This window comes from Sorghum bicolor, chromosome 4 (assembly GCF_000003195.3).
Source record: "Sorghum bicolor cultivar BTx623 chromosome 4, Sorghum_bicolor_NCBIv3, whole genome shotgun sequence".
NCBI lineage: Eukaryota > Viridiplantae > Streptophyta > Magnoliopsida > Poales > Poaceae > Sorghum > Sorghum bicolor.
Genome location: NC_012873.2, coordinates 57,220,538 through 57,289,506, shown reverse-complemented (window position 1 = coordinate 57,289,506; position 68,969 = coordinate 57,220,538). Strand labels below are relative to the sequence as shown.

At 44.8% G+C, this 68,969-nt stretch overlaps 5 protein-coding genes across 6 annotated transcripts; 2 read left to right on the top strand and 3 right to left on the bottom strand.

Annotated features, from left to right (window-relative positions):
- On the top strand, positions 39,142-43,967 carry LOC8074781 (gibberellin 2-beta-dioxygenase 8). Of its 2 annotated transcripts, none has more exons than XM_021458256.1 (3): positions 39,142-39,868; positions 41,422-41,782; positions 42,064-42,251. In XM_021458256.1, exons 1-3 carry the CDS (start codon positions 39,312-39,314, stop codon positions 42,232-42,234), a joined length of 1,089 nt encoding a protein of 362 aa, XP_021313931.1. In that variant the 5' UTR covers positions 39,142-39,311; the 3' UTR covers positions 42,235-42,251. The 2 variants fall into 2 exon arrangements, with proteins under 2 accessions (XP_021313931.1, XP_002454209.2); XM_002454164.2 differs by lacking the exon at positions 42,064-42,251 and adding an exon at positions 43,351-43,967 and having other exon boundaries at positions 39,169-39,868.
- Positions 44,296-45,644, bottom strand: LOC8074780 (defensin-like protein). Its single transcript, XM_002452440.2, has 2 exons — positions 45,411-45,644; positions 44,296-44,931 (listed from the first exon to the last, which is right to left on the bottom strand). The coding sequence occupies exons 1-2, from the start codon at positions 45,466-45,468 to the stop codon at positions 44,675-44,677; spliced, it is 315 nt and encodes a 104-aa protein (XP_002452485.1). The 5' UTR covers positions 45,469-45,644; the 3' UTR covers positions 44,296-44,674.
- On the bottom strand, positions 46,699-47,609 carry LOC8066176 (defensin Tm-AMP-D1.2). Its single transcript, XM_002452439.2, has 2 exons — positions 47,360-47,609; positions 46,699-47,285 (listed from the first exon to the last, which is right to left on the bottom strand). Exons 1-2 carry the CDS (start codon positions 47,427-47,429, stop codon positions 47,107-47,109), a joined length of 249 nt encoding a protein of 82 aa, XP_002452484.1. The 5' UTR covers positions 47,430-47,609; the 3' UTR covers positions 46,699-47,106.
- LOC8074779 (phytosulfokine receptor 1) lies at positions 59,551-63,774 on the top strand. Its single transcript, XM_002454162.2, has one exon. The coding sequence runs from the start codon at positions 60,312-60,314 to the stop codon at positions 63,474-63,476; it is 3,165 nt and encodes a 1,054-aa protein (XP_002454207.1). The 5' UTR covers positions 59,551-60,311; the 3' UTR covers positions 63,477-63,774.
- LOC8066174 (aquaporin PIP2-4) lies at positions 65,221-68,644 on the bottom strand. Its single transcript, XM_002452438.2, has 4 exons — positions 68,149-68,644; positions 67,750-68,045; positions 66,264-66,404; positions 65,221-65,629 (listed from the first exon to the last, which is right to left on the bottom strand). The coding sequence occupies exons 1-4, from the start codon at positions 68,465-68,467 to the stop codon at positions 65,516-65,518; spliced, it is 870 nt and encodes a 289-aa protein (XP_002452483.1). The 5' UTR covers positions 68,468-68,644; the 3' UTR covers positions 65,221-65,515.

Below are 68,969 nucleotides of genomic sequence, written 5' to 3'. Positions count from 1 at the left end.
CTTCCGTTGATCATGTTCAAGCATGGTGTGTCCAATGTAATGATAATTAGGCCTTGTTTAATTCGCAAAAATTTTCAAGATTTCCCGTCACATCGAATCTTTAGTCGCATGCATGGAGCATTAAATATAAACGAAAATAAAAACTAATTGCACAGTTTACTTGTAATTCGTGAGATGAATCTTTTGAGCCTAGTTACTCCGTGATTGGACAATATTTGTCAAATAAAAACGAAAGTGCTACAGTAGCCAAAAAGCAAAAAAATTTACAAACTAAACAAGGCCTTAGTCTTTTCAGGCTTTCAAACAAACGAATCATTGGAACTGATCTCTCCGTTGAATCTCTCGAAGTTGACAAAAGCAACACCAGCGACTTGCTCTTAGAGCATCTCCAACAGTTTGCCAAGTAAGGTTGTCATCCTTAAAATTTTAGCAAAATAAGCAAATTTTATCTCCAACAGTTTGCCAAATGAGATTACTATTTTTAACAACTTGCTATTTCTCCTCTCCTCACGCGCATATTTACGCGCGCGCATAGCACTTGGCATCTGGCCGCCAGCTCCTGCTCTTCTTCAATTCTAGCAGAAACTGATTGGACATATCGTTGGATGCGACGGGTCAGTGCCGGCCGCCCGTCCATGCTTGCATGCTAGAATCGACCACCGTGCTGTGAATCAGTACTCGATTTGCTCCTGCCATTTCTTGTCTGCTAGGGCTATGCTAATGGAACATGAATGCCAAGTCTTGAATAAATGGTGATGCTCCTTATTTTTAATTTGTGAATGCAACCAAAATTTTCACAAGAAAATAAACATTGTGGATATTTGTTCTACAACATGAATGAAATATAAATCCAGATAATATAGGTTGTGGGTCTACTTTTTTATTTTATACCAAGTTAAAATGACAAACTATTGGAGAGAGTCTATTTTTTCACTTATCATATATTTTAGAGAGTTGCCAAATTATGGTATTTGCCAAGTGAATTTTGACAAACTGTTGGTGATGCTCTTAGCGTGCACGTCACCTGCCACACGTACCATGAGTGGATAAGTTCCATTTCAAGAAACTTTAACCGGATGTACTATACTCTCACTAGATATCTTTTTAACTTTAATTTATTACCTATATATGTCTCTATCCAATAATTTTGGAATGAGTAAATTTTACTGGTGGTCCTTAAACTTGCCGTGAGTTTTTCATTCCGGTCTTGGTGCATATAAATTGCATATTCTCTTTATACACTTGTCCCGAGTTTTTATTTATGTCCTAGTATTTGTATCACCTTGTTCGTTTGATTGATAAGTTATAGCAGAAAGTATTGTTAGTTAATTTATTTTAACAGAAAAATAATACTTGATGGCGGGTAGATTTAGCTGATAAACTCAAACGAACGAAGTACACACTTGTGTGTGTGAGAGAGATAAGGGGCGGCAACAAGGCATCATGCACGTGCAAAGAGCGTCACTATAGCATATGGCAGCGTGGGTACGACATTGCCTGCGTGTAAGAGCAGGGGTAGCAGTCGTCTTTCGCTCCCTGCCAAGTGCCAAGGTAGTACGCAGATTCAGGCCTTGTTTACTTCCCAGAAAATTTTGCAAAATTTTTCACATTCTCCGTCACATCGAATCTTTAGACGCATGCATGGAGTATTAAATATAGACAAAAATAAAAACTAGTTGCACAGTTTGGTCGGAATTGACGAGATGAATCTTTTGAGCCTAGTTAGTCCATAATTGGACAATATTTGTCAAATACAAACAAAAGTGCTACAGTGTCCATTTTCCAAAAATTTTTGGAACTAAACAAGGCCTCAGGTAATTTTTCAGTAGCAGCAAAAGGCCAAAAGGTTTGGGAATCCGTAGGTGACGTTTGGCTGTAAACGTTGAGAGAGTTGGCAAGCAACAACTGGATGCGGGGGCATCCGCGGCGCGCGGCAGCATGTGATGTGTGCACGGCCAGGCGGCCAGGCGTGCGCCGACGGGCGGCCCGGCAAAGTCAACACGCGCGACGTAAAAGAGGATTGCTGGGACAGCTCACCCACCTGCCACGATCTACCGGTCCGGTCAGGCCAGCCGCACCGACGTGGCCGGCTCCACACGCGTCGTCGTCCATCATGCATCCATGTTCCTCCCTCGATGTTTCCGCCGCATTAAAAAAAAAAAAAACAGATCAAATGCCATGACGGGGCTAGCCAGCTTCCTGCTTTAAAGGTCCACCTGCTGGCTGCTGTGGCCTTCAAAGAAAGGCCAAGGTCTCCCTGCTTGCGACGGAAATTCTGTGTCCCGTTCAGCTTCAGGATTATGGCCGATTACGTGTACCGCTGGTCTAAAAATAAATAAATTCTTGTAGAGCTTGTTTTTTCTATCTAAAAAATCATGACTAAAAATATTATTCGCTAATTTATCGTTAAAAAAGTATTTGTGGTTAACAGAAAAAATATGTCTTATGACTCTGTTTAGATTTGAAATTTTTTAGTCAAAGTGGTAAAAATTTTTGTGGTCAAAACACGCGAAAAATTTTAAGTGTTTAGTTTGGCAAATTTTTTTCTGACACAACTTGGGCTGGCATGCATTTGCGGAGTGCGTGCACAGTTGCAGTCCAAAATTTTTGCTTCAAAATTTTTTGACCCCGTTTAGTTCCCAGGTCCCAATTTCAAAAAAAAAATTCTCTTTAGGCCAAAAAATTTCAAATCTAAACAGGAAGACAAGTAAACAAGCTCTACTTACTACTGTAGGTAGTATATATTACGATCACAAATTCGAAACGTGATCTTGACTTCTAGCCGTGAGTTGCTCATCAAGCCAGAACTTTGACATCTCACCACTGGGTTCCATGCAAAGTGACTAATTGTACTGTAGTACATTTGCAATGTCACTGGTACTATTATTTTATTTTCATCATGACTAGCAAATATCCGGCTGCATGCATTGCGGACGCATATCTTACGTTGTCTATTCCAATACGTTTTAAATTAAACTATGTTATTTTAACTCATATATGAGCCTTAAGAGCAACCACAATATACTTCAAAAGTAGTCTATAGAAACTATTTTTTAATTCATATAAACTGTGTGAGACATTGTGGACGTCCTCAACGATAATCAAATAGATAGTCTAGGAGACCGAGGATAGCGCTAGCGAGGAACCAAAAGTTAGGCTTGTATGCTTATCGATTTTTTTTTCTTGGAGGCCACTCAACTCTTCGCTTCGATGATATTTTTTTTATTGTTTCTGAAGTGTAAGTCACTAGTGATTTCTTTTTCTTCCGTTGAGGACGCTTTAAAATAGTACCTCTTCTGTCCCATAAAAAGATGGAACTTGTGCTAATCAAATATTTTTTTTTTAAAAAAAGTTTGACTTCAATCGAGAATGACTCTGTTTATAGAACGGACGGACTATTGACCACCCATAAGCCCTACATTGATCGCTTTGATGTTTTTGCTCCTACCGCTCCTAGACCTTGTTGTCAACTTTAAAAACTATCGACTGTCTTTATTCTCTTCGTCTTAGGCAAATGCTAAATGCCTAAATTAATGATAGAAAAGAAATTATTCATAGAATAGACAAATAACATCAAATTTATTTAATTAACTACTTACTATTATCTAACCTGTAATTGATTCTGTTATGACTTATGAGTGCATTACCTATTTATTACTACTGTACAGACTGCAGCTGCAGTAGCGGTCTCCTGGAACGGGCCAAGTGCCAGCAAATGGCAGAGGGCCGAGGGCGGGCCGGCAGGGTGGCGGGCGACGGCGGCAGCCTGGCCGATTCGTAGTCGCGTGTGACCCATCGAAGACGAAGAGTGGCACGCTCGCAGGGCCCGAGCCCACGAGCGCCGGCTCAGGACCAACGATGCGAGGAGAAAGCAGAAAAGTGCCTGTCGGTTTCCTCAGTTGGGCCACGATTCCTGGTTGGGCTTTGGCATGGGCCATCATCAAGGGGGTGTACCTAGTGAAGCCCGTTAAATCAGTTAATCATGCTTGGTAGGCCTGGAGAGAGAGTGTGTGTGTCACAACATAATTAGGCCTTGTTTACTTCCAAAAAATTTTGCAAAATAAGAATAGTAGCACTTTCGTTTGTATTTGACAAATATTATTAAGTTATGGACTAACTAGGCTCAAAAGATTCGTCTCGTCAATTCCGACCAAACTGTGCAATTAGTTTTTATTTTCATCTATATTTAATACTCCATACATACGTCTATAATTCGATGTGACATAGAATCTGAAAAATTTTGTAAAATTTTTGGGAACTAAACAAGGCCTTGGATTGGATACCTGCTGGCTGTCACAAAGCGATGGGAAGAAGCCTGGAAAAAATGCGCTTGAGAGTCGAGACGGATCGATTCTCACGAACCGAGGACCGGAGCCGACGATGATGATGAAATAATGCACGTGCTCAGTCAGCGCTCAGCAGACATTTCGTTCTTGGTAACATTCTCGCTGTCAGCATGTCTGTGAGCAGATCTATCTGCCTTTGATTCCAAATTCGTTAGCGGCAGCGCATGGAGCGGCCAAGTTGCAGAATTTATGCTCATCAGTTTTGGCAACCAATAGTTGCCCGTCACCAAGGTTTTCGGGATTCAGGTAGAGATATGGGCCCGTCGCTAAAGACGTTAGGCATGGCGTTGTCGCCTACTCTGTACTCGCGTTTAAAACAATTGTATGTTTGTCGAGTCTAACTTTAACTCTTTATTTTATAAAAATATTTATCAAAAAATGATATAATATATATATATATATATCAAATATTTTTTAAAACAAATCTAATCATATGGGTTTTCGTATTTTCAAACTCAATAACTTAAAAACTATTTATGATTTATATTCCCAATGTTTAACCCAAAATTTATTTAAAACGATTTGCTTTACCGATATGAAAAGAGTATCACTTAGTACTATTATCATGAATGATGACTAAAGGTTGCCTTCTTTTTTCAAATTAAAAAAACTGACTAAAGATTACCTGCAATGGTACTAATTTAATAGGACTCAACTCCTCAATAGGGATCTGGCTTTGGTTTTTCTTCTCTAATGGAGCTGAAGCCATCTTTAAAAATATTTGTCATGTTTTCATGCTTCAACTTCTTAGAAAAAAAAAAGGGTTCAGTTCCTTGTAAGGAACCGGTTTTATATGGCCGCTCGATACGGCTTTGTGGCAAGAGCCGTAAGAAGCAGTGGAGTTGTAGCAAAGGAGGCTTTAAGCTGTCACTTTCTATTAACATCTACTACATGATATGTTATTCTCAAAAACATCTACATGATATATGGTTGTCTTGGTTCGTCGCTTTTTATTAAGTCATAACCCATAGATGAAGCTGATATCATGCCCATGCTTCATACATGAAAACCTTGCACGTCATTTTGGTTTCTAGATGGATTCTGGAGTAGAGCCTATATATTTGGTAGCTATTTGGAGCTTCTTCATGACGATTTGGATGGCGTTTGTCAAAAAAGTTTTTGAACTGTTGTTTTCCTTACAATGAGGATACTCGAGGCCCAATATAACAACACTTTCTAACCTTCTCTTTATATTTGATTCCTGATTTGTGCAATTTACATCTCTAGAATTGCTATGCTGTAGGTCTAGAATCTATGGTGCTAAACTTTTATTCGAGTAGAATAGACACTCTCTTAAACCTTAGACACATGGTTTAAATTTGGCTCTATGGTATATTTAGTTTTTGTGAGATGTCTGCATATGCTTATAGTTCAACCAGCCTCCGCCCCGCCAACAAAATCGCTTGCGAGCATATCGATCATTTGATACTAGTAATAAGTAAAACACATGTAGTAAAGAAAACCATTAGTGTGCTCTCGTTGTGACATGTATGGCTCCAACATCACCATCATTCTCCACAACATCATGCTCGATAACATATAAGCAGTCAGTATAAAAAACCGGTTGTGATATAGTTTTTTTTCTAAAGCAACTCAACCAGTTAGTGGCGCAGAGCAACAACATTACTAATTGATGTTGTATAACTATTTGTTTGCAAATCGGACCTTTAGTTTATTTGATGTTGTATCCCTTAAACCGGTAGGGAAGCTACCATTGGTGTTGGTTGGTGCATGGTGCAAATTGATGACAGTTACAAAAGACCATTTCTCTAGTGATGTTTTGGACTTCGATGCTAACCATATGTTCTCCAAGAAAGAATAAAAGTTTCATGAATCAAACATCTACCTGTGCAGATACTGTAATAGATGCGGGTCTAAACAACGCTACGACAAGGTATTCCTAACCCGGAAGGAAGAAGAGCACAAAGGACAAAACCATGCTTTTGTATCACCATTAAGAGACACCATGTAAATATGGTAGATAAGGGGATACAAAATTGATATCGATAGCATTGCTAGGAACTTATAATGTTTGATGGTACAGAATAGATGCATATAGATTTATCTAGAATGTCATAGTAGACCTTTTCTCTTTGATTAAATAACCTCTTGGAAGTGACAAACTAAGGCTCAGTGGTGACTTGAATTTTAAAGCCAAGGCATTAGTACTGTTTTTCAGTGATTGATGATATTATATAAGTACATGGCAATGGTCAAAGAAGGTATACCGTGATTTTTTAGAATATAAGGCCAATCTCAATGCATAGTTTCATGGCATAGTTACCAAGACTATAAACTAGGTAACCGAGTCATATGAGTTTTATGGGGATGAAACTCCTCACTCATCTGATGAAACTCCTTCATTTAATTACTCTGCCATGTCAGCAATTTTGCTTATGTGACACCCTATTTAATGTGTATGATACTCTTATAAAACATACATTGAGACTGACCTAAGTTTACCGTGGAAGTGTGTCGGCGCCTCTAGCACTAGTGTTGCTCCGGCGGCAACACAGCGAATCAGCGCCAGTGACACCAGAAAAAGTGATTAGTAGTGTACTCCACACTCACTTGTTGTGTTTGATTGAGGTGTTAAAATTTAATAGATAGTATTTTTGTTTTATTTGATAATTAATGTCTAATCATAAACTAATTAGGCTCAAAAGATTGGTCCCACAAATTATTTAGTTTTCAGTTTTATAAATAATCTATATTTAGTATTTCATATATGTGTCCAAACATTTAGGTCCCGTTTGGTTCTCCTTGCTAAATTTTAGCCAACTAAATTTTAGTCACTTTAGTAGCTAAAGTTCCAACACATTGACTAAAAAGAAGCTAGAATAGTTTAGTCCTACTAGTCATCTAAGAGTAGCTAAGATTTAGCAAGTAGAATCAAACGGGGCCTGGAAATTAAAATTTAATAAGACAAACGAAGCGGTGCCAAATCAGGGCACGCGCGTGTGCCATTTCACTCGTTTCAGGTGCATCTGGCAGTGCATTGTGCTCGAATTTGCGCTTTGAGCAGTGAGCGCACACACTGCGTTGCGTTCCATCATCGTTTTTGCCGCCATCATACAGTCTGATCGAGAATGCGGGGGCTCCGGCTTCGGGGGCACACTGCTTGACTGTTTCATTGGATTGCGAAACAAGAGCGGCCAGACAAGAGCGGCAAGATGGGACACAGCAGGGTGGCATATATGCAGCGGCTCCTGGTCCTGGCTAGCAGCCATCAGCCATCAGCCATTAGCTGCAACCGCGACCACGAGGCCTTCTTCGTGTCATGGGCTTCGGCCGCACGTATCGAAAGGCCAGCGCGCGTTTGCCGACCTCAATGACAGGAGGCCCGAGGGCCGGGCGCGTGGTTAGCTGCCTGCCGAAACAAATTGGATCTCGTTCGTCGAAAGAAAAATAAAAATAAAAAGTGTGTCTTGCCAAATTTTCCTATTATCATCGAGTCGTAATCGTAAGGATGATGTGACATAGCGCGCACGGCTAGTTAACGAGTCGATGACATAGCGCGCCGATATATGATATATCCTATGTTTAGATATATATATCCCTTGTAACAAAGAGCAACTATATGTTTCACATGTTGCTAATTTATTTTTTAAGAATAAAGAAAAATTGTAAGGCTACGTACATGGAATGTTCAAGATCATTGTGTCTGATTAGGAACACTCTTCTCATTTGCTGGGTTGCTAGGTGGAGGAGCACTCAATCGATCCTCTTGGCTTGCACTGCTTTGACCAGAGCTCGAAATGCTCTAGAGTGCTCTGTTCAGTGAGTTTGACCTCCTCTCTCGCTCTCTAGGAGCTGACCTCCCACTTATATTCCGAAGAAGGTTGGGTGTACAAGGCGGTTTAGGGTTTCGGTCTATGGTCTACGTGCGCTGGAGTCCATGAGTGCGCTAATGCGACGTTATATAGTCTCTGCAAGGTCCATTCTCCACCCAACGTGTACCTATGGGACTTTTCTTCATCCGACGTGCACCTATGGGACTTGTAGTTATTCATCCATGACGCTTGCAATTCGCCATATAAAGTCTTTGTGCGGTCTTTTCTCCATCTCACGTGTACCTGTGGGATCTTTCTCTATCTGATGTGTACCTGTGGGACTTGCAGTTACTCATCCATGACGCTTGCAATTCATCATAAACTTGGTCCTTTCTCCATCTATGTTTCACTTTTATCATGGATGGCACAACAGTTTAATCTATGGGACCTGGCGGCTTGTGTGTCACTTTTTTGTAGTAGTGTTTCTTTTGCTGTTGGGGTTTAATTTTCTAAAAAAGTCTGATAGCTAGGAGTCAAACCTGGGACTTGGACCAAAATGAAACGACTTTATCATTGTGCTAGACACCTGGCCGTCTTGTTATCTCTTTGGAGTCATTATAGCATTCTATTCTCTATGTGGATGCCCTACTGGTTGACCTAAATTAGATATATCTCCTGCAAGTGAAAACAAATATGTGCCTGCTAGACTTGTGGCAGCGGCGAAGGATCCCTAGTCTGCTATGGTGTCTTAGGCATCCTTCGGGAGGCTAGGCGGCAAGGCTTTCCAGGTGGAGCACAGTGGCATTGGGGTGTGTGTCGTGATAGAGGCGATATATTCGATTCATGTTGGGCCGGGGGGAGTAAACATCAAAGAAGCACTACTAAAAAAATTTGTGAGGCGTTTTGAAATAGGGCTCGGAGGCAGGCAAGAATTTCAACCGCCTCATTTAATGCATAGGATTAACCGAGACGATCATTTTTTATTAATCGAGGCGGTTACAGTCAACCACCTCACAAAATCGATTTACAGAGTCAGTTTAAAAATAATAACCTCCCAAAATCTATAAACCAAGGTGGGCCTTATTAGTTGCTCGTCTCCAAATATACTATATTTTTGAAGGCGGACCAGTTATAAAGCTCGCCGCCGTTAATGTGGCCTAGCCCACTTCTAGTCCATCTTGGCCCAGCCAAAGCCCCAAACCCCCTACACTCAGGCTTATATAAATAGCAGACTTAGGGTTTTCCACTCTCACCCTCTCTCACTCTCTCCCAACCTGACACAAGGAGCGTTGTAGCCTCTCGGTCTGTCTTGCGTGGTCGCGACCCCTCTCTCTCTCACGTTGCTCTCTCACTCAGCGCTCCTCTCTCACTCTCTCCATATCCTTCCTAGGTAGGGGTATGGAAGCAACACTAGCATCATTGTGGTGGGCAAGCTCGGTGGAGGTCTGGTGCCGGTGAGCTCTCTCCTCCCTCTAGTGACAAAGATGGGCCAGATTTGGTAGCAGCAACGTTGGGGAACGGATCCTAGTAGCAGTGTGGCTCTAGGAGTCTTCTCGGCATCGACAGTGCGTGGGGGAGCTGCAACTGGCTACAACGGCGCTCGGGAAGGCATCTACCGACTTGGACCTAGCGTGGGTGGCCGGGATCCCTCCTCCCCTCCCTCTATAGCATGGATCCGATGACAAAGAGGCCAAATCTAGCAGCAGAGAGCCCGAATTTGACGGTAGAGAGGCTAGATCCGGGCGCGGGCCAGACGGCAGCGGTGACGACGCTCTTCTCCCTACTGTAACACCCAAAAACTTTACTTATTTAAAATAGATGAATTGAATTTAAATGAATTTATTTTGTGAGCATTTTCACTATAGGAAAATAAATAAATTTGGAGAAATTAAAATTTGTTATAAACTTAGAGAAATGTTTATGTTGCATTCATGCCGGAGCATTTCTTTTGTGATGATTGATTGGAAAACAAAATGATTCTTTTATTTTCTTTTTCCTGCTCAAAATCTCAATTGGAAAAATTAGTATAAAAAAAAAGAACTTCTCTTCCCTTTCCCCTTTTCGGCCTGGAGGCCCAGCGTTCCCCCTCTCCCCCGCGCCCCTTCCTGGGCCGCGGCCCAGCTGCCTGCCCCTCTCTTGCTGGTGGCTGACGGGTGGGGCCCACCCGTCAGGACCATCTTCTTCCCCAACCGCCGCCCCGACTCTCTCTCTCACTCGGTTGGAAAACCGCCAGGCAGCGCCCACCCCGCTCCCCCCACGTTCCCTCCCCGCGCCTCGGCTTTAAGTTGGAGAAAACCCCGCGCGCCCGAGCCATTCTCCTCGCCCACTTTGCATTCTCCTCGCCTCTGCTCCCTTCCGCGAGCGCGCTGCGAGAAACCGTCGCCGGAGTTCTTCGTTGGCCGCGCGAAGCCGCCGTCCCGCGCCGTTTTCGTCGATTCTCGTCGCGTTGGTGAGCTTCCCACTCTTCCCCGCTCCCTCCCCGTCCTTTTTGCCATGCGTAACGAGGTTCTTTAGTGCCCAACCGCGCTCGCCGGAGAACTCCATGGCCGCCGGCCATGGAGTGAGCCGCTCAGCCCTTCCCCGGCTACATTTTTAGCCGGGGTGAGTTCGCTTTCGCATCCTCTCTCTCCCGGTGCTTTTGGATCGCGAAACCGAGCCCAGTAGCTCTCTACAGGGCATCGCCGGCGAGCTCGGGCCCGGCCGGCCATGGCCGCCGCCGCGCCCTCCTTTCCCTCCGGCCAGGAGCGCCGCCTCTCTCTCTCTTTTCCCCCTTTCTCTAATCTCGGCCGTCCGTTCGCGATCTGACGGCCCTCAGCGCCCGATACCCCTTCGGGGGAAAATTTGCTTAAAGAGCCCCTCCCAGACTTCCAAATTCGGCCGCAGTCCTTAGCGCCTTCGAGCGAAATACGTTTTGTCTTTTAGAAAGCGTAAATCCCGTCGGTTAGGTCAAATTACGTTTTCAGAAAACTACAGAATTGCCACTGAACTTGTTTTGGCCATAGAATATTTGTTATAGCTCCGATTTGACCCGTTCAAATTGCGTTAGATTCGTAATTAAATTCTCTACATGATAGTACCACTGTTTCTGTATTTTGCCACTTTTTATTTTCAGGGTTAGGTTTAATTAATTAATTGCCTATAGGAAATCGCCGAAAAAGTCGTAACTTGGTCGTTTTAGCTCCGATTTTCGTGATCTTCGTATCTATGTGATCGTAGCGAATCGTAGGTTCTGTTTTTAAATATTTTATTTCATTTTTGATCTGTTGGTGTACTGTTCTAATTAAATGATTGTTTCCTTGTATGAATGAACCTGGATGCGTGTTGTTGTGTGGTACCGATCGAGCGCAGACGGTGACGTGTCCGTGGGTGATCCATTTTTTTTCGAGGAGCAGCAGGACCCGCAGCAGTTCCCCTTCACTGAAGGAAAGTATAACATGGGTTTCCCTTGTACACCTATTCACTTAATTAATTACGCATCTGCATGTGTCTAATTGGTAACCCTAAGGACATCCTAGCTACCTGACTATATATTTATGACACCTATGGGTAGAATGCATGTGGATAGCTTTGCTAGTGCTTTAATTAATTGAGAATTTACTATCACTCTGACTTTAATGGATATGATGATAAATGTTGGGAAAAAGGGCTATGGTGCAATTGACTTCGGTCGAGTTGACCTAGACCCTCCGTAAGGACTTCTCTGTAAGCGATAATCCGGGACTTACAGTGCAACCGTGATGGTTATATGGCTCTAACTTTAGCTCAGTAATAGAATCTCATCTAGCTGGTTAGAGGTTACCCGAAAGGGCGCAAGAGGGGCTTGCCACTTTGGGTATAGAACTGCTTCTGTTCCTATGTGTATAGCCGTGATGGAAATGTGCCATAGGAAAGGGGGTTCTCTATATCTGCCTGCCGAGGAAACCTCGCGGCCCTAGCTAGTTAGACGTGGCCTATGGAAGGCTTCATAGTGTTCCCTACCCGCTCACCTTGGCAGTGTTAGTGGGTCTTGCAAACCCCGGGCATATGGGTAACATGACTTACGGGAAAAGTGCACACCTCTGCGCAGAGTTTGATCAAACTGGTATACTAGCCGTGCTCTCGGACATGAGCGGCCTTGGACCCTTACGGAATAGTTGGGTGTGGATGGTTATGGGAAATAACTTATGAAAATCTGACGCATTGATCGTGATGATTGATGTGGTTTAACCGTGATGGTGGTGATGTTAGCCGTGAAGGTTAACGGTGTTATTATCATGTGCTCATTTGGGCTAATCGGGAGCTTAAGCATAATTGATGATTAAATAGGATTAAAACGTTGACCAATTAAAATGCTAACTGCAGTAGCCAGTGTCTGACCTCTTTGAGCCGCATAAATTCCTGTGTTATGCTTGCGGAGTACGAGATGTACTCACGCTTGTCTTTATCTTTCTTTTTGGACAAAATCCCGGATGGGTAACAGATGACAGCTTCTACGAGGAATTCCCTGAGGACTTCTAGGTTGGCGATCCCCCAGTCGGTCGTCCCTGTGTTGGAGTTATCTTATCATAGCTAGTTATGAGTTTATTTTCCGTTTGTCGCAGACTTTGATATATTTGTGTTGTAATAACGTTTTGTAAGAACACTTGTTATGATACATTTGTAATTTGTCGACTTGTGTGCGCGACTATTCCTGGGGCGCACATGAGATTATTGTACTCAAATTTATCCTTAAATTTGGGTGTGACAAATTGGTATCAGAGCAAGGCTGACTGTAGGACGCAAACCTAGGTAGAAATAGTCGATTTTAGGGTTTTTATTTTCGCTTTATTTATTTCACTGCTCACTTTACTTTCTGGTTATTTTATTAAAAGTTTATACTCTTACTCACTGTTCTATTTATGTAAACATATTGATTTTAATTCTTAAAACAAAATTTATAGATGCCTCGTCGCAGCGCAGCCGCGTACCGTGCCCTCTTCGTCGCCGCCCGTGCTCCGGCAGTTGCACCAGCTCCAGTACCTGCACCTGCACCAGTACCAGCACCCGTACCTGAGCCCGAGGTCGTCGCCTCTGGTGGCGGCGAGGAGGAGGAGCCTATGGACACGGGGTCCCCTACGCCTACGCCTTCAGCTCCTACACCAGTGGCGGTACCGATCCCGCAGGCTGCCGCTCCAGTTCCACCTGCGCCTGCACCACCTGCACCACCTGCACCTGCACCACCTGCGCCTGCACCCCACGCGTCGACGGGTTCAGCACCGACGCCTCAGTACCCTCAGGTTGTTTCGGAGATGGGATGGACCTCCAGGAACAAGTTCATGGAGGCGGACGAAGACGCTCACTACCACACTCTGCTCACGGGTGTGTTGGCGAGCTATTACCCGGAGTTTGCTGCCACGGTCCGCTACCTTTGTTCGGAGCACAAGCACCCGTTGGAGAACACCTACTGGAAGGCCGAGGTGATCATCACAGCTCGGAACAACGTCGACAACTCGGACGAGGTGGAGTCCATCCACGAGAGCAGGGTTAGGCGTGCTTCCGCCTACGAGAGCATGGAAGATGCAGCTCAGGCCGCGTACTTTCACTACCATGGCCGCCGTTTTGAGGCCATGCAGGAGGACAGGTACCGGTTCCTTCCCCGCAACGACCCAGATGGCAAGACATGGCATGTCCTGGCACCTCCTGCCGGCGACCCTACCCTGGATACGACTGTGAGACACGTCAGTGCCATTCAGGAGATGAATGGGGCACTGAGACAGGAGCTGCGTGTTGCGCAGCAGGCGGGGAAGCGCCTCCAGCGTCAGGTGGATGAGCTGCGTGGTCAGCTTGGACAGCCACCCATCTACAAGAAGAAGCCCCGCAAGTTCGTTCTCCAGGAGAGAGCTCCTTAGATTTTCCCAGTACTTTCTAGATTGACGTTAGCACGAGTATTTCAGTAATGTGTGGCATGTGAACTTTAGTGAGTTGCTGTTTGTGTTGATGAACATTTATGATTTGGAGTTTTGTTTGATTGTGGAAACATGTGGGCCTGTCCGCATGTTTCTAAACATTAATCTTAGAAGTAATGTTGTTTAATTTCGAGGTTGGGTTACTTTATCTTGTCTCAGTCATGCTGTTTCTGGAGCAGTCTGTGATGCTTATTCAGTATCTCATTATCGGTTCAGTCAAAAATTACGAAATTTTTATGGTGAAAACTAGACTGGTATATCTTTCATCTCCAACTGGAATCACCTCATTATATATTCGGATCTGTGAGATATGTCCGTTTTAATCTGCTGTACCTGCGCAGACTGAGAACCAGAGCAGAACCTCATAAATCATAATTTTGATTATGTTACTGTTGGAATCAGTAAATGTGGTCTGAATAAAGTTTGTAGAGAATTTCTTAACCTTTCCAACGATGTATACCATATTCCTTTTTGGACCTGTAGGTTCTGAGATAAGCACGGATTACTGACCTGCTGAGTTTGAAACTTGTCCAGAAAACTGCTAGACTTGTTTTTATTCATTATAAGCGATGAATAATTATTTTTGGAAGATCACTAAAAGCCATGAATCTTTGTTGGAAGCAGATGGACGCCGAAGGAGCAGCCGCTGGTCGTGGACGTGGCCGTGGCCGTGGTCGTGGCCGTGGACGTGGTGTACCTGAGAATCCACCACCACCACCGCCGCCGATGACTATTGAGCAGCTTATGGGTATGCAAGCTAATTTGATGCAAGCCATGATGAACCGTATGAACAATGAACCAGTAGCAGCACCACCGCCGGTTCAAGTCCGTGACAAGCGAGGGGAGTTCTTGAAAGGACGCCCTCCGGTGTTCACCCATGCCTCTGATCCACTGGAGGCAGACGACTGGTTAAAAGCAGTCGAGAAGCAGCTGAACATTGCCCAATGCAGCGACCTGGAGAAAGTGCTGTACGCATCAGGTCAGCTGCAAGGACCTGCACAGGAGTGGTGGGAGTCCTATCAATATGGACGCCCGAACAATGCTCCGCCAGTCACCTGGAAGGAGTTTACGGAAGGGTTCAGGTCCCATCATATTCCAGAGGGCCTGATAGAACTAAAAGCAGAAGAGTTTCGGTCTCTCAAGCAGGGATCGATGTCAGTCAGTGAGTATCGTGACAAGTTTGCACAACTGTCACGATATGCTCCATATGAGGTGGCCAGGGACTCTGACAAGCAGCGTCTCTTCCTGAAGGGTCTGTATGATGGACTGCAGCTGCAGCTGATGAGCAACACCTACCCTTGCTTCCAAGAATTGGTGAACCGCGCTATTGTCATCGACAACAAGCGCAAGGAGATGGATGCAAAGAAGAGAAAGCTCCAGGGGCAGCCGTCGGGCAGCAACACTCGCCCACGTGCGTACCCTCAGCAGGGATTCCCTCAGCGCAGTCAAGGGCCGCCGAATCAGTGGAACCGGGGTCAGTTTCCACAGCGTCCCCAGTACTACCAGCAGCACAATCACCAAAACCAACAACGCCCCCAACAGCAGTATGGCAATCAGAGTCAGCAGCGCCCCCAGCAACAGGTCAGCAATCAGGCACCACGCCAAGGAGTGCCCAATAATGCTCCTGGCAAGAGTGCAGCACCCAGCAGCAATCCCAATGCCTGTTACTGCTGCGGAGAGGTGAGACACTATGCCTACCAGTGCCCCAAGAAGCAGAATCCACCAGCCCAGCAAAACCAGAACAACAATCAGAGGCCTGCTCGACCTCTGTTCTCTGGGAAAGTGAACCATGTGTCCACTGACACAGCTCAGGAAGCACCTGAGGTTATGATGGGTACGTTCAACATCAACTCCATCCCCGCTACAGTACTGTTTGATTCTGGTGCTTCACATTCTTTTATCTCCCAAGCTTTTGTTAGAGCGCATAGCATCCCACTTTGTGCACTGAAAAATTCCATGCTAGTAAATTCACCGGGAGGTACCATGCCAGCTAATTACTGGAGCCCCTCCACTAGTATATCTCTAAGGGGGGTAGATTTCAAGGTGAAACCTATTGTGCTAAGAACCATGGGAATTGACCTCATACTTGGTATGGATTGGATGAAGCAGCATGGGGCAGTAATACAGTGTCAAGAGAGGGCTGTGGTGGTGACATCACCAGGTGGGGATAGAATAAGTGTGGATGTGGCAGTGCAGCCTCAGCCGACTGCTACGGTGAATCAGTTGAGTGGTGGTAATCAAGAAGACCAGGTGGTGGACGAGTTCCCCGATGTTTTCCCGGATGAGTTGCCAGGTATGCCACCAGACCGAGACATTGAATTTCTTATTGAGCTTTTACCTGGAACTGCACCCATAGCAAAAAGACCATATAGAATGGGGGTAAATGAATTAGAGGAACTTAAGAAACAGCTTAAGGAATTGCAAGAAAAAGGGTTTATTCGTCCTAGTTCTTCACCATGGGGTGCACCAGTAATCTTTGTTGATAAGAAAGATGGCACTAGGAGGATGTGTGTGGATTATCGGTCATTAAATGAAGTCACTGTTAAAAACAAGTACCCATTGCCTAGAATAGATGACTTATTTGACCAACTGAAAGGAGCATGTGTATTCTCCAAAATTGACCTTCGATCTGGCTATCACTAGTTGAAAATCCGTGCAACAGACATACCTAAGACAGCTTTTACCACAAGGTATGGCTTGTATGAGTATACAGTCATGTCATTTGGGTTGACCAATGCACCTGCATACTTCATGTATATGATGAACAAGGTGTTCATGGAGTATTTGGATAAGTTCGTGGTAGTATTCATTGATGATATATTAATCTTCTCCAAAACCAAAGAAGAACATGCTGAACACTTGAGGCTGGTCTTGCAAAAGCTTAGAGAGAATAAATTGTATGCCAAGAAAAGCAAGTGTGAGTTTTGGTTGGATGAGGTCTCATTTTTGGGACATGTGGTCTCTAACGGTGGAATAGCCGTAGACCCCAGCAAAGTGCAGGATGTGCTAAATTGGAAGCCTCCAACCAATGCTAGTGAGATCCGTAGCTTTTTGGGACTAGCTGGTTATTATAGGAGATTTATTGAAGGCTTCTCTAAGTTAGCAAAGCCCATGACAGCCCTACTAGAGAAGAGTGCCAAATTTATTTGGTCAGATAAGTGTCAAGAAAATTTTGAGGAGCTAAAGAAAAGGTTGACCACAGCCCCCGTGTTGACCTTACCAGATCTGAGCAAAACCTTCTCTATTTATTGCGATGCATCTCGCCTAGGCCTTGGCTGTGTGCTTATGCAAGAAGGAAGAGTAGTGGCGTACGCATCCAGGCAGTTGAGAAAACATGAGCTGAACTATCCTACTCATGATTTGGAGCTAGCTGCCGTGGTTCATGCTCTGAAGATTTGGAGGCATTATCTAATTGGACATAAGTGTGATATTTATACGGATCACAAAAGTTTGAAGTATATTTTCACACAGTCAGACCTGAACCTAAGGCAACGCCGCTGGCTAGAATTAATAAAGGATTATGACCTGGAAGTGCATTACCATCCCGGGAAGGCAAACGTTGTTGCCGATGCACTTAGCCGAAAGAGTTATGCCAATGGGCTGCAATTGACCTTCATTCCCACAGAGTTGCTAGCTGAAATAGCGCATCTCAATTTGGGTTTAGTGAACAACACTGTTGAATTGGAGTTAGAGCCCACCTTAGAGCAAGAAATCCGCAAAGGTCAGTTGGAAGATGAGAAACTAAAAGAAATTTCAGAGAATGTAGTGCTTGGAAAAGCACCGGGTTTCAAGTTAGACGAAAATGGTACGCTATGGTTTGGGAAGAGAATATGTGTGCCAGAAGTGAAATCCATCCGAGATGCAATCCTGCGTGAAGCACATGACTCTGCATATTCAATTCACCCCGGAAGCACCAAGATGTATCTAGATCTTAAAGAAAAATATTGGTGGTATGGATTAAAGAGAGATGTGGCAGAGTATGTAGCGTTATGTGATACTTGTCAGAGGGTGAAAGCCGAGCACCAAAGACCTGCAGTGTTGTTGCAGCCAATGCAAGTGCCCGAGTGGAAATGGGAAGAAGTAGGTATGGATTTCATCACTGGATTGCCCCGCACCCAGCGTGGGTATGATTCAATTTGGGTAATAGTGGATCGACTCACTAAAGTTGCTCACTTTTTGCCCGTTAAGACCAACTATGATGGTGCAAAGTTGGCAAAGTTATATATGGATAGAATCGTGAGTCTGCACGGAGTTCCGAAGAAGATCGTGTCTGATCGGGGTACACAGTTCACATCTCAGTTTTGGCATAAAGTACATGAATCATTGGGAACAAAGTTGAACTTTAGTTCCGCGTATCATCCCCAAACTGATGGGCAGACTGAAAGAGTAAATCAGATTCTAGAAGACATGTTGAGAGCGTGTGCGTTACAGAATGGTACCAGTTGGGACACTAGTTTACCATATGCTGAATTTTCATATAATAATAGTTACCAGAAAAGTCTTGATATGGCACCGTTTGAAGCATTGTATGGGCGGAAATGTAGAACACCTCTGTTTTGGAATCAGACTGGTGAGAGTCAAGTATTTGGACCTGATGTTCTTAGAGATGCAGAGGAAAAAGTTTGGAAAATACGGGACAATTTGAAAGTAGCCCAGTCTCGGCAAAAGAGTTATGCTGATACTAGAAGAAGAGATTTAGCATTCGAGATAGGCGACTATGTGTACTTGAAGGTGTCACCTATGAGAAGTGTCAGGAGATTTAATATGAAGGGAAAATTGGCACCAAGGTACGTTGGACCGTTCAGAATTCTTAGGAGACGTGGAGAAGTGGCCTATCAGTTAGAGTTACCTGCGAGTATGTCGGGTATTCACGATGTGTTCCATGTGTCGCAACTGAAGAAATGTTTGCGAGTGCCTGAGGAACAAATTCCATTGGAGGAACTCACAGTTGAAGGAGATCTAACTTATGAGGAATATCCAATCAAGATCTTAGAAACAGCGGAAAGAGTCACCCGGAGTCGGGTTATAAAGATGTGCAAAGTGCAGTGGCACCGATATAAAGAAGAAGAAGCCACTTGGGAAAGAGAAGATGAGCTGAGACAATCTTATCCGTATCTCTTTGAGTAAGCACCGTCTCAATCTCGAGGACGATATTATCTTTAAGGGGGGTAGAATTGTAACACCCAAAAACTTTACTTATTTAAAATAGATGAATTGAATTTAAATAAATTTATTTTGTGAGCATTTTCACTATAGGAAAATAAATAAATTTGGAGAAATTAAAATTTGTTATAAACTTAGAGAAATGTTTATGTTGCATTCATGCCGGAGCATTTCTTTTGTGATGATTGATTGGAAAACAAAATGATTCTTTTATTTTCTTTTTCCTGCTCAAAATCTCAATTGGAAAAATTAGTATAAAAAAAAAGAACTTCTCTTCCCTTTCCCCTTTTCGGCCTGGAGGCCCAGCGTTCCCCCTCTCCCCCGCACCCCTTCCTGGGCCGCGGCCCAGCTGCCTGCCCCTCTCTTGCTGGTGGCTGACGGGTGGGGCCCACCCGTCAGGACCATCTTCTTCCCCAACCGCCGCCCCGACTCTCTCTCTCACTCGGTTGGAAAACCGCCAGGCAGCGCCCACCCCGCTCCCCCCACGTTCCCTCCCCGCGCCTCGGCTTTAAGTTGGAGAAAACCCCGCGCGCCCGAGCCATTCTCCTCGCCCACTTCGCATTCTCCTCGCCTCTGCTCCCTTCCGCGAGCGCGCTGCGAGAAACCGTCGCCGGAGTTCTTCGTTGGCCGCGCGAAGCCGCCGTCCCGCGCCGTTTTCGTCGATTCTCGTCGCGTTGGTGAGCTTCCCACTCTTCCCCGCTCCCTCCCCGTCCTTTTTGCCATGCGTAACGAGGTTCTTTAGTGCCCAACCGCGCTCGCCGGAGAACTCCATGGCCGCCGGCCATGGAGTGAGCCGCTCAGCCCTTCCCCGGCTGCATTTTTAGCCGGGGTGAGTTCGCTTTCGCATCCTCTCTCTCCCGGTGCTTTTGGATCGCGAAACCGAGCCCCGTAGCTCTCTACAGGGCATCGCCGGCGAGCTCGGGCCCGGCCGGCCATGGCCGCCGCCGCGCCCTCCTTTCCCTCCAGCCAGGAGCGCCGCCTCTCTCTCTCTTTTCCCCCTTTCTCTAATCTCGGCCGTCCGTTCGCGATCTGACGGCCCTCAGCGCCCGATACCCCTTCGGGGGAAAATTTGCTTAAAGAGCCCCTCCCAGACTTCCAAATTCGGCCGCAGTCCTTAGCGCCTTCGAGCGAAATACGTTTTGTCTTTTAGAAAGCGTAAATCCCGTCGGTTAGGTCAAATTACGTTTTCAGAAAACTACAGAATTGCCACTGAACTTGTTTTGGCCATAGAATATTTGTTATAGCTCCGATTTGACCCGTTCAAATTGCGTTAGATTCGTAATTAAATTCTCTACATGATAGTACCACTGTTTCTGTATTTTTCCACTTTTTATTTTCAGGGTTAGGTTTAATTAATTAATTGCCTATAGGAAATCGCCGAAAAAGTCGTAACTTGGTCGTTTTAGCTCCGATTTTCGTGATCTTCGTATCTATGTGATCGTAGCGAATCGTAGGTTCTGTTTTTAAATATTTTATTTCATTTTTGATCTGTTGGTGTACTGGTCTAATTAAATGATTGTTTGCTTGTATGAATGAACCTGGATGCGTGTTGTTGTGTGGTACCGATCGAGCGCAGACGGTGACGTGTCCGTGGGTGATCCATTTTTCTTCGAGGAGCAGCAGGACCCGCAGCAGTTCCCCTTCACTGAAGGCAAGTATAACATGGGTTTCCCTTGTACACCTATTCACTTAATTAATTACGCATCTGCATGTGTCTAATTGGTAACCCTAAGGACATCCTAGCTACCTGACTATATATTTATGACACCTATGGGTAGAATGCATGTGGATAGCTTTGCTAGTGCTTTAATTAATTGAGAATTTACTATCACTCTGACTTTAATGGATATGATGATAAATGTTGGGAAAAAGGGCTATGGTGCAATTGACTTCGGTCGAGTTGACCTAGACCCTCCGTAAGGACTTCTCTGTAAGCGACAATCCGGGACTTACAGTGCAACCGTGATGGTTATATGGCTCTAACTTTAGCTCAGTAATAGAATCTCATCTAGCTAGTTAGAGGTTACCCGAAAGGGCGCAAGAGGGGCTTGCCACTTTGGGTATAGAACTGCTTCTGTTCCTATGTGTATAGCCGTGATGGAAATGTGCCATAGGAAAGGGGGGTTCTCTATATCTGCCTGCCGAGGAAACCTCGCGGCCCTAGCTAGTTAGACGTGGCCTATGGAAGGCTTCATAGTGTTCCCTGCCCGCTCACCTTGGCAGTGTTAGTGGGTCTTGCAAACCCCGGGCATATGGGTAACATGACTTACGGGAAAAGTGCACACCTCTGCGCAGAGTTTGATCAAACTGGTATACTAGCCGTGCTCTCGGACATGAGCGGCCTTGGACCCTTACGGAATAGTTGGGTGTGGATGGTTATGGGAAATAACTTATGAAAATCTGACGCATTGATCGTGATGATTGATGTGGTTTAACCGTGATGGTGGTGATGTTAGCCGTGAAGGTTAACGGTGTTATTATCATGTGCTCATTTGGGCTAATCGGGAGCTTAAGCATAATTGATGATTAAATAGGATTAAAACGTTGACCAATTAAAATGCTAACTGCAGTAGCCAGTGTCTGACCTCTTTGAGCCGCATAAATTCCTGTGTTATGCTTGCGGAGTACGAGATGTACTCACGCTTGTCTTTATCTTTCTTTTTGGACAAAATCCCGGATGGGTAACAGATGACAGCTTCTACGAGGAATTCCCTGAGGACTTCTAGGTTGGCGATCCCCCAGTCGGTCGTCCCTGTGTTGGAGTTATCTTATCATAGCTAGTTATGAGTTTATTTTCCGTTTGTCGCAGACTTTGATATATTTGTGTTGTAATAACGTTTTGTAAGAACACTTGTTATGATACATTTGTAATTTGTCGACTTGTGTGCGCGACTATTCCTGGGGCGCACATGAGATTATTGTACTCAAATTTATCCTTAAATTTGGGTGTGACACCTACCCTCTCTTCTCGTAGATGTGGTAGGGCGAGGTGGGGCAGCGTGCTAGGTGAGCGGCAGGGCGGGGCCTACTCCCTGGCAGCGCCGGTGGCAGCACATAGGGGAGGTAAAGCCAGACCCAGATCTAGGCCCAACTAGGGCCGGATACATACTTTTCCTTTTTTACTTGATTAACCGAAGCGGGCATAGAAATCTCCTCGGGTAGTGCCTTATTTACTGTGACCTTTGATCAGAGGTGTTTTGTTTGCCCATCTCCTAAAATCCTGTTGATGCAAAAGTTGATCTGCAAACACAAAGGGCTAATACCCGATTCAAATGTTAAGGCGTGCCAGCCGATTTGACCTTACTATCGGCAAAGGTGATAACTCGAATACTTTAGTCCTGACAACAGCGATGCGCCCGGATGTCACGGCCAAGAGGTATTCACGCGGAACTCGAGAATGCGCCGAACTTAAGTCGACGAATTCCTAAGAACTCGTAATAAAAGGAAAAAGTATGACGAAGTCGTCGAAAAAGTAGATGCTGGAATATGAGTAAAAACGTGTGTTTGATTGATTTCTTGATATCTTATTACAAGGTCCTAGGGTTTATATTTATACCCTGCTCAAAGAGCTACGACCAGACACGATTAGAATTCGAATTCCAAATTACACGGAATCCGTATACAAAACGATGCAAATAACCAAGGAAATAATAAAACTATCCTCCGTGACAAACCGAAACTCCTCCTGATGACAACTGGCAGCTTCCGGACTCCTCCTCCGCGTCATCGGCAATCCCCTTGCCAAAGTCATCGGCAGACCTTTTCACCCAGCCATCGGCACCATATTACTGCCTGTGGATTTAGTCACAGTCAAACTCTCCCTCATCGGCAACCATCCTCATCGGCAACCCGCATCGTACTGCCACCTTATCCTGCCATCTTAGACACGTGTCCAAAAACGGTGTCAACACATGCCCCCCAGTTTCGGAGTATAAAACTATTAATGCTCCGAAATTCTCTGCAGTAATGATGCCTTCTCCGCAATTAATGCTCCTAATCTGGGAACCGATAACCTCAATCTGAACAACTCTGATCCTAATCCTCCGCAGATTCCTCGAAATCCCCAACTTCCTAAACGGGCATCCTTCTTGATCGTACATCGGCAACAATACCGTTGCAAAGATCTGCCGATGCTCTGACCAAGGTATTCGCAAAAACAATTACCTCCCTTCTATCCGCCCATCGGCAAGATGACCGTTATAAAATATCGCCGATGGACCGACCGGGAGATCTCGCACAGTAAAATATCTTCAAATAGTGACCGCTTCCCGTCAAATCACCTGCACAATCCCTGGATTACCGTGCGAACAGTTACCATATCCACCTGAGTACCCTCGGGTTTCTCGGATGCGGCAAAGAGATAAGTCAGATTTGCCCTTGCCCATCCTGTCTTATAAATAGTTCCTTCTTGGGTATCCCTCCCCCATTACACCATTCTACTATCCACCTTTGCTTTTCCGGCGGCGGCGCTATTTACAACCCTCAAGATCTTCGACAAGCACCCTTTTCTATCAACTCCGGTGTCCTCCAACGTCCTCTTCACAACAAAATGGCCATTGGCTTCATCGTCCCTGAGGTCAGACTCCCATCTCATCTCTTGTACCTTTTCTCGCATTCCTGTTCATCTGCGATTTACCTTACTGAATATTTTTCTTTCCCTTTTTTCTTTGTATTTTTATTCCAAAACGCTAGGAGTTGTCCAACAAAATTGTCATCCCTACCGATCAACCACACCTTCAGTGCCTCGGTCCTCTAGGGAATCCAGATCCAACCGACCTTATCAATGCAGAAACCAACAGGATTCCCTTTAGAGCCGAAAACTTTTCTTTAGATCTATGGAAAGACACCTTTCGCTCTTGGCCCAGCCCTACTGTAGGGTGGAAAGATTGGTTCTTGAGGGTCAGCAATTCTTATGAAGTCCAGTGGGGCGAGAGGAAGCTAGCTCAATGCATTAGGCTATTCATTGCCGATATGCACAGGCACGAGTCACTGCTGATAGCTGCATCCTACTTTTGGTCGGACACTCTCAATGCTTTTGTTTTCGGCCACGGCCCTGCTTCTCCTACCCTTGCCGATGTAGCCATGCTCACTGGGCTAGATATATCTTCTGCCGATAGTACCCACTTCTTTGATACTGCCCCCAGTGCCAAAGTGGAGACTCGCGCTATCGGCGGTTGGTCAGGGTACATTCAGAAGTACCGCGGGAGAGGGCCTGTCACCATAAAGGAGCAAACCACATTTCTGAACATGTGGCTGGACAAGTTTGTATTCTGTGGTCGATCGGCAGGACCGACTTCCGTCTATCTATCGGCAGCAGAGAGACTGGCTAACGGTGGCCAATTTCCTCTCGGCCGTTACTTGCTTGGCGCTGTTTACCATCTTCTCCATCAGGTAGCCCAGAAACTCCTGCTTGGCCAACCCATCGGCAACTTGGGAGGCCCCTGGTGGTTTATTAATATGTGGCTCAATCTGCACCTGCATAAGCGCCTTGATTTCAACTTGTTCTCACAGCACTTCCCAAGAGATATAGCCGAAAACCATGTGTTGGGTGAAGAGGAATCGGCAACGCGGGCTCCCTTAAACTTTGGCGAAGCCGTCATAGTCTTACCCGGTTCAGGGAACAATCCGGATCAGATCGGCCGATTCTTCGAGACTCTGTATGAGGGTTTGGCCAGAGATGAACGACCATGGCTGGCTTATGACGATCCAGACAGCATGCTCCCTCTGACCTTCAATCCATTTGATGAAGCTCTCGACAGGGACAATGAAGTGATGATGGCAATTGTGACTCCCAGAGCCATACCAGTGAATTTCTTCGGTAGCACGAAAACCTCTCCCCAAACCTATGAATTTTACAATCCATCGGCATTAGCTCGCCAGCTAGCTTTCGGCCAATTGCCGATTGCACTTCCTTATGCCGATGTGATAAAACCCAGAGAACCCATCACCAACCTTCTCGAGTGGACTCGAGTAGCCCACCTACCACCAAGCGCCGATACAGATATAGATCTGTCAGAATGGGTTCCAGCTGCCTTTATCACTCAGGCATACAAGCTATGGTGGGCAGAATGGAAAGAAAATCTCTTTTGCAGATCGGCCCTCTCATATCGCGGTATGATCGACCCTGAATACGAAGTCCCTGATGACACTGTAAGTATTTTAAACCGATGTCTCATTTTCCAATACTATCTCCATCGGTAACTTACTCCTGTACTCCTTTTGCAGGTTGACAACACCCCCCCATCGGTTAGCAGGAGTGGTAAGCCGATTGACTTGTTCCCTTCAGGTCCGATCTCTTCAATCGGCCATAATGCTCCCACTCTGGCTTCCATCGTGCATCGGGGTGCGCGCCTCAAGAAAATTACCACCAGGAAAACTCAGACGCTGCCAACGGTAACTGCTTCCACTCTGGCGCAAGCTTTCAAGGCAATTTGTCAAACCCTTTTCATTTATGCTGACTATCCTTGTGTTGACTATCTGTACTCATAAACTCCTTTTTGTTGTTGCAGCAAGCTGGTGCATCGGCAAAAGCCAAACGCCAAGGTGCCGATGCCCCCCAGTCTAGCCAGCCAAAGAGGAAAGATACCCAAGGTGCTAAGGCTGGAACAAAGCGCCAGAAAGTGGCAAGCCCTCCTCCTCCTCCGGTGTTTCCAATCCCGGTGGAATCTTCCCCTTCTTCTCCAGAAGTCCAGGTACAGCAAGCACCATCTCCACAACCAACACAGAAAGCACCACAGATGGAAGAACCCCAGCAGGAAGAACCTCAAACGGAAGGTATATCAGCTGACGTAGGTGAACAAACAACTGGCCCGGCAGGTCCAGTTATACCATCGGCGGTTTCCTCGATTCAGACAACCGTTGTCTCCCCTCCGGGTAACATATCTCAACAATACTTCTACCGATAAACTTATTCTCATTTAGTCTCATAATCCTTCCTGTCTTCTTTCAGGCGATATCGTTCCATCGGCAACATTTGCCGATCAACCTGTAGCTCCATCAGCATCTTTGGCCGGTCAGTCCACAGCTCCGTCAGCACCTCCCAGTCCAGGGCAAGAAATCTCCTTGAAGCAAGTAAGTCACTGTTTACCGCCATCATTATTTGCCGAAGTTTTGACCATAAAACTGACTTATTTCATCTTCACTTTCAGGAACAAGACTCTCCCAACAGCTTATTCTCCTTCGCCATTGATATCTTCGAAGAAGAAGGCGAGGAAGCCAGCTCCTCTCGGGCAGTTGGAACTGTATCGGCAGAAACGAGAGCTAGGTTGGAAGAGCTATCGGCCATACTTCATCAAGACACAACCCAACTGGTCAATGATTCTGACCCAGCCAAAGCCCTGTTCAAGACCCTTAAAGGCCAAATTCCTGCCGATGTTGAAGAAACACTCTTCCACGCTGCCCACCTAGAAAGCCGCCAGCTACAGTATCAGAGAGCCACTCGACGCCTTGCCGATAGAGCTGCTCAGATCCAGCTTTCTGAGGAGATGATGAAAGAAAAACTCTTAGCCGATGAGAAACACAAGAACATCGGCACCTTAAAGTCCTCAGGTGATGCACTGAAGCAGAAAGTGTCTGATCTATCGGCAAAAAGAGAAGCTCTACTGGCCGAACTCAAGCAAGTAGAGGACGCCCTGTCCCAAGCCCAGCAAGAAGAGAGTCAACTGCCGGAGACCATCAAGCACCTTGAACAAGAACGAAACGTCCATGGTCGCAAAGCGCTGCAACTGAAGAGGAAGCTGAAGCCGATCGAAGGTTCTGCCGATGATGATATCAAAGAGATAGAAACAGCCAATCAGATTCGGCTGCGCGCCATATCGGCAATCCAAGCGTTGCTGAACATCTGAAGTTTTCATCGGCGGCACACTTTTGTTTTTCTGCTTTTAGCTTTTAGTCTAGCCGATAAGACTGTTATCGGCATCTTTTGAAACATTAAGTCTGCCCTTGAACATTTAAATCCAGCCGATAGGAGTGTTATCGGCACTTAAACTTTTATGCGTCGACCCATATGCTGGGGTAGTACTTCTTTAAATATTTGCCATTTAATGCTCTGGGAAATTCAACTCCTTCGAGAGTTTCTAGAATATAGGCATTACCAGGAGCTGAGCGTCTTATCCGATAAGGACCTTCCCAATTAGGAGACCACTTCCCAAACTTCGAACTTTTAGTCCCAACTGGCAAAATCAACTTCCATACCAAATCCCCATCGGCAAACTCCTTAGCCTTTACTTTTTTATCATACCATCTAGCAACTCTCTTCTTATTTTCTTCTATACTCATTAAAGCCTTTAACCGATGTCCTGCCAAATCATCTAACTCATCGGTCATCAAAGTGGCATAATCATCGGCAGCCAACTGATCTTGAAAAGATAACCGCCTAGACCCAGCCTTCATTTCCCAAGGCAACACTGCATCATGTCCATACACCAATTGATAGGGTGACACCTTGGTCGATCCATGACAAGCCATCCGATAAGATCACAGTGCTTCATTTAACAATGTATGCCACCGCCTAGGATTTTCTTCAATCTTTCGTTTAATAAGCTTGATAATTCCTTTGTTAGACGCTTCGGCCTGCCCATTGGCTTGAGCATAATAAGGAGAAGAATTCAACACTTTGATTCCCATACCGATTGCGAATTCATCGAACTCCCCCGATGTAAACATGGTGCCCTGATCGGTAGTAATCGTCTGGGGAATTCCAAATCGGTAAATAATATGCTCCTTCACAAAATCAATCATATTGGCCGATGTGACTTTCTTCAAAGGAATAGCTTCAACCCACTTAGTGAAGTAATCAGTGGCAACTAGAATAAACTTATGCCCTTTGCTAGATGGTGGATAAATCTGGCCGATCAGATCGATGGCCCATCCCCGGAACGGCCACGGCTTTATTATAGGATTCATAGCCGATGCAGGTGCTCTCTGGATATTGCCAAACCTTTGACAACCTTGACATCCCTTGAAATACTTAAAACAATCTTCAAGTATGGTTGGCCAAAAATATCCATTCCTTCGAATCATCCACTTCATCTTAAAAGCCGACTGATGCGCTCCACACACTCCTTCATGGACTTCCCCCATTAAACTTCTAGCTTCATCATCACCCAAGCATCGGAGAAGAATCCCGTCGATAGTTCGATAATACAATTCATTTTCAAGGAGCACATACTTGGTCGCTTGAAATCGAACCCGTCTTTCAACTTTTTTGGATGGATCTCTTAGATAATCGATAATTTCTTTCCTCCAATCATCGGCACCGATTACCGATGTCGCATTAATCATTGGCTGATATCCCGAGGCATGCTGTGCTAACCGATTAGCGTCTTCATTATGCAATCGGGGAACATGCTCCAATCGGAAATCCTTGAATTCCTTTAACAGTTGCATACTTCTCTCGAAATAAGTTATGAGAACTTCACTTCGGCATTCATAGCTTCCGGCCAATTGATTTATAACCAACATAGAATCCCCGAATATTTCGACAGCATCAGCACGAACTTCTCTTAACAACTCCAATCCCTTGATTAGAGCCTAATACTCAGCCTGATTATTTGTTGATGTGGCAACAATCGGCAAGGAAAATTCATACTTCCTCCCCTTAGGGGAAACCAATACAATGCCGATTCCTGCCCCCCGGTCACAGGTAGATCCATCAAAGAAGAGCGTCCAGGGTACAATTTCCAAGGTTTCCACTAGACCGCGATGCTGAGTCACAAAATCGGCCATAATCTGTCCTTTGACTGCCTTAGCCGATTCGTAACGCAAATCGAACTCCGACAACGCTAAAATCCATTTACCGATCCTACCACTCATAATCGGCATAGATAGCATGTATCGGACCACATCATCTTTGCAAACAACAGTGCATTCGGCCGATAACAGGTAATGTCTCAGCTTGATACATAAAAAATATAAGCATAAGCATAATTTCTCCACGGCCGAATACCTGGTTTCAGCATCAATCAACCTCCTGCTCAAATAATAAATTACCCTCTCTTTCTCTTCAAATTCTTGAACTAAAGCTGAACCGACAACCGATCCATCGGTAGATAAATACAATTTGAAGGGCTTCCCTTGTTGAGGTGGAACTAAAACTGGAGGATTTACTAGATACTTTTTGATTTCATCCAGAGCCAACTGCTGTTCTTCTCCCCAAACAAATTCTTGATCGGCTTTCAATTTAAGAAGAGGACTGAACGCACGAATCCTTCCAGATAAATTTGATATAAATCTTCTGATAAAATTTACCTTGCCGATCAAGGATTGGAGCTCGGTTTTATTGGTAGGGGCCACTATTTTATTGATGGCATCAATAGATCTTCGACTAATTTCAATACCCCTCTGATGTACCATGAAACCAAGAAACTGCCCTGCCGATACGCCAAATGCACACTTGTTGGGATTCATCTTCAACCCATGCTTCCTTGTGCACTCCAACACTTTTCGTAAATCGGCAAGATGCTTTGAGAAATCTCTAGACTTGACCACCACATCATCAATGTAAATTTCTACGATCTTGCCGATGAACTCATGAAATATACAATTCATAGCCCTCTGATAAGTAGCACCAGCATTCTTTAACCCAAAAGTCATGACTATCCATTCAAATAACCCAACATGACCAGGACACCTAAATGCGGTTTTTGGAATATCCTCTTCTGCCATGAATATTTGATTGTATCCTGCATTACCATCCATAAAGCTGATGACCCGATGACCAGCTGCAGCATCAACCAGCAGATCGGCGACAGGCATTGGGTATCCATCCATCGGCGTAGCTTTATTGAGATTCCTGAAATCAATGCACACCCGAAGCTTCCCATTCTTTTTGTAAACTGGAACAACATTGGAAATCCATTCGGCATACCGACACTGCCGAATAAACTTAGCTTCAATAAGTTTAGTGATTTCGGCTTTAATATCAGGTAGAATGTTAGGATTACATCGCCGGGCTGGTTGCTGATGTGGCCGAAATCCAGACTTGATGGGTAACCGATGTTCAACAATTGATCGGTCTAAACCAGGCATCTCTGTATAATCCCAAGCAAAGCAATCTTTATATTCCTTTAACAAACTAGTTAACTGCCGTTTACACTCAGGATCTAATCTAGCGCTAATAAAAGTAGGCCTAGGCTTATCACCACTACCTATATCTACTTCTATCAAATCATCGGCCGATGTGAATCCCTGGCCCAATTTTCCATCATCGGCGAATCTATCCATTAAAAACTGTCGTCAGAACCGACTGCTTGGATCGGTGGAATCTCATAATCGGCAACTTTGAGAAAATCTTTCTCCCAAACCTCTCCTGAAATACACCTAGTCCTTTCGTAAGTATCCGCCTCTGCCGATGCGATAACATAAGAAGAATCTCCTGGGACAATCTCAATCTTGTCACCTACCCACTGGACCAAGCACTGATGCATTGTAGATGGGATACAACAATTGGCATGAATCCAATCTCTTCCCAATAATAAGTTGTAAGCACCTTTTCCGCTGATCACGAAAAAGGTTGTCGGCAAGGTTTTGCTGCCGATGGTCAACTCTGCACATATCGCCCCCTTGACTGGAGACACGTTTCCTTCAAAGTCTTTGAGCATCATATCGGTCTTGGTCAAATCTTGATCCCCTTTCCCAAGCTTCCGATATACTGCATATGGCATAATATTAATAGCAGCCCCACCATCAACTAGGATCTTGGTTATTAGCTGCCCATCAACCCTTCCTTTGAGGAACAAAGCTTTAAGATGCTGCCTCTCGTCATCGGCAGGTTTCTCAAAGATAGCCGTCATCGGATCTAGAGCCAACTGAGCTATCTGATCAGAAACTTCTAACTCATCGTCACTGGCTGGTGCAATAAACTCCATCGGCAACATGAAGACCATGTTGACGCCTGCCGATGGACCTTCCCTCTTAGTGTCTGACGGTTGCCGACTTCCAGAGCTCTCTCCCTTGTTTAGCTCCTCTTGCCTTTCTCGTTGCAATCTCCTTTTCTGTGTCTTGGTTAATCCCCGGGGGCACCATGGAGGAAGTGGCCTTTGCCTTGCCGTCGGGCGTCGGTTCTCCCTTGACCCCATACGATGCGTGTTAGCATCCCTGCAAAATATAAATTCATCGGGAACCCGCGCATCAGCCATTTCTTCGAGCTCCTCTTAGTTCCTGGGAAAATACTGGCCACGGTCATTAAATCGATCGTGAGCGCTAAGCCTACCCCCCAGCCGATCATGAACTGACGTCCTTCCTCTGATTGGCCCATTAAATCGCCGTTCATCATCATGATAACGCCGATCGGTTCTATCATGCCGATCATAACCGTTGCACTCAGGGCAGTCTCTGACAGTAGGAAGCTTGATATTTTCCTCCCAACAATGGATGAAGAATGGACAGTTCCAATGATCCCTGTGCCGATTCCACTCCTGTCGGCGTCTTTCTTCTTCCCGTCGATAATCTTCCTGCTGGCGCCGATACCGATCTTCCCGTTGTTGCCAATTTTCTCGAGGCCTTCTATGAGTTATGACGATACCAGATCGAGGAAGCTTTCCTGAGCTAGTCCCTTCCTGGACCAAGCCTTTACTTCTTGCATCGGCAGTAGTAACTTGATGCTGAGGATCTACCGATGCACTCTTTTCAGCCGTCTCTGATGTTAAGACCCGAGCCTTTCCCTTAGCATCCAACATGTTTGTCGGGAAAGGATGTTGATCTATCTTCATCGACTTCTGGGCTTTGGAACTGTCAAACTTGATTCTCCCTGACTCTATAGCCGATTGCAGCTGCTGTCTGAATACTTTGCACTCGTTGGTGTCATGGGAAGTTGCATTATGCCACTTGCAATATCTCATCCTCCTCAACTCTTCTGCCGATGGGATCACATGATTAGGTGACAGTTTGATTTGACCTTCCTGAAGTAGAAAGTCGAATATCCTATCGGCCTTGGCGGTGTCAAAGGCAAACTTTTCTGGTTCCTTCTGCCCAAAAGGACAAGACATCGGCTTCTTATTTTTTACCCACTCTGCCAAACCGATTACTGGTTCTTCATCAGAATCTGAGCTTGCTGCTTCATCGACAAATGAAACTTTCTTATTCCATGCTCTTTTAGGCTCGAAAGGCTTGATGTCTTGGTCGGAAATCCTCTGCACCAAATGACTTAAACTTTCGAACTCCTGAGAGGCATACTTATCCCTGATATGTGGTAACAAACCCTGGAAAGCCAAGTCGGCTAGCTGCCGATCATCCAGAACCAGGCTATAGCATTTATTCTTGACCTCTCGTATCCTCTGCACAAATCCCTCAACCGACTCATCATTACGTTGCCTCAACTTGACCAAGTCGGTGATCTTCTTCTCATGAACCCCCGAGAAGAAGTATTTGTGGAACTGCTTCTCTAGATCGGCCCAAGTAATTACTGAGTTGGGAGGTAATGATATGAACCAAGTAAAGGCCGATCCGGACAATGATGATGAAAATAGACGAACCCTCAATTCGTCCCTGTTACCAGCCTCTCCACATTGAATAATGAACCTGTTGACATGCTCCATGGTTGACGTGTCGTCCTGTCCGGAAAACTTTGTAAAATCCGGTACCTTGTACCGATGTGGAAGTGGGATCAAATCATATGCGGGAGGATACGGTGTCCGATAAGAGTAAGTGTTGACTTTGGGTTTTATCCCAAATTGTTCCCTCATTACTTCAGCAATCTTATCGGCCCAATATGCATCGGCATCTTGCCGATGAGGCGGCTGCGGATCTGGCACTTGGTGGCGAACCTCCACGTGTCTATTCGGGACGTGACCTGTATGTAACATTGTGTTGGTCACCTGTCCTCCAATCTGCGGACCACCAAACTGCTGTCCACCGATTGGCTGTCCTCCGAGTTGCTGTCCAAAATTTATTGGCTGGTTGGGAATCCCCTGACCTTGGAACCCGGGATAGACTTGCCCTTGCTGGAACCCTGCAGTCTGATAACTCTGATGGGGCGATTGTGGAAAGGCTTGCGGTCCAAGCCACCCATTATTAGCGTTCATCGGCATAGGTACTGCCGATGATTGGTAATTGGGTACCGTCGTTGAATTGACATACCCCGACTGGGCCATAAACCTCTGTTGCATCAGCATTGACTCTGCCGATGCGTTAGGCATCTGAAACATTAAATCTTGAGGATTCTCAGTGTGAGGCCTTGCAGTAGTAGTTGTGGTATACCGAGGACTCTGGTTCACCGGCGCATTGGGAGGTACCGATGTCACAGGAGTTTTGCCCCTCATGTCGGTTATTTGTGATGTTCCCGGTGTCAACTCTGGAGGCATACCGTAACCCCACCAATTGGGAGGAAGAGTCAACCCTGACATTGCCGATGCCAACATATCTGTTGTCAGTTTATGCTGTCCAACTGAAATTTGTGGGTTGGTTGCCATCGGCATAGATAGTGCACCAGTAGTCCCTGATGTACTTGGAGGGACGGCAGATTGTGCGCTTGCACTCGTCAAGGCAGCCGATGGAGCCGTGACTTCTGGTGCCGTTGGCTGATGATGGGAGGGGCCCACATAATCTGGTGGGATTTGTCCTTCCTTGAAAGTTCTTGCCACGGCATTGAAAACCGTATTAGACAGTACACCAGCTTGGTTAATCAACGCTCGATTGATGGCATTGTCAACCATATCTTGAAGCTTGCCAGGATTGGCGTCAAAGGTGACCTGTCGTGGTGCCGGCAGTGCATCTTTCTGGACCACTTCGCCGCTCCTGTTTATGCTGAAAGACCTCAGGCATTGCTGCTTGAATTCTTCCATGGCTTGGGCAATAGCTTGCTTCTGCTCATCCTTGAGGTTGGCCTCCGTCACAGGGATGACGTTGTCTTGATCGAGGTCAGAGATCGACATGTTGATCTTGATCTTGAATCTTGAATCTGTCCCACTGGGCGTGCCAAAAGATGTGTTGATGCAAAAGTTGATCTGCAAACACAAAGGGCTAATACCCGATTCAAATGTTAAGGCGTGCCAGCCGATTTGACCTTACTATCGGCAAAGGTGATAACTCAAATACTTTAGTCCTGACAACAGCGATGCGCCCGGATGTCACGGCCAAGAGGTATTCACGCGGAACTCGAGAATGCGCCGAACTTAAGTCGACGAATTCCTAAGAACTCGTAATAAAAGGAAAAAGTATGACGAAGTCGTCGAAAAAGTAGATGCTGGAATATGAGTAAAAACGTGTGTTTGATTGATTTCTTGATATCTTATTACAAGGTCCTAGGGTTTATATTTATACCCTGCTCAAAGAGCTACGACCAGACACGATTAGAATTCGAATTCCAAATTACACGGAATCCGTATACAAAACGATGCAAATAACCAAGGAAATAATAAAACTATCCTCCGTGACAAACCGAAACTCCTCCAGATGACAACTGGCAGCTTCCGGACTCCTCCTCCGCGTCATCGGCAATCCCCTTGCCAAAGTCATCGGCAGACCTTTTCACCCAGCCATCGGCACCATATTACTGCCTGTGGATTTAGTCACAGTCAAACTCTCCCTCATCGGCAACCATCCCCATCGGCAACCCGCATCGTACTGCCACCTTATCCTGCCATCTTAGACACGTGTCCAAAAACGGTGTCAACAAATCCAAAATGGCCGCATGTGTTAAGATTATTGTAGCAGTGAAGGGTTAACATGAACCCTGTCTCTAACACAAGGATATTACAAACATGCCAAAAGGTGAACTGTTTATGTTGTCTTTAAGATGAGATGGCCTCCTTTAACCACTGGGGTTTTGGTACCACGCATCAGAGATAGAATTCTTCTCAATAACAGTCGCTATTATGTACAGATCAGAGAAGGAGCATAACACGTCACTAATATTGTCCACATCACAGATGTAAATCTAGAGACGCGTCATTTACCATCACTATAATACATCTTGAACCTTCACTATTTTGCTTTTTTATCGTAGCGTTGAGGTATGCTGCGATGAATAATCAATTTCTCTACATGACTCGGAGAAGATCTTGGTTTTGTTGCTAAAAGACCAAGAAGAGACTTTTATTTCCATAGTTTAGAGGTAGTGTCATGTAGAGAAGATAAAAGCCATTAAAAGAGAGTAAAGAGAAAGAGCTTCGATCAAATTAATCAAATACGATCTCGATCTCAGCCAAATAAAGAGAGAAGATATTACAAAAGAAAAAATAACGAATTTTGAGTGTCACGGTGTCCTAGTCGTCTAGAACTTGAAAATGTATTTAGAAAATTTATGATCTCAAAGTAAATATAAATCGAGACGACATGCCTCAATAAATGAGTGCGGAAAGTGTATATATACACATATATATAATACTTTTTTTTCCCTGCTTGGACAATGTAACATGGCATGCTTTGGTCGATCCTGGCAAATGAGATTGGTGCTTCCAGCTCCTTCTAGCTCATGTTTTGTTTAACAAAAAAATAGCAGTAGTAGCAGGCTAGCAGCAGCTGAGGATCGGAAATAAAGTTGGTCAGCTGACATGACGAGATCGAATTGAACGAGTAGAATATGCGCGTGATCGATCCTATGCGTGTGAAACCTTTGAAATCTTGCTCGATCTGAAAAATAAAAATCTCAGCGTGACAGGGAAACCATTGGATTCTTGTGTCGAACCTAGAGAAACCCATGAATTACAGATCTCAGACGACCGACCGCTAGCTTAGAACTAAGTACTCTACACAGGACTTTGAGGGCAGCAGTAGTATTAGAGTAATGCATGAAAAGCTGCTGATGCTGGTGTTGGAAAGTTTGTCTGTACTTGGGGATGGGAAACAAACGGCCGCCCTTTACACTGCTTAATTATTCTTGCAAAACGAGAGAAGAGTACTCAGTTTTAATTAAGCCAGAACAACCAGGAGTCCGAGTATATACTAATCATCAGTTTGTTTTGACCTACGTACGTACGGTGCAAATAGTTTGACCAGCTAGCAGTCCTGCAATTATATAAAAAGCTGTTGGTCAGGCAAAATGTTTTGGTAGGGTTCAATAAAGAGAGAGATATTCCCTGCAAACTTAAATTTATATCAAGTTTTCTAAGTTATTTTTTGAAAAGAAAATCTATCACCAATCGATTTGCAACATATATATATATATATAAGCTTGACATTGATAGACTACTCATTACTGAAAATGCATTATTCGTAGTATGTAAACTTTTTTTTTTTGAGGAATGTAGTATGTAAACTTTTCATTTAAGATAGATATTTTATAGTTAGTGCTAAGTAAAGTTTTCCATACTTAGAGCAAACCTAGATGGAATCAAATTTGAGGCTGAATGAAGTATTTTGGTAACATCATTCCCTACACTCACTTTGTCCATTATATTTTAATCCGCCATATTATATTTCGATGCGAGTTTTTTTTTCAAAGAAAAAGAAAAATAAAAATCAACATCGCCTAGCTAGAAGTATTTTGGTTATGAATATTATGTTGATATAACTTTTATAGTATATATATATATATATATATATATGGACGAAACAGCAGTATGTCGATCAACCGTGTCAACACAATGCAAGATGATGACGCAGCTGAGTGATGGAGGATGGATTCGTTATCGGCATACGTAGGCCTACCAGCTAGACATGACCTAACGGTAGTATTCTCGAGAAAGAGGAGCAGCAAACATTATTTTAAGTTAACAGAAATATCTGACGCTCATTAAAGGCTTCGTGTTTTTTATATATATTCCGAAAAAGAAAGAAAAACAGTGCCATACGGCGTTGTGGCGCTTGATATGATGAAACCGTCCGGTTGCAACCACCGAATCTAGTATTCTAGCTCGTCAAGCCATGCCACACCCGGCCGGCGGCCATTGTGCCCCAAAAGGAGCAGCAATATGAAGCGAGACGGCATGGCCCCTTGTCTACTGCGGGTACCATTATTATGTACGAACGAGTAGCTTTATTTCTAGGGCTCTCTCGGCCCGGATTAAAATATATAGTTTCAAACACAACATTCCGCCGCCGGTGTTTCTTATTATGGGCCTTGTTTAGTTCCGAAAAGTGAAAACTTTTTGAAACTGTAGCACTTTCGTTTGTTTGTGACAAATATTATCTAATTATGGACTAACTAGGATCAAAAGATTCGTCTCGTGATTTACAGCTAAACTGTGTAATTAGTTTTTATTTTCGTCTATATTTAATGTTTCATGCATGTGCCACAAGATTCGATTTGACGGGAAATCTTGAAATTTTTTTGGTTTTCAGGGTGAACTAAACAAGGCCATGGTCTTGTTTAGGCCTTGTTTAGTTCACCCCGAAATCCAAAAAGTTTTCAAGATTCTCCGTCACATCGAATCTTGCGGCACATGCATGAAGCATTAAATATAGACGAAAACAAAAACTAATTACACAGTTTGTCTGTAAATCGCGAGACGAATCTTTTGATCCTAGTTAGTTCATGATTGGACAATATTTATCAAATAAAAACGAAAGTGCTACAGTAACGAAATCCAAAAATTTTTCGGAACTAAACAAGGCCTAGTTATGAAAAGCTTTTCGATTTTAATACTATAACACTTTTATTTTTATTTAACAACTATTATTTAACTATAAACTAACTAGTCTTGAAAAACTCGTCTCGTAAATTAGAGACAAACGACTGTACAATTAATTTCGTTTTCGTCTATATTTAATACTTCATGTGCTACAAATTTGATGTGACAGAAAAAATTGAAAAGTTCTTGAATTTTAAGATTTTAAGTGAACTAAACGACTGTATACATATTATCGTAAATTAGTATATAAAGTTATTTTGTAGCTACCTACAGAGTATACTATATATATATATATATATATATATATAGGACGCGTTTCTTTTACACGCGCGTGTAGTTACTCTCATCTATGTATCTCTAGGTTTAAGGTGTATATGACTGGACGAAATGTATATAGACAAAGTATATGATCATACTAGACCATCTAGAGTGATATGTATGTTAAGTATGCATACATACATAGAGTATATGGTTATACTTATTGTATATAATATAGTAGTGACATTTTAGTAATATATTTAAAATATAAGTTTTTTTGAAAAATTTTCGCGTGGTAAGATCTAGAGTATCTTAATATGAGTATATAAACATACTCAAACTGATAAACAAGTATGAATATATATATATATATATATATATATATATATATATAGCATGCGATTCAAATAAAGGCCACGTACTCCGGTTACGAGCTGCGAGAATGTGCCACAGATGACATGACCATCACATCACAGCAACTGAACTGGTGTAGCACTGTAGTGTAGACGAGCGTCCCGCGCCCGTATGCCTCCGATGACACACACGGCCAGGGCGGCCATGACCTGCTGCCGATCCAGGTCCGACAACGCTGTACCTGACCTGTGTGTACCCTTCCAGAGAATTCCCGCTGCTGCTGCCGCCTATACGACGTACACGCACGTTCCAGCAGCGTTCACTGTTCAACCCCGGCCGGTCCCGTACTACTACTAGTTAATTAACTCGTTGATAGTAGTAAATTAATTAATAGAGTGTCCGCATCGCCATGCACGCCCGGTGGCCAGTGACAGGCACAGGCCTCCTGCTGGCGGTGCTGATCGCGCGCGCTGGCCCAGTCAAACGTACACAACGCGCTGCGTACGTCGCCGCGTCTACCGCCTCCAAGTGTCGTGTCGGCCTGCGCCGGCGCGCCTCGACTATAACCACCACACAATTAGCAGCACAACTTTAGTGTTAAAACGCCTAATAATAACGCTCTCGAGAGATTCCGCCGGACCCCCCATGCAGATTAATTAATTTAAGCTTGCTCGCCACGAGCCCACGCGTCTCTCGTCGTGCGTGTGTACGGGTACACGGTGCAGACATGCCCCAGGCGATCGACGCGGCCCTAGCTAGCTATAACGGCTGCAGCCAGCCAGCCAGCCAAGCCACCGCGTCGATCGCGCGCCGGAGCCCGGAGCTGCTACATATATATATATAGAGCACGGTCGCACAGGCAGACATCAAGCACAGCACACAGCTAGCTAGCTAGACCCCCATCCGGCCATCAGCTAGCTAGAGCTCCCGCGCGTGCCTGCTGCAGTCACGCGCGCGCGCGCGTAGCTCAGCCTCCAGCCATCCATGCCGGCCTTCGCCGGGAGCGCAGCGGAGCCGCCGCTGGCAGACAGCTACTACGCGCTGCTCCGACGCCGCGGCGGCGGCGGCAATAATGATGATGAAGAAGCATCAGGTGGCGCCTACTACTACGACACGACGTCGTCGACAGTGCCATCGTCGGACGACGACGTGGCGGAGTGCGAGCTCCCGATGATCGACGTCGGGTGCCTGACGACCCTGACGAGGAGCGAGCACGGATCGTCGTCGGAGGCGGAGCGGGCGGCGTGCACGGCCGCCATCGCGCGCGCCGCCGAGGAGTGGGGCTTCTTCCAGGTGCGCAACCACGGCGTGTCGCAGGAGCTCCTGGACGAGATGCGGCGGGAGCAGGCGCGCCTGTTCCGCCTGCCGTTCGAGGCCAAGGCCACGGCCGGCCTGCTCAACCACTCCTACCGCTGGGGCACCCCGACCGCGACGTCCCCGCAGCAGCTGTCCTGGTCCGAGGCCTTCCACGTCCCGCTCGCCGGCGTCTCCGGATCCGCCGCCGCCGGCACCTGCGACTTCGGCGACCTCACCACCCTCAGGTTCCTACTCTCCTAGTACATACGTACGTGCCCCGCCTGATGCGGCGTGCGCAGTATGTATCACTAGCTACTTCTCTGTTAATTAAGCGTGAACGATCGACTCTCTGATTACCAAGTCTCTCCGTCCCACAAACAATTGTATTTTCTTTCACTTCTACGATTCATGTTTGATTGTTCGTTTTATTCAAAAAAATTAATAAATATTATTTATTTTTTCATGACTTATTTTATTGTTAGATATATTTTTGTAATGATTTATTTATTTTATTATTTACACAAAAAATTTAAATAATATGAATGGTCAAATATGAATAATAACAGTTAAAAAAATACATTTATTTGTGGGACGGAGAGAGTAAACTACAAGTACCGTGCTCTTTTTTTCATTTTTGTGCCCAGTTTTTTTTTTGTTCTTTTTTTTTAGCAAAGAACGAGCTTAGTCGATCGATCGTACGTACAGGGCTCGACATGTGTCTACCTCTTAGCTTGTCAGATTCTTCTATTCTATCTCTCGTGCAAGTTGAACTAGCTAGCTAGTTCTGCCCTCCAGCATTTCTCAAGCAAGTACCAGGAATAATATCTATATCTATACAAAAAGCTTTCCCATCCTAGAGGGACTGATCGACTGGCCAGGTAACTAAAAGAATATATATGATTCGATAGGGTTGCATGACTACGACGCTGATTAGCTAGTGCGGCGGAATAATAATAAGTACTACTAGGCCAGTAGCTACGACGACGTAAACGTAATTTGGCCGGGGAAAAGGATAGGCGCTTCGATTTACGGCAGTAATAAGCTAGCTAGGCACCATCGTTAACCAAAGTAGTGGCTGGTGGGGTGCAACTGTATAATTCACGTCTGTCTCATGTCCATCAGTGGATACTCATGCAAAATTAGTCGTTTGACCCATGATGAGTGTGTAGTACAACTATACATGATTGATTGGTTACTGTGAATTTCGTTCACGGCTAGAAACAATTTGTATTATATTAGATGATTATTATTGTATAAGTGTGCATGTGTCCTATCAGTGGTCCTCTCATTTGGTCTAGTAAAAAGGGGATTATTGATCACACAATCAGGGCTCGTTTGGTTAGTAGCAATGATTCTAACCTAGATTGGTGGTCTAATTTATATAAGCTTTGAGCAGTTGGAACAATATTCATGGTACGGTGTGAGCCCTAAATCATGCTGATGAAACATGGATTTCTTTTCATCCATGTCCTTGTCTTATTTTTCTATTCTTATTACTTGCTATATATAGAGTACATAAGAAATTTGATTATATTTCCCAATAATAATTGGCCGAGCTCGCTCGAAGCATTGAATCTTGTTAGTACTAGTTGCATATATTATATATAGATAGAAATAAAATAGGGACCGGGGAAATTATTAAGGTGATCTTCAGGTCGGCACAGCAACATATATTTATTTATAATTTAAGTTACATACAGTTGTTGTATCATATCACAATCATATATAGGAGTAGGAGTATAAGTAAGGCAGCAGCACAGGAGTAGTCATGATCGTGCCGTCGCTGAATATAATGCAGGGATGTGACTCGGGAGGTGGCGGGCGCGATGTCAAAGCTGGCCGGCACGCTGGCGCGCGTCCTGGCGGAGGAGGCCCGGCCCCGGCCCTGCCTGCCCGCGGGCGGCGGCGGCGGTGGCGGTGGCGAGCGCTTCCCGGAGGGGTGCGACGAGACGACGTGCTTCCTGCGGCTGAACCGGTACCCGCCGTGCCCCATCGCCGCCGACGCCTTCGGCCTGGTCCCGCACACGGACAGCGACTTCCTCACCGTGCTCTGCCAGGACCAGCAGGTCGGCGGCCTGCAGCTCATGAAGGGGGGCAGGTGGGTGGCCGTCAAGCCAATCCCCGGCGCCCTCATCGTCAACATCGGGGACCTCTTCCAGGTACTGTACGTTACCAGCATCATGCATATTATCCATCGTTTTGCACGTTGCTTATATATATATATATATGCTCTGTGTGTTTAATTTGCCGACATATATCCATCGGTCGGTGTCGGTCGATATATCGGTCCATATATCTCCTCCTCCTCGTACGTCCTAGCTAGCTACCTACTGTGGCTACGTATATACTGTGTGCTACTATAGCAGTTGCAAGCCCACATCGATCGATCGTTTTCTGCAAACATGGATCTATCACTCACAAGCTGTCTTCATTCGTGCAAGTACAGAATCTAGTATATGATATGAACATATATATTCCGATTCCAAACCCTTCAAAAGTGGGCTTGCTGTTGCTGTCGCGTCGTCGGACACGCACAGCGGCGTTCAAGGCCTTGTTTACTTCTAAAATTTTTTTGCAAAATATGAATAGTAGCATTTTCGTTTGTATTTGATAAATATTGTCCTTGACTAACTAGGTTCAAAAGATTCGTCTCGTCAATTCCGACCAAACTGTGCAATTAATTTTTATTTTTATCTATATTTAATACTCCATACATACATCTAAAGATTCACATATTTAATACTCCATACATACATCTAAAAATTCGATGTGACTGAGAATCTGAAAAATTTTGTAAAATTTTTGATAACTAAACAAGGCCAAAGAACGCTGTTGGTGCCTGTACTGCTGCACATGTACTGATGGCTGCTTTTCGGCCAAAAAAAAAAGTACTGCTGCTAGCGAAAAGTCTAGCCACCAGCATGATGATAGTTGGAGGCTTCGAGGGACAGGAAAACACTGCAGCACCGAACCTCACCTGTCCATGCATGATACACTCACATCTCATTGCAGCTTTTGCGAGCGAACCAATGGGAGACGGAGATCGATCGATCACGCTAGTACACTGTGCTACTATATGGAGTACTATAAAGTGACTGCCATTATCCAAAAAGAGGGATTATAGACCTAACTTTACTTACAATGTACAGTAGCAGTAGTTAGTAACGAGGAGTATGCAGGGTTCAGAATTTCAGCCAGTTTTCACTGCAATGTACAGTAGCAGTAGTTAGTAACGAGGAGTATGCAGGGTTCAGAATTTCAGCCAGTTTTCACTGAAAATGGGCAATTTTAGTATCCATCGGTGGCTTCTGGTAAATATATATACCGGTAATTTTGGTTCCATTTCATTCATTTTTTTTAAAAAAATATTTGCTAAAATTTTAAAATTTTGACCAAAATTTCAACATGTTTTCACCGATTTTCGCAGTTTTCACTTCTATTGGTCCCCTCCAATATATGTTTTCTTGTCTTATAAGTAGTATTTTTTTTGTTAGCCAACTGTGTTTTTCTTTCATAATAAATTAGCGAACAATTTTTTCAGTCATAATTTTCCAGACCAGCGAATAGGCTCAGTAGATAGGCTGAACCTTGGGAGTATGCGCCGTACGCATGCTGCAATTGCATTGTGTTTTACGATCTATCTATCAGCATCATGTGCATTTATGCATTGTGACCTACATGGTGGCTTCCTCTTAGTGTTTTTGGTATGTGGTTGCATTTTTTGAAGGCGTGGAGCAACAACAGATACAAGAGCGTGGAGCACAAAGTGATGACGAACGCCAAGACGGAGCGGTACTCCGTTGCCTACTTTCTTTGCCCGTCCTACGACTCGCCGATCGGCACGTGCGAGGAGCCTTCTCTTTACAGGACGTTCACGTTCGGAGAGTACAGGCGAAAGGTGCAAGAAGATGTCAAGAGAACCGGGAAGAAGGTCGGCCTCCCTAATTTTCTCGTGTAATGGCCTACATACCCCTAGCTTTGCACACAACAGTCGTGCAAATGTATATTGAGTTTTTGGACCATGTCAAGGGCATGTTCCTTTTTTGTATACCTGCAGCTGGAGTGTGTTTCGAGACCGAGTGCTGTAGTGCTGTGTGATATTGGTATAGACATTAATTAATAAGTACTAATCTGTAGCTTAATTTGATGTAGCTAGCTAGCAGAATATATACAGGAATGTAGTAGGATCGAGAGCGTGCATATATATATATATGTCAATTAGTAATAGCGATCGTTGCCGATGATAAGGAGCTGATCGTTTTGTGTGTTTTCGTTTGTAAGTGAATTGTTTTGCTGTATAAGAATGAATTTACATGTAGGCTGGTAATGGTGGAGATTTTATTATATATTTGTTCATGGCTACGTATGTTTTCATCATAGTTATGATAGGTGACGACGTCCTTCACTATATCTATACTATGCAGGAATCATATAGTCATATTGGCCTATCGGTTTTGGCCCACGGGACATTTGCTGGGTAGTGTTCGGCCCAAAAGTAAGTTCGTGCACACATGATCCACTAGGTCCCCACTCTGCTATCTTGCCCATGTCACTACAAAAGGGGCCTCGCCTACTTGTTTGCATCCATATCCATGCTTAACATGAGGAGGATTGAACAGGAAATCTCCTAATACCCGTTATGGCAAGGCATAGCACGAATGCATCGGATGATATATTTTTTTTATAATGGATATCCTTTGGCTTTAATCTCATCAAAGAGAGGAGCCCAACATTACAAAGAAGGTAGCCATAGCTACTACAATAACTCACCCACAAAAAATTTAAAAGAAACATCACAAAATAGAGTTCGACATCATTAACAAATCATAATAATATAAATGTCCATTTTACAATAGGCAAAAAATTTGTATAGCTTCTTGCAATCGGAGCCCCAAAACCAGTACATAACGCTAAATAAAAAAAGAACTGCAAAATCAGTTTTGATGATCGGGATTTACCAAAAGTCGTAATATTGTTTCTGGAGAGATATAAAGGCCAACAAAAATGAGTGGAGCACACATCGATCAACAATTAGCAAAGACACCGATGAACTAGCATGGCTTCTTGCAGAAACACTTGCGCTTGATCGTGTCTAGCTTGCACTCGCCACCGCCAAAGCTCTCCTTCTTGCACACCTCGTTGCACTTGTCGCTATCGAAGCAGAAACCCTCGAATAGGACACTCTTTGATAAGCAGATTCTCTCTTTCTTCTCCTTGCTTTTGTCATCTTCCTCCTCTTTCACTTCGTCCTTTAACAAGGTCTCCTTGGCCACTCCCGTTTTGGCATCGACGACGATGGCTCCCATCTCTACATGCATGCACCATATATATATATTGGTCACATCATTTTTTTTCGATCGGACCATTCAACCGTGTATTCAGATTTGCAATATACTTCCTCCATTTCAAATTATAAGACATTATTCTAAGAATCTTGGAGAGTCAAAACATCTTAAGTTGATCAAAATTATAGAAAAAATTACAAAGATTTATAACATCAAATAAGTATACAATGAAAATATAATTAATAACGAATCTAATAATACTTAGTTGATATTATAAATATTATTATATTATCAAATAAATTTAGTTAAATTTGAGATCTTTTGACTCTCTAAGATTCTTAGAATATCTTATAAATTTAGGATGAAGGGAGTAGTACAGATTAATCACCAAGAACAGGTGCGTGGTGACCAATCAATCAATCTGCCTGGTACAAGTACGATTATATATGGCTAATGAGCAAATTATAACGCCTGAGGCCATAATGCATAAGAAGCTAATCACCTGCCGCGACGAGGAGAAGGAGAAATAAGAAGAGCACCGCTCCGCGAGACACTGCCATCTTTCTGATCTTGTTTCACCAGGTACGGCTGAACCTGCAGGGAGCAAACCTTGATGGGCGACAATACAAGTGGGTGTGGAGGAACTCTCGTGGATACGTTGGAACACAGGAGCACCGAATTTAATTTACAGGAACAGCGTTGTTGGCGTCGAGCTTAGATTAGTCATTGCTTATTTGGGAAGTAACAAACATGAGGCCATCTCTCTGTCTCCCTAATGTAATTAGGGATGACTAAATCTGCCACCGACCCTTGATAGATGATTGACTTTTTTCATGAAAAGTGGTGGTAGCTAGGGTATTTACAAAGTTACTAAATTTGGCTAAGATAGATTTTAGCCGGGACAGTGTTACGAGATGGGCTACTTCGAGTAGCTGGGCCTCGGCCTTGTAACTGGTCCTGGAGTGGTAGCTGGCTTAGAGCCCATAGCGGCCGGTGCTGTAGTCGTCAGGCAGAACAGAACTCTGCGGTAACCGCTTCCCAAACTGTCTGAATTCTGCGGGCGTCAGCCGCGCTTTTCTATCCGTTGTTGCCAAGTTCTTGCTACTCCCAGTCTCAGTTCCACTCAGTTATCCAGGTTGATGACAAATTGGAATCAGGAGCCTTCGATTCCAGAGGGATTGCTTCGGCCTTATTTAGATTCAAAAAGTTTTTGGATTTTGACATCGTAGCATTTTCGTTTTTAAGCCTTGTTTAGTTCGCAAAAATTTTCAAGATTCTCCGTCACATCGAATCTTTGGTCACATGCATAAAGTATTAAATATAGATAAAAATAAAAACTAATTACACAGTTTACCTGTAATTTGTGAGATGAATCTTTTGAGCCTAGTTACTGCGTGATTAGATAATGTTTATCAAATAAAAACGAAAGTGCTACAGTAGCCAAAAACAAAAATTTTTGCCAACTAAACAAGGCCTTATTTGACAAATATTGTTCAATCACGGAGTAACTAGGGATTCGTCTCGCTGGTACAAGCAAACTGTGCAATTAGTTTTTGTTTTCATTTATATTTAATACTTCATGCATGTACCGCAAGATTCGATGGGCGAAGCAATCCCTGGACATTGTTCTTCACGGAAGCTCTGCGCGTTGATGATCAAGGGGTGTTTGAAAGGTTGTTTAAGATGGAGATTAACCAAAATATGGAGTAAACTTTAGTTTAGTTAGTCCATCCAAACACCCCTTGATCAGATCCCTAGCTAGCCCTAGCAGCCTAGCGCACCAATCGGATTTGGAAGAACCAACAGTTGCATTACACCCATTTTGAGAAACCATGACCTTACAGGCCGGTGACATACTCTGACATACAGCAGCATCGTCTGGATGACTACCACCTGCATTGAGAATTGAGATAGATCGATGCCATTCGGCACGCGCAGGCAATTATCATATCCCGGGACATGCATGGCCCGGAGTTTATTCGCGGGAACAGATCGAAAGGAAGCAACAGGCCGAACACAGCGACGCGCGTGCTACAACGTAACAGCGCAGCACAGCAGGAAGAGAAACAACGGTAGTAAACAAAAACAGCAACGCTGGGAGCGGACCAACGACTGACAACAGTGGTCGCCGCCGTCGGCTAGCTTTGAATTGCATGCCGACGACCGGACCTGCCCCTGTCCGCCAAGGCTAGCACTAGCTAGCAGATCTTCTTGCAGAAGCACTTGCGCGTGGCGCCCTCGGCCTTGCACTCGCCGCCGGGGAAGTTCTCGGTCTGGCACACGTTGGCGCAGTTGGTGCTGCTCATGCACAGGCCTTTGAACCGGTGGCTCTGCGACAGGCAGTGCCTCGCCTCCGCCACCGGAGTCGTCCCCAGCTCTGCAAATTAATAAAGCATCCATCACACCGCGTTTGTGTGTGTGTGTCACGGAGGGAATGAACCAGGCACGCACCTGTGGCGACGAGGAGGAGCACAAGGACGAGGAAGGGAGCGGCGGCCATGCGGCGAGACGACAGCGCCATCCCCTTCACCCGAAGCTGAACCACGCCCGCTCGCAGCTTGCTATACGTACGGCTACTCACAGGATGGGATGGAATAGATGGGAACAAGAGGCACGGTTTATATAGAATAGAGCGCTGGCATTGAGCTCAAGGGTTATTAGCTGGGGTTTAATGTGCGGGCTGATTAGCGGGAACTAATGCTGCTTCCTCAACGCGATCAGCTAGGGCTGTGCAGGAACTGGACACGGCCGAGCCGGGTGCAATAATTAATTCCATGCGCTACAGTAGAAAGTTCTGTAGCTTTTTCACGGGCCGGGATCGGATTCAGAATTCACACACTGACACACACTGGATTCTAGCCATTGATAGCTAGCAGCACAGGGCACACAATGCGGCCTTGTAGCAATTTCGTTTGTATTTGACAAATATTGTTTAATTATGGACTAACTATGTTCAAAAGATTCGTCTCTTCAATTTCGACTAAACTGTGTAATTAGTTTTTATTTTTATCTATATTTAATACTCCATGCATACGTCTAAAGATTCGATGTGATGGTGAATCTGGAAAATTTTGTAAAATTTTTGGGAACAAGGCCGCAATGCACGCTGCTGCCCACAGTACAGTACGTGCCGCCGCTCAGAAATGGGGTCCCGGGGTTCAGGCAGGCAGGCAGGCTATGGCCGGATTCAATTCAAAACTGGTGGCCAATGGCCCCCCGACGCCCGTTGCAGCATGCGGCTCCCCTGCAGTCGTGCGTACGCGACTACACGTCTACACGGCTGCATGGCTTCTGCCACGCTTTTCTTGGCTCTTTGTGGGCGGATGCATGCATGATTCAGGGTCAGATCAGATCCATCGGCAAGCAAGCAGATGTGCGCGCGCGCGTCCGTGTCTGAATTCTGTGCGGTGCCCATTTCCATGGGTCGTCGTTTGGGCCACTTCTGGTTCTGGGACAGTAGATCGCACTGCCGAACGAGATGGCAACGGGGAATTCCCCGTCGGGTTTTGCCTCCCTATCTCCGTCTCCGCGAGGTCCAGATTTCCCCGTTCCCGTCCCCGTGAAGACTCGCGGGGAACATTTTCTTCCCATTCCCGTCCCCGCAATGAGATCAGAAAAAAATCAACAATCCAAAACTGAAGGATGGATGTATGAATGCGGCGGCTGTGGAAGGGGTGGCCGAGTGGGGATCCTAGGAAGAAATTGCTTATATACTCCATGTGTTTGATGGGCTTGGGCCGATTTTGAGCTAAATTCCAACTTGTTATGGCTCACATACAGAGTATGCTCCTTAACGGGTCGGGGATGCGGGGATCGGGTACGGGGGATGGTGAACCATCCCCGTCCCCGCTAGACCCGATGGGGATTGATTTTCCCCCGTTTTCTTCCACATGGAGAATAAAATCTCCCCATCCCCGTCCCCTAATAGGGGAATTCCCCACGGGGAATCGGGGATCGGGTCCCCGTTGCCATCTGGAATCCGAGGGGATAAGGCCTCAAGAGTTCGTCTCGTCCCGTCCATCAGAATTTAGCGCGTTACAGGTATCGTGTACCATTCAGTCCACACGTTACCCAGTGCTCACCGCGCGCGAGTCGAAGCATTCATGTATGACCCTGCTGAGAAGACAACTTAAGGGTAGGGCTTCGTGTAGTTTGTAAAAAGAAAATTTTTGGATGTTACATTGAATATGTCACTACACATTTGAATTATTTAACGTAAATTAATAAATAAAAAAATTACATAACTCGTCTGGAAACCACTAGATGAATTTATTAAGTCTAATTAATTTATTATTAGCATATGTTTGTTACTGTAGCAATATGGCTAATCATAGTCTAATTAGGTTTAAAATATTCATCTCGTGATTTACAACTAAACTGTACAATTATTTTTTCGTCTATATTTAATGCTCTATATATGTTATATATGTGTCCAAAGATTTGATAAGATGGCTAGAAATTTTTTGAATGAAAAACTAAACAAGGCCTAGTTTAGATTCAACCATCCCCTTGGGGATTGGAGGGGATAAGGGGAATGATTGATTGATCCGAAGAGCGCTTAAGGGGATTGAATTGAACATTGAAGTGGCGAAGTAAAAAGTACTGGGCCCTCCGAATCCGAGAAGGCAAAACGCAACGGTGAACAATGTACAGTTAGGCCTTGTTTAGTTTCCACAAAATTTTGCAAAATTTTTTCACATTCTCCGTCACATCGAATCTTTAGACGCATGCATGAAGTATTAAATATAGACGAAAATAAAAACTAATTGCACAGTTTGGTCGGAATTGACGAGATGAATCTTTTGAGCCTAGTTAGTCCATGATTAGACAATATTTGTCAAATCTATACCTATCTATAAAGAGGCAAAATTTCAGTCTGCCCACCTTTTTTTTTCTGCCGCCACCTAAATCCACAGTAGACTCGGAATGAGCAGTAGCTTCAAACCGGTAGAAGAGAAAAAAAGAATATAAGTCTTTCGGTTCCTAATGCAAAATCAAGGCCACGCCAAAGAGCACCAGGCCGCCGTCCATCTCATCCGCCGCGGCGCCAGACCCAGACCAGTCGCCGCGCCCCGTGCGCTTCGGCATCCTGGGTTGCGCCTCCATCGCGCGCAAGCTGGCGCGCGCCATGCTGCTTGCACCCGGCGCAGCTGTCGCCGCCGTCGGGAGCCGCTCCGAGGAGAAGGCCAGTTCACCATGTATGTGTCCGCCAAAATTTTTGTCTGACCGTCGCATCTGTCTGCACGCAGCGCCGCCGCTCCCGTCCGCACGAATATCCAAGGCCGCCATTCCTCTCAGTCCGCGGGTCGCCATTGCATCCCATCCGCACGCAGCGCCGCCACTCTCGTCCGCGCGCAAGGCCGAGGCCTCTGCTCCTCCCATCCATGGGTTGTTGTCGCATCGATCCGCTCGCAGGCCGCCTTTCCTCCCGTCCACGCACAAGGTCTCGCACCGGCACCGACACAGGAGTCGGCTGTCCACGGAGAAAAGGCCACGGGAAGCAACGGGGAGGGGGGGTGGGTTGTGGCATCGCTGGTGTGGACGCTGGTCTCCTAAGCCGGTGGAGGTGCTTCCACACTATAGCCAGCCAGGTCCAGGTCCAACGTAGTGAGGTGAATCGTAATCCAATCGAACAAAGAACCAGCTCAGATCTGGACACCAGCTCATATCGGTAAAAAATCAATGGTAAGTTCGACATGAACTCCAGACACAAACTCCTTCATTTTTTCCTATTTATATATTAGAGATCTCGGTTGAAAAAAAAGGTAGTAATTGGGATATCTTACTGATCTCGCCGAGCTGAATAAGTTCAGAAGTTTCTCATCTCGCCTTTGAATCCTGAGATCTTGCCGAGCTGAACAAGAACAAAAGCTCCTAATCTCACCGCACACACGATTAAGCAAGGTTTGCTTCTTGATGTTGCTAGATTTTTTCTGCTCTTTTGTATTGACAAGAGTAGTGCTCCAAGAATTTTTTGAAGATAAGTTCATATGCTACACTTTGGATTTGCTAGCTGAACAAGAACAAAAGCTCCTGATCTCGCTGTACACACGATTAAGCAAGGTTAGCTTTCTGATGTCACTAGGTTTTTTCTGCTCTTTTATTATACTAACAAGAGTAGTTCTCGAAGAATTTTTCAAGATAAGTTCATATGCTATTCTCTTTGGATTCGCTAGGTTTAGTTAATTCTGGGTAGTGGATATTCATGTGTTTTTTGAGATGATTCATATGTGCTATTTGAGTGTACTTCTACTTGTGCTTCTTATCTCATCATCTGCATGAAGCTCAGGCATCTTGTCAGGTAGTACAGGACTATCGGTAGAATGCAATATGATGTATGTTTGGGAAGAAAAAAACAAGAAATATTTAGCAAATTGTTTGCCTGAAATTCAAGTATTGAACAGTCTGATCAGGTTTGTTTGTTGACCAAAGCATACATATATGATGTAACTTATGAAATTTTAAGCAATTCTGATCCCTTTTGCACCAGGACTCCCTTAACTATATCTGCTTGTAGTTTGTTGTTTTGGGTACAAATAAATGTTGCAGCTTAGCCTTGTTCAATATAAATATAAATATTTAGCAATGGTTGTATTGATATTTTACTGGTTATCAGCTAAATCATATCGGATGGCTATATATGCTTTGATTTTCTTTGGTTGCTACTTCTGCGAGAAGAGTCAGTAAATGCTGGATGGATATAATGAAGCCGTGAAGCAAGTTTATTTAGTGGAGTATCATGTCTTAGATGCTCAAATTGCTTGTACGTGTCTTAGAAAAGCTTCCTAATGAATTGATGCATACAAATATTATAGAAATTTTATTTTTATCAAGAAGTACTTCCAAATTTGGCTCTTCTTCAATTATAGTTACATTGACCTACTACATCTATTTGTCACCTGTACTTGTTGGAGTTTGACGCCTGATAATTTTTTCTCCCGTTGCAACGCACGGACATGTTTACTAGTACAAACGAAAGTGCTACAGTGTCGATTTTTTCCAAAATATTTTGGAACTAAACAAGGCCTCAAGAGACTCTCATGGCCCGTCTTCTCGGTTTGGCGAAGTACTAGTACTGGGCCGATCTAGATGGTACACAGCAGAAGGACCCTAATCAGCCCACTTTTCGATGTTTCCAGTTCTGAAACTATTTTTCATATCATTAAAGAAAATCTGAGACGTATGATATTACTCCCTTTTCCCTCCAAATAAAGCGTGTATCTGCAAACAAGTCACATACTTTCTCTAGACTTTTTTTATTTGGCCATGGTTCACTAGCTCAAATTCTTAACTCATTCTCTCCCTTTAGAATGTCTTTTTTTGAATGTAATATCCTAATTTGGTTCTTATCATCATCAACGGCTTCTTGTATATAAATATTCTTTTTCTTCTAATACAATGATACACACACTCATACATATTCAAGAAAAAAGATTTATCTATTATGCTATGTATCTAGATATAGTAAATAGATGTACAAAAAAAATTAAAATAATTTATAATTTGAAATGGAGAGAGTATATCTTTAATTTAGCGTGTACACTTAAACACGAACCAACTTTCGACACGCATGGCATTACGAACGCAAACAGTGTCGAACGCACGGCGTGTGTCAACATCGTCACTAAGGCCTTGTTTAGTTCAAAAAATATTTAGATTTAGTTATTATAGTATTTTTATTTGTATTTGTTAATTATTATAACTAATTAGACATTAAAGATTTGTCTCGTAAATTATAGACAAATTATACAATTAGTTATTTTTTTTATCTATATTTAATGCTCTATATATATCCAAAGATTTGATGTGATGAAAAATTTTAAAAAATTTAGAAACTTAATTAAACAAGGCCTAGAAGAGATGATCCTCCTATTCGTTTGGCTGATAAGCCTAACTAAAAATACTGTTTACTGATTTATTATTAGAGAAAAACACTGTTGAATGACCGATAGATTTGACAAATAAGCTTAAGCGAAAAGACTGCAAATCAAAGCGCCTTCGGCAGACGGCTGGCGTGATCGGTGATGCGTGAGAGCAATACTGCGTATCTGACTATGGGAACCGACCAACCGATTGCATGCGCTAGGCAGCTAGCGGCCGGGACAGTTTTCAATAATAATAATAATAATAAGGCACAATATTGGTAGACACAGTTACATCACCTAATTAAGTCGTCGTCGTAGCCATAGCTAGTTAGTGGCGCCGGCTTCTTTATCGGCCAGTTACCGCGCCACCACTGAAGAAAATAATGCATGCAGCACTAGTGTAAATCAACTACACAAATTGAAAGAGAGATCTCATGAGAGAGGCCGGCCGGGCTTTATTTTCATTTTGGTCGTCAGTAGTAGATTATTGTCCACAAGTTGCCATGTTGGACTGCACTTTTTAACTCTTTATTAAGTAGGCCGGCCTCCGCTTCACCCGGCCGGCCGTCCAGGTGCCCGCTCCCGCGCCCAGCTCTTCTTGAGACAATGCAAGTGTCTAGAAGGGCAATGAAAGCTAGTACGTACTACTTGACCAATTTAGGTCTCGTTTAGTTTTTTATTTTGGAAAAATAAATACTGTAGCACTTTCGTTTGTATTTGATAAATATTGTCCAATTATAGACTAATAACTAGACTCAAAAGATTTGTCTTGCAAATTACAAACAAACTATGTAATTAATTATTTTTTTATTTATATTTAGTGCTCTATGTATGTGTCGCAAGATTCAATGCGACGAGAAAATTTTTGCAAAATTTTTTGGAAACTAAACAAGACCTTACTACTGTAATTTACTCCTCATGACTGATAGGTGCTAGCTATTCAGCGTCGTCTCTCGGCGTTCGTGCAGAGAGCGAGGATCCTTTTGGCTAGCTAGTTTTTTCCATGTTCATCGTTCAAGGTCACGGTAGAAATATAACGGTAACTTGTGGTATCCAAGCATGCATGTGAGGAGTCGAAGAAGTCCACCGAAACGAGGAGTCACGCAACGGCAAATCACATCGTCCCGTCCACAGCGCCCCGGCCCAAAAGCGATACCATGCAAGCCCTTTTCTCCACGCGTAGCTTGCTAGTACAGTAGTACTAGCTTGTTGTAAAATTTTTTAGATTTTTCGTCGTATCGAATCTTACATCAAATATAAATAAAAAATAACTAATTATACAGTATAGAGCTCTAAATATAGATAAAAAATAACTAATTATATAGTTTATCTGTAATTTATGAGATAAATCTTTTGAGCCTAATTAATCTATAATTAGATAGTATTTGGCAAATACAAATGAAAGTGCTACAGTTTGCAAAAAAAAAAAATGAACTAAAGAAGACCTTAGCTTGCATTGCCATCCGTCCGTCCCTGACCCTGACTGACGCTTGCACCGGCCGGGCAAAAGCCACACGACGACGACGCACCACACCACGCTTTCTACGCTGCGTTGGATGGGCTCCTTTGACGGGCCGCCTGGCCTAGCCGGCCTTTGTGGTGGTTAGGTAGGTAGTGACAGCGAAATAAAGCCCTCCCGGCCCCCTAGCTAAGCTAGCCCACGGACAGTGGGACACGAAACGAAAATTGTCTCTGGATGGACGGCCGGACCCCGGTGCCGGAGGGGGGGGGGGGGGGGGGGGGGGGGGGGGGGGGTGGGTTTCGCGTCGCGCTCTCGACGCCTGGTGGCCTCCTGTCCTGTCCTAACGGCACGCCGGTGGTCAAGCTACTAGCGCCGAGTGACCGAGTGCGGGTCGGTGCGGCGAACGGCCGGCCGGCCCTGGCCTCTGCGCGCTTTTTGAGAGCTAGCTGGCCTTGTTTAGTTCGCAAAAACTTTTGTTTTTGGCTACTGTAGCATTTCGGCTTTATTTGACAAACATTATTCAATCACGGAGTAACTAGACTCAAAAAATTAATCTCACAAATTACAGATAAACTGTGCAGTTAGTTTTTATTTTCGTCTATATTTAATACTCCATGCATGCGACCAAAGATTCGATGTGACAGAAAATCTTGAAAATTTTTGCGGAGTAAACAAGGCCTGAGAACGATCAATCCGGCGGCAAGCGCGAGCGAGTGCGCGCGCACGTACGGCCGGTGCGGTGTGGTCGCGCCACCTAGACCCGCACCGCGCGCACGAGTGGGGGTGCCTTTCTTCGTCCCGCGCTTGGGGTGATGTCAGGTGTTGCCCGGCCGCGCGGCCGGGTTCGATGCACAAAGCACAGCCAAGGCAAGGGAATACCGAATCCCCCCTCGGTGCGCACTGCTGCCGCTGGGGCAATGGATGGGGGCAAAATGTAGCAATATCCTTGCCGCAGTGGGGTGCTAGCTATTGGTTACCGATCAGATCACCGGCCGGGCACGGGCACCCCTGTTAGTGCGCTGTGCAGAGGGATAAGGCGCATCATTAGGCACGGGAATCCGGTTCTGCACCTCGGTTTAGCTAGCTAGTGTGCCTGCTGGCCGGTGATCGATCGATCGTGTAATGATTGTTAGACTGATCGTGCGGATATGTTCTCCTTCTTCCTTCCGCTCGATCATGGAACGGATGGAGCCCTTTCTCTCTCTCTCTCTCTCTCTGTGTGTGTGTGTCAGATATATAGAGAAGAGATTCGCACTCGAGCGGAACTAGCAAAGTCAGATCGATCAGCTTCTCCTAATAAGGGATGCTTATAACTTACTTAATCAGCAATGAGTTCAAAAGGCAAAATGGTGGTCTATTGCATTAGTTAGGTTCTGGTTTGGCATGGTATATATAGCTTATTCGGTAGTAAGGCCGGTCTAAATACATAGTTTCATGTCATAGTTACCAAGACTATAACTGTGCCACATGAGTTTTATGGGGATGAAACTTCTTTCTCATCTGATGAAACTTCTTCATTTAATGATCCTGCCAAGTCAACAATTTTGCTTATGTGTCATCCTATTTAATATGCATGACACTCTCATGAAATATACGTTGAGACTAGCCTGAGTGACATCTAATACGGAGGACCTAAATAACACACTACGACAAATTTAGAGACCTAGATAACATACTTTGTATAAGTCTTGGGTTTAGGGTAAGTCTTGGTTTGAGATGACATACTGCTCTGTGTTACGCATGCACTTTCTACGTTGCTACTCATATCTATCCATAATACTAAAGAGACAAAATTTCAACCAAAATTTTAATGATCCTTAATTTTTTTTGAAAGAACAGGAGGGGCATGGAAGCCCCTACTGAAAATTTTATTAAAACAACCCAGGAGGTTGCAAGAACTAGCGAAACAAGTTCAAAGGTAAAAAAAAACAAGGAAAAAAAAGACTAAAACTAAACTGGGGGAGGAGGAGGGAGATGGATTTCCAATCCATTGATCCTTAAATTTGTCTCGCGGTATCATCTAGATCTCTAACCTTTAAGAATGTATCTCATTTAAGCTTGCCTCGATGTATCATTGAGGTTTGTTACTCTTGGAATTTCATTTTTCCTCAAATTTATAATAGTGTGTCATATAGTCTCAAATAAGCTCTAACTCACTCACAATCCCACATAATGGTCTCTAGACTCTAGTACTTCATCTGCATGTTCTTCCTCCCTATTCTCATTGCATCTCCATGCTCTCCCTCTGCATGCATTCTAATCTAGTGTGACGCCTTATTTTTTTAGAAAGACGGCAAGAGCTTTGTCATATTTTTATTAGACGAGGAAAAGGGAAAGCAAAACAGATTTACAGCGACTTACATGACAACTCGACTTCAAGTATGACGTCTTATCACCGTCGCCAACTAGCTATTCCCACCCCATGTCTTCATCATTCTCCACATCAAAGGCTACAATGTCCTCGGTATAATAGTGACAGCAAGGCCAAAGCAAGTTCTCCTTATTAGGCGAGGGGGTCATGGGACTGATTGTTTTGTCATTAAGTTTATTCCCTGGTCAAGAATGATGTGTGCATCCGGTTGTTGTGGTAAGTGGCATGATACGGAGAACCTAAATAACACACTATGACAAATTTAGCGACCTAGACGACATACTTTATATAAGTCTTGGGTTAGGGTAAGTCTTGGGTTTAGATGACATACTTTGTATGTCTTGGACCTAAATTACACATAAAGATAAGTTCTAAGATCTAAAAATGTATTTTAAGAGTTTAGAGACCTAGAAGATACGATGAGACAATAGAAACCAACAGTGTATATATTTTACTCAATATATATTTTAGGTCAATTACTAGTACGTACTCTGTTATGAGAAAATTTCAAATGCAGTGACGTAGTGACGTTTAGCAAAGAGAAAGCCCGGATATCGATTGCGGATGGCAGAGACCACGATCGAACTCCAGTACAAATGATCATGGTGGGATCATTCCTCAACGCCAGTGGTCCAATCTAGCGGCCGGTTGACGGTGATCTTCCACGTACGCTGGCCACCATGTCCTCATAGTACAGTTATACTCATAGACCTCCAGGTTTCAAACGCCTGTACGTGCAAAAACAGTCCCAATTAATATATAATCCCAGCACGGCAGCACAACTCCGGCCATTCGTGGCGACCAAAAAGGTGAAAAAAGAAGAGTTGAAAAACTGCGGTTGTATGTGGCGTTGCACTTACGGTAGGTAACTGGCAACAATGTCTGAGTGGCCATAGAGAGAAGCGCACTTCAGAGGTAAATCACGGAGTAACTCGTTAATTCTCGTCTCCTTTACTCGGTTTATGTCTCTGTCATATCAAGCACGTATACAAACTCCAATTGAGTTACTGAGGCCGGTCAAATACGTAATCTCGGCAAGAAAGCTATATGTGGTATGTACACCAAGAAGTCCTTTGAATCTGAGCTTGCTTAACTTGGTGTATAATCGCGTATTTGCTCACGCAGCGTGCGTGTGCATGCATCTGCTAGAACAATCTGTAAAGTCGCATAGTTCATTTGGATGAACGCTGACATAATTGTGCCTTCTAATTTTGTCCTTCTATTAATGTACTTCATCCATTTCAAATTATAAGAAGGGAGTAAGCACTCAGGTGTGCCTACAATTTCCATCAAAACGACACAAGAGAATGGTCAATTAACAATTTATAAAATCCCTCAACTATGGATCTAGTCCAGCTTTTGACCTTCAACCATGAGACCGTTCACCTCACTGATCAATTAGCGAAACAATCCATTTTTCAGCATTGGCCCAAATTTTGTCGCTCGCACTATGGGGTATCTCCAACTTAAATACATTTATAGATTTGGTACGGAGTATAATTTTTGTACTTCTAGAAAAACTAAAAATATTTTCTTCTGTCCTAATTAAATTTAGTTCGTCTAAGGCAAATTGATTTCTTAAGGCTGTTTTTTTTTAAGAAAAGAAGGATCAGACCATGAGGAGATGAAGTTCAGTAGTTCACCATGAGGAAACTTAAGGCTATCTTGAGTTTGCATCAGGCCATGAGATGGGAGTGGGTCAAAAGAAAGACAAGAGAGACAATATAATAGCTTTAAGCCAAAGAATTATTAGTCAACGGTATTGATATGGAATTCAAACTGACTAATGTAGAAGCCACCAAAACATGGCTTTATCATTTTTACCTTGGTTTTGGCTTTAGAAGCAATTCTTGCATCGTACTCCCTCTATATCCATAGAGAAAGTCGTTTAGGACAATGATATGGTCTCCAAAGTTCAAGTTTGACTCTTGTTTTTTCTAAAAATATTTATCAAAAAGTGATATATGTATACTTTTATGAAAGTATTTTTCAAGACAAATCTATTATATGGTTTTTACATTTCCAAATTCAACAACTTAAAAATTATTCATGATTTATATTTCTAATGTTTGACCTAAACTTTGTCCAAAATAACTTTTTTTATGGATATAGAGGGAGTATATCCTCGTTTGATACGGCTTTTGATTAAGCCGGTGAAGACGACACACAACCACACAACCTTTAAGTTCTGTTAAAGAGGGCCTGAGAAAAATATTACCGACATCGGATGTGATTTAGTCCAATGTCCGTGCCGCCACAACGAAATTCAACAGAGAATTCAATACAATCACATGTTTACTTGTCTTTATTTAAACCCTCCACCCCCCACAACCACAAAACATAAAAAAAAGCGATCTTTCGGTGTTTGTATACGACTGATGTGTATCTATCAAAATCCCGTCTCTTTCAGTACCCTGTCATAATAGTGTTGTCTGATGTGTATGGCGCCGTATTATTTTCCCTGTAGTCGGATAGGCATAGCACACCTTGAAGAAGACATCGAGAGCCAAAGCAGATAAAAGGTGAGAGCCGGCTCTGCAGTTCCCGCCACCACCAGATCCAGCATACCCGCCAATTGGACCGTCACGTCCGCGAGACCGCGACGCAGCCGCCCGCCTGGTACGTCGTCGGAGCTCTTTGTCAGGGGCCTGGTGCAGCAGACGCGGCCGTATTTTCTCCACCGGTCCTTCGCGCCCGGCAAGGGACGACGCCCAGTTTTGAGGGGCCGCTGACGCGCGGTGCGCAAATGTGCAATGCATGCATCGCACGCGCCCTGGCGCGCCGGGCGTTGGCGCGGCCGAAAGCGGCGGCGGCACACGTGCCACCTGCCGCTACCGGTTGACTTCGCCGCCGACCCTTCCATCGCCACCCCCCACCCAACTCCCAGCGGAATGTGCAGTCCTGCACATTAAAAACCCTGCGGGTCAGTCAGCATGATCAGGACAAAAATAGTAGTAATAGCGTAGCAAACCGCAAGCAACAAGCTAAGAGTTTGCAGTAGTTCCAAGGCAAATTTAAATTTTTTTAAACATAAGGGATCTAGTATTTCGTATAAAAAAATCGACACATACAACTTCACTTGCACGATTCCAAACTGGTATAGCTCTTCATGTCTTTCACTGTTCTGCAACGGTTTCGCGAATATTATCTTCCATAATCACGGTTAATATTTTATTTCTGATAATACGGGCACAAAGGCAGCACTAATCCGGCTGGGGCAATATTCATTAATATCTATTTGGTATGCAGGTTCTATCCCCAGAATGGTCTGCTTTCGTGATAGTTACAATACTCATGTTCATCAGGGAAGCCAAATGGAGAGAAAGGGAGACTGAGAACGACGGTTAGGCAGGCCAGTTTTGAACAGAGGTCAAAAGATTTCCGTCCATGGATTCTCTCAGCAAGTTGAAAAGGACAATCAATTCGCCGAAGAAAACTCGGGCCACCCACGGCTGAGTGCCTGCACAATCACAAGTCAAAACCGACGCACGCCGCGCCGCGCCGTCCCAGGCAACACTACCGTCCCATCGTCTCCCTCCCACCTCCCTTCCCTTCTTCCCTCCATTGTTGCTACCGGTGCAAGCTACCAGGCGAGTCCAGCTTCCCGTGCCATATGGCCTAGCTGTTGTGAAGGTCCTGAAAAGACCGAGCAAGAAGCCTCTTCTTCCCCGCCCAGCGTCGTCACTGTGCTGCATCCTTGCTTCTATGGAGCATTTCTTGATGCAACGCACCACCACATGGCCATGCCGTTTCTCCCTGTGCTTGTCTGTCTTGGTACTGCTGCTCTTCCTGTCTCCAGTCGACTCCCTGAACCAGAGCTCCAGCTCCTGCGACCCGGGTGATCTTAAAGCCCTGGAGGGCTTCTACAAAGGCCTCGACCGGGGCATCGCTGGCTGGACGTTCCCAAACGGCACCTCCGACGCGGCCAGCTGCTGTGCATGGCTCGGTGTCACGTGCGATGGCAGCGGGAAGGTCATCGGGTTGGACCTCCATGGCCGGAGGCTGAGGGGCCAGCTGCCGCTCTCGCTCACGCAGCTGGACCAGCTCCAGTGGCTCAACCTCTCCGACAACAACTTCGGTGGTGCCGTCCCCGCGCCTCTGTTCCAGCTCCAGAGGCTGCAGCAGCTCGACCTCAGCTACAACGAGCTTGCTGGCATACTCCCAGACAACATGTCTCTCCCATTGGTCGAGCTCTTCAATATATCCTACAACAACTTCAGTGGCTCCCACCCCACGCTCCGTGGTTCAGAGCGTCTCATCGTGTTTGATGCAGGGTACAACTCCTTTGCCGGGCAGATTGATACAAGCATCTGTGAATCGTCTGGTGAAATCAGTGTGCTGCGATTCTCATCCAATCTCTTTACTGGGGACTTCCCAGCGGGCTTCGGGAACTGCACAAAGCTCGAGGAGCTGTATGTGGAACTCAACATCATCTCCAGGAGATTGCCAGAAGACCTATTCAGGCTGCCATCTCTGAAGATCCTGTCTCTGCAAGAGAATCAACTCTCTGGGGGGATGAGCCCAAGGTTCGGTAACCTGTCCAACCTTGATAGGCTGGACATATCTTTCAATTCATTCTCTGGGCACATTCCCAATGTTTTTGGTAGCCTCCGCAAGTTGGAGTTCTTCTCTGCACAGTCCAACCTCTTCAGGGGTCCATTGCCTCCCTCGCTGTGCCATTCACCGTCACTGAAGATGCTGTACCTGAGGAACAATTCGTTGAATGGAGAGATCAACCTCAATTGCTCAGCAATGACACAACTTAGCTCACTCGACCTTGGCACAAATAAGTTCATTGGCACAATCTATAGTTTGTCGGATTGCCGTAATCTGAAAAGCCTGAACCTTGCCACAAACAACCTCAGTGGTGAAATCCCTGCTGGTTTCAGGAAGCTTCAGTCGCTAACCTACCTCTCACTTTCAAACAATAGCTTCACGGATATGCCTTCAGCATTATCTGTCCTTCAGGACTGTCCAAGTCTAACAAGCCTCGTGCTCACAAAGAACTTCCATGATCAGAAGGCCTTGCCGATGACTGGGATACAAGGTTTTCACAGCATCCAAGTGTTTGTCATTGCAAATAGCCATCTTTCAGGACCGGTACCACCATGGCTAGCTAATTTCACACAATTGAAGGTTCTAGATCTGTCATGGAATCAATTGACCGGGAATATTCCTGCATGTATTGGTGATCTTGAGTTTCTGTTCTATTTGGATCTATCCAATAATTCACTTAGTGGAGAAATTCCAGAAAACTTGTCTAACATGAAGGCCCTTGTAACAAGAAAGATCTCACAGGAATCTACAGAGACTGATTATTTTCCTTTCTTCATCAAAAGAAACAAGACAGGAAAAGGGTTGCAGTACAATCAGGTTAGCAGCTTCCCACCCTCCCTAGTTCTCAGCCATAACAAGCTGACAGGCCCCATATTATCGGGCTTTGGGATCCTCAAGCACCTACATGTATTGGACCTCAGCAACAACAATATTTCTGGTACAATTCCTGATGATCTATCAGGGATGTCAAGCTTGGAATCCTTGGATCTGTCACATAATAATCTTACTGGAGGCATCCCATATTCATTAACGAAGCTGAATTTTCTATCAAGCTTCAGTGTAGCATACAACAATCTGAATGGTACCATTCCATCAGGAGGTCAATTCTCGACATTCAGTAGTTCTGCTTATGAGGGTAACCCCAAACTCTGTGGCATTCGCCTAGGCCTACCCCGGTGTCATTCAACTCCTGCTCCTACAATTGCTGCAACAAATAAGAGGAAGAACAAGGGCATCATATTTGGAATAGCTATGGGTATTGCAGTTGGGGCAGCATTTATTTTATCTATTGCTGTTATATTTGTGCTGAAGAGTAGCTTCAACAAGCAGGATCATACAGTAAAGGCTGTCAAAGATACTAATCAAGCCCTCGAGTTGGCACCAGCCTCACTGGTACTACTGTTTCAGGACAAGGCTGATAAGGCATTGACCATCGCTGACATTTTGAAATCGACAAACAACTTTGATCAGGCTAACATCATCGGTTGTGGTGGCTTTGGTCTAGTGTACAAGGCAACATTGCAAGATGGAGCAGCAATCGCTATCAAACGACTATCAGGTGATTTTGGTCAGATGGAACGGGAGTTCAAAGCAGAAGTGGAGACGTTATCAAAAGCTCAGCATCCCAATCTTGTGCTTCTGCAAGGTTACTGCAGAATTGGCAGTGATAGACTCCTGATCTACTCTTTCATGGAAAATGGCAGCCTAGACCATTGGCTTCATGAAAAGCCAGATGGTCCCTCTAGATTAATCTGGCCAAGAAGGCTTCAGATAGCAAAAGGAGCAGCAAGAGGTTTGGCATACCTACATCTGTCATGCCAACCTCATATTCTCCATCGTGATGTCAAGTCAAGTAACATCCTTCTAGATGAGAATTTTGAAGCCCATTTGGCTGATTTTGGGCTTGCTCGGCTTATTTGTCCCTATGCCACACATGTGACCACTGACCTAGTTGGCACACTGGGTTATATTCCCCCTGAGTACGGCCAGTCTTCAGTAGCCACTTTCAAGGGTGATGTTTATAGTTTTGGCATTGTCCTTCTGGAGTTATTAACTGGAAAGAGGCCTGTAGACATGTGCAAGCCGAAGGGAGCACGGGAGTTAGTCTCATGGGTTACACATATGAAAAAGGAAAACCGTGAAGCTGATGTCTTGGACCGTGCAATGTATGATAAGAAATTTGAGACGCAAATGATACAGATGATTGATGTTGCTTGTCTGTGCATAAGTGATTCACCAAAACTGCGGCCATTAACACATCAGTTAGTGCTATGGCTTGACAACATTGGTGTGACCAGTGATGCACCAAAGTGAGGCAAGTTCAACGACAGCGGCCATTGGGGAAATCCTTGTGTTTAATTGATCCTCTCTCGGATGAATGTTCTTCTCTAGTGAGAAATGTAAGATAATGCATGATGATTGTATATTCAATAATGCATGCTTCATGAGAGTCTAACTTGCTAATTAAGAATAGAAAAGAAACTCTGTTATTTTGCATGCAGTAGTTACAATTTTCGGGTGGTTTATGGAAGTTTTGCTTCTTTCTTGACCTTGGTGTGAATATCATGTATATAGTTACAGGGAATTTTCTAAATAAAGGAATAATTAAGTATCTCTGAGTTTCTCTTATAAGTTTGTGCGCATATTGCAGTACATTACTAAGTTGACACACTTTTCTTGCATCAGTTCATTGTTATGTTGCTTTATAACTTAAGAATGATGCTAATGATTTCACATTAGTAAGTAATCCCTTGTTTCTAAATTATAGGTCCTTTTGGCTGTTCTAGATATATAGTTTTTACTACGTATTTAGATATATCGTATATCTAGACGCATAGCAAAAGTTATGCACCTAGAAAAGCCAAAACGGCCTTTAATTTGGGACTCAGGGAATACAATAAAATGAAATAGCAGATCAACATGGAAGGAATAAGAGTCGACCTACTCATCTCATCCATGTCATGTCAGAAAGAAGTTGTCCAGCTATACCCGTCTTACCCACTGGCACTTCAGATAATAATGAGGCTATATACATTGTTGTGGGTGCGGATGGGCCCAGAAAAAAGTGGAATGTCAGTTAGTAGGATCAAATTTTCACCATGGTTGCGGTAAGTCTACCATGTACAAGGCAGGCACAACCCAATCTAGTTTGCTCTAGTTTCGCAATGGCACTGGTCCTTGTCTCCTTGCGATGGTCAATGATAATGATTTGTCAGTCTATCTCAAAACACAAACACAAGAAACATCACCAAAATCAGCTCACCCAGATAAAAGAACTTGCTATTCATGGTTGTACTTGTATTGTATTTGCTAGCTTTAGAGTTGAAATTGCTGCTGAATAAGCAGAAAACACAACCAATTCGAACTCTCAATCTAAAGCGCATGATAAAAAAAACAGAGATAGAAAACTTATGGAGCGTTACCTCACTGGTTCAGGGATTCAGGCATTCGCTCGAACAGGTGGCGTGCATGTGCGGTTGCCCTCGTGGTAGAACGGTTCCGCCTTCGTACACCCCGAGAGTGCGCGTCCCCTTCCTTCAGCGCCGCCATGGAGGTGGCCGTCGCCTTCGTCCGCGCTGCTTGGACCGGACCGGCTGGCGCATGCGCGCGCAGCAAGGCGGGCCTCTAAGGGAGAGCGACGCCGAGGGAAAGGGAATGCGAGCTCGACGGACCCTGCGCCTACCTGTGCAACGCATCGAACACTAGAGCACACGGGCACATCGGCGATCTGCCGAGGAGTGTTAGGGCGTGTTGGACGGCGACCGGCGATCGCGAGCGATGGTCACCGCCACCACGTCTCCCAAGTGTGCCCGCCCGGCGTCCTTCCCCCGGTCGCATGTTTGTGCTGGGCCTAACTGCTTCAGGTCGGCCCCGCTTTAGTCCCAAGCCCAGCAGGCCAGCGCCCAGCACAACAGAGGAGAAACGGCGCCCCCACGATGGGCTTGCTAAATTGGGCCGTAAGCCCAACACATACCAACGGTCAAGTCCCTCATCAGGACCTTTCCTTCTTCTTTCTTTTTTTTTTTAAAAAAAAAATTCGCTGAAGTTGCAAGTAAGATTCAGGACATTTTATACTCTTCATTCATAGACTGTGATAAATAAAAAACTCACATAACTGGCTTCCAAATTCTCCTTACAGAATTCATTCATACATATACAGAAAGCAAAGATATATCACACTTTTTTTCCCGAAGAAGAAAATTAACAGCAGCGTACGTGCTTTGACACAATTACTAACGTACGGAGTGGACACTCTGGCAGATGTGGAGGAACAGGGCGTCATGTATGTACTGTGCGGCGTATCTACGCTTCGATGCCCCAGCTCCTGGCGCGTCTCCGGCGGCCGGCCGGACTCAGGCGTTGCTCCGGTAGGACGACCCGAGCTTGGAGGCGCTGGCTCTCAGCACGTACTGGTGGTAGGCGGCGGCGATGGCGGCGCCGATCAGTGGGCCCACCCAGAAGATCCACTGCACAAATACACAAAACACGTACGATCGACACAGTGAGTGGTGGTGGAGGACGGAGCTAACATAAACTACACCTTTCGCTTTCAGTTATGCTTTATATATTTAGTGTATACGTACGTACCTATATATAGTATAATTAATGTAAGATATCCTAAGCGATTGTTTTACTTGCTTTGAGTATTTATCTTGTAAAGGTTTGTTTTGAGTATTGTTGTGGGAAGCATATAGTTAAATGTGCTTGACCAAGCAACAGCTGTGCAACAACAGGGTTATATTAGTTCCAAACAGATGTGGGCATCTTTTAGGTGTCCGTAAGGTAGGAGGGTGTGGCAAGGGATGAGGTAGTATATTGCGATAAAGGGGTGCTCTTATGTCATGCGTAAGACGAAACAGCTGCACTAAAAAATGGAATAATAGTAGTATATATATGCATACATTGTGATAGATTATCAATGGTCGTCGTAAGGCTAGAGGAAGCTTATCCTGAGCCGTTGGTTAGGTTCTCGCATTAATTATTAAAAAAATTCATCCATTCTTTTCCAAATAAAATTGAGCATGAGAAAAATTAAAGCAGGCTCTCTGCATATCTCGTGCCATTTTTTAAATCATTAGTTGTACTGATTGGTGTACGTACTTGGTCGTCCCAGGCCTTGTCGTTGTTGTAGATGACGGCGGCTCCCAGGCTCCTCGCCGGGTTGATGCCGGTGCCGGTGATGGGGATGGTGGCCAGGTGCACCATGAACACGGCGAACCCAATTGGGAGAGGAGCCAACACCTGCATACATAAATCCAAGGGGCGAAAAACCATAGTTAGTGCTCCGAATATTACATCATTGCAATTTCCCTACTAATGATCCGCAACATCATCAGTTACTGACAAAACGAGTATCCTTTTTAAATGTGCCCCAGAAAAAAAAAATTTAACACAGGATTTTGAAATCGCGTGGTTCTAGCACAGGCTCTTAGCTAGCTAGAAAAGTAGAAAGGGATGTATCACCAAATCTGCAAAATGACCAGAAGTTTCTCTTGGAATTTTGCACCTTGCTCCTATCCTCATGAAGCAGTCCAATCATTTGCAATTCGATGGCCACCTCGCGTTCGCTGTTGAGGACGGGGACAACTGAAGACACTCTGCTGGCTACGCACACGAGAATCTTCCTATCTGCTTATTGGCATATACTCCGTATATGTATATGCAGACATGCAGTGCCAAACTGCCAATTCATGCATTGCATCCGGCAGCAGGATACATCTTCACATGCGTCTGATTTTGAGAGCTCTGCACAGCTGGGATTCCGGATTCGGGACCATTGTGCTGTATTTGAGTTCCCTACATATATGGAATGTCTAATTGTGTAGTAGCATTGTATTTGTGGCATGAAAATACTTGATTTCTCGGGCACATGACCTACCATGTCTTAATTGCTTAAATTCAGTATGAAGTATGAACTAAGCAGCAGAAATTCAGACTCTGCCTAGACGTTCAGAAAGTGGGACGGTTAATTTGTTAAGATGTTGCTTTTATGTTGCATGCTAAATTTAACAGCGCTCTACCCAACTTGCTTACGAGTTACGACATAAAGGTTTTTGTGTTGATGTAAACGTTTCGCGTGCTGAAGTGATTTGTGCTCTAATTTTTACTGTTAAAATCTGCAGTCGATCTGCAGTCTGGCTAGCTAGCACCAAAGCCAGGGATGTCTCGTTGACTACTTGGCTGTCCATATTATACACTTAAATTATGCTTTTCTTCTCATAATGGCTTTTTACAATGAAGTTTGCTAATATACTCGCTAGCCAAAACCTGATTTTTTTTTTCATTTTGGGAAAGCGAAGAGGACTAAAGTCTGAATTTCTACTCGTCAATAGGATTACTGCACGTCAGCTCAAGTCCTTTCTCAACACACGGCTCTGTTTAACATCCGTTTCTGCCTTTGGCAGTATGCGTAAACTCTACAGTATAGTCTATTAGTCTTTAGCATCGATCGAGTACTTTGTATATATTGCCACTAGCAGTCAGCACTCAGCAACCCACTAACAGTACGTAACAGTTCACTAGTGTTGTACTGCATATATGAGTTTCAGAATTCACTGTAAATGAATGTGTATATATGTGTACTCACCGGGACGTGGGAGTCACGGGCATTGCGCTTGGGGTCGGTGGCAGAGAAGACGGTGTAGACGAGCACGAAGGTGCCGATGATCTCGGCGGCGAGGCCGGTGCCCTTGGAGTAGCCGTCGCTGAGCTCGTTGGCGCCGCCGCCGTAGCGCACGTAGTAGGCGCTCTGGAAGCCCTTGACGAGCCCCACGCCGCAGATGGCGCCCAGGCACTGCGCGATGATGTAGAGCAGCGCGCGGACCAGGGACACCTTCCTCGCCAGGAACAAACCGAAGGTCACGGCCGGGTTGATGTGCCCACCTGCATCGTAAGTGTCAGTGTGTGTGTGTGTGTCACGCACACGATTCAATGAAGTAAAAGCACGGCGGCATATATGCATGCATGCATGCTGCCTCTACCGGACCTGAGATGCCGGCGGTGCAGTAGACGAGGATGAAGATCATGCCGCCGAAGGACCAGGCGATGCCGAGGATGCCGACGCCGCCGCACGCCGCGTCGGGGCCCGACGCCGTCGCGTCCGTCTGGTGCTTGTACCCGATGACGGTGGCCACGGTGATGTAGAGGAAGAGCAGCGTGGCGATGAACTCGGCGATGACCGCGCGGTACAGCGACCACTGGGTGAGCTCCGCCGCGTCGATCAGCGGCGCCGGCGGAGGGTCGGTGTAGTCCTTGGCCGAGAACTCGCCGGCCTCGGGCCCCGATGCTTCGATGTCCTTCGCCATGTCAGACTCAGACCAGCAGCAGCTGCTCTAGTAGATACCTTAGCTAGCTCTGCGCTTGTGCTTGCTGTGTGGTGTGAGTCCGGAGATGGGAGAGCCGAGGTATATATGGGGCGCGGGAGCACGGGTCGTGCGGGGGAGAGGACGAGCTCATCACCTATCACCAATCACCTCGATGATGGTTTGATTAGCAACTGCGCTTGATTACAATAATTTATTGGTCAGGGATAAGGGTTTAGTTTCTGGTTTGAGGTTTTTTTGGATATAATTTGCCGCCCACAACCGACTAAACCCTCATCATTATGTCATGCCAGAGTCGAACTGGTGGCCAGTGATCAATCGGAGGGGCTATTCACCTATATTATTCTAGAAGGCTTGTATGCTTACGTACTGTACGTTCTTAAGAAAAGATTAACAAGCGAATTGAGAATTTGAGATCCTGAGTACGTCTGAAAGCACAAAACCTCTGGTGCTTCCAATTACTGGTCCAGCATCGTTCGGTGGC

Coding starts and splice junctions, on each gene's coding strand:
- LOC8074781 (XM_002454164.2), top strand. CDS start 39,312: ATGCCGGCCTTCGCCGGGAGCGCAGCGGAGCCGCCGCTGGCAGACAGC. Junction 39,869..41,421: donor GGCGACCTCACCACCCTCAG/GTTCCTACTCTC, acceptor AATATAATGCAG/GGATGTGACTCGGGAGGTGG. Junction 41,783..43,350: donor ACATCGGGGACCTCTTCCAG/GTACTGTACGTT, acceptor CATTTTTTGAAG/GCGTGGAGCAACAACAGATA.
- LOC8074780 (XM_002452440.2), bottom strand. CDS start 45,468: ATGGCAGTGTCTCGCGGAGCGGTGCTCTTCTTATTTCTCCTTCTCCTC. Junction 44,932..45,410: donor CCTTCTCCTCGTCGCGGCAG/GTGATTAGCTTC, acceptor GCATGCATGTAG/AGATGGGAGCCATCGTCGTC.
- LOC8066176 (XM_002452439.2), bottom strand. CDS start 47,429: ATGGCGCTGTCGTCTCGCCGCATGGCCGCCGCTCCCTTCCTCGTCCTT. Junction 47,286..47,359: donor GCTCCTCCTCGTCGCCACAG/GTGCGTGCCTGG, acceptor ATTAATTTGCAG/AGCTGGGGACGACTCCGGTG.
- LOC8074779 (XM_002454162.2), top strand. CDS start 60,312: ATGGAGCATTTCTTGATGCAACGCACCACCACATGGCCATGCCGTTTC.
- LOC8066174 (XM_002452438.2), bottom strand. CDS start 68,467: ATGGCGAAGGACATCGAAGCATCGGGGCCCGAGGCCGGCGAGTTCTCG. Junction 66,405..67,749: donor CCCGTGACTCCCACGTCCCG/GTGAGTACACAT, acceptor TTATGTATGCAG/GTGTTGGCTCCTCTCCCAAT. Junction 65,630..66,263: donor ACAAGGCCTGGGACGACCAA/GTACGTACACCA, acceptor GTATTTGTGCAG/TGGATCTTCTGGGTGGGCCC.